This window comes from Vipera ursinii, assembly GCF_947247035.1.
Source record: "Vipera ursinii genome assembly, chromosome: 3".
Lineage (NCBI taxonomy): Eukaryota > Metazoa > Chordata > Lepidosauria > Squamata > Viperidae > Vipera > Vipera ursinii.
This window is the reverse complement of record NC_139516.1, coordinates 131,533,910-131,605,998: the sequence shown is the minus strand read 5'-3', so window position 1 is coordinate 131,605,998 and position 72,089 is coordinate 131,533,910.

The window sequence follows — 72,089 nt, the reverse complement described above, 5'->3', positions numbered from 1 at the left end:
GTAGCCATATCAATACAATATGCTTTTAATATCCCACCACTATATACAATTTACTATATGTTAATAAATAGTGCTCAGTATGAGACATATTAATACAAGCTTCTACTTATTCACTGTAAGAAGTGTTTAAAAGCTCTTACAAAATCCCTGCTGTTCATCATCCACAAAATCTCACATTGGGCCTCTTTCTGGTTTCTTAAGGCCTCTTTCTTAAAGTGTTTGAAATGCAGGTATATGCCATAAGTAGCTGGTAGGTGCTTTTTTTTAGCATACATAGCAAATGAAATTATATAGCAGGAAAAAATGACTAGGTTGTGAATATGCAAAAAAGTAAACCAAAAAAAAACCCAAACCCCACATACAGTTCTAAATAGCATGCATTAAATTCCTTTAGCTTCAAGAGACATCCAGAAGTGCTGGTGTTGTTATCATAAATTAATATTACACAATAAAGTCTACTCAAGAATGGACTGATATTTAGCCTTCAGAATTCGAAGCCACTGTAAACTGTTGGAATTTGGTAACATCTATTATTAAATGCAACAGATAGAGCTCTCTTTCACCTCCTAATCTATTTCCTCCATTGTAGCTATTATATTGTCCTTTTAAAGCAAAGTGTTTTGCTTCTCTGTCAATAAATCTGCACAATTTTGATCTGCAGACTTTTGTGAGAGGCTGAGAACTGATTATTTCTCATCTCTTGAGTGTTTCTGACATAACATTTGCTGTTTCCATTCCACTCCATCCTTCTATTGCTTTCATGGTATATTTACTGTTGCTATAGAAACCTCCAACAATTGCTTTTTTAATGCTGTAAATATTGAGATAGGCTGCTCCTGATCACTGTCAACAGTCAGTTTAGTTGATTTTTAATGTTCTTCGCCTCCATGTAATTTTAATTCTTCCTTGTATTGGTAAGCTAGGGGAAAGCTTTTGACATGCAATATTTTTAAGAAGTCTTGCACTAGCAATGATCAAGGGATGTACTGAGAATATGTTTTATGCCAAATTGCTGCTGATATATTTGATGGTTAAAAGAGGATGGCAAATAATCTGAATGAAGGAATATTTCCTTCAGTCCCTCCACTCTCAGGAAAATAAATTAAGTTCTTATGCTTTTAAAAAAAATAGTAATAAATGACACTGAGGTTTAAAGCATGTTTGACGAACCAATTTAGTTTGCAATGGTTTTAAATGATTTAACACACAACAATTGACTTCAAAGAGAATCTCTCTGAATAGTATATGGAGAATGAGAACTGAGCCAAAACTCAAGCATTTTGTGAGCATTTATATTCTGAGAATAAGATTCTTCATTTGTGTAGGAAGAATTTTATACCCTTTGACAAGAGCAAATTCAAAAAATAGTAGAGATGTAGTGGTGTCCACATGGGGTCAAAACAGACCAGATGCCAACCATAATATCTAGTGTCTAAGTTTGTCTGTCTGTGTGTGTCTGTGTGTCTGTGTGTGTGTGTATGTGTGTGTGTGTGTGTATATGCATATGCATAGTTTATCTTGGCACCTTGTCTATGTTTTGTGCTCTTCAAAAACAAAGTATTTTTAAGAAAATGTTGCTCACAACAGCACTATAAATGTGATTGTCTACAACAAGCAAACCTTTGCATGTTAGATGTGAACTCTTCCACACAATCACAATCCCTACATTAATCGACATCCCAAAATTAGACTAGGGTGTCAGCATTGAGCTGGGCTGTATACATTGATACATTGTAAAAGGAGAGTAGTAAGATAGATAGATAGATAGATAGATAGATAGATAGATAGATAGATAGATAGATAGATAGATAGACAGACAGACAGACAGACAGACAGACAGACAGACAGACAGACAGACAGACAGACAGACAGACAGACAGATAGATAACCTTTATTGTTATTTTTTACTGTGGGAACCATGGCACACATTAAAAATGAAATTTAGTTGCTTACTCAATGGTGGTAAAAGGTCAGGAGTCTGGTGGCAACTTTCCCACCTAACACATTTTATTAAAATGCATAAGCGTTTATGAACTGCAGCTTCAGGTGCATAGAGTGGTTAAACTAATGTAGGATTTGATAGGGATTAAGTAAAGGAGGAGGAAGGGGAAGGACAGGTTGATTATATATGAAAAGATTTCAGGAAATCTGAGGCAGTCTCAACAACAAATGGGTTTTTAATTTCTTGTAGTTGTTAACTGCAAGAAAGTATACTCTATTTCTGCATCTACATAATCTATCTGTTGAAAATAAAAATTCCTTCTGTTTGGAAGGAAATGCCCCATGGTGTCCATTTCCTATCACTTGGGATTTCTACCCATTTTTTAAAAAGTTTTAGATATGACCAAAGCAAGGAAAGAAAGAATTGAATCCCCTTCTTCCCAATTTATAATTTTTCTTAGTTATTGAGATCCTGGTAATTAATAACCCCTATAATGGCTGCTTTTATATTAAAAGTAAATTGGCATTTACATATGAAAATCAAACAAAAAATGCATTTAACATGCTGTAAATCTACGTTGGCCCAATATTCCAATGTAATTGTGATAGATAGTCCTCAACATCAGTCCAAAGTCAGCATGTCCTCAGAAAACGTGACTTATGATCTGTAAAGGTAAAGGTAAAGGTAAAGGTTCCCCCGCACATGCGTGCTAGTTGTTTCCAACTCTAGGGGCCAGTGCTCATCTCCGTTTCAAAGCCGAAGAGCCAGCGCTTGTCCAAGGACGTCTCCGTGGTCATGTGGCCGGCATGACTAGATGCCAAAGGCACGTGGAACACTGTTACCTTCCCACTGTAGTGGTTCCTATTTTTCTACTTGCATTTTTACCTGCTTTCAAACTGGGATGAGTAACAGGCACTCACTCTATTATGCGGCACTCGGGATTCGACCCACCAAACTGCCGACCATCTGATTGACAAGCTCAGCATCCTAACCCACTGAGCCACCGGGTCCCTGATAACTATCATACCACCCTTACAGACATGTGGTCACAATTTGGGCATTTGGCAATTGGTTCACATTTACAATAGGGTACAGTGCCCTGCCTCATGTGATCTCAATTTGCAACATTTTGTTGTTGTTGTTGTTTATGGAGATTCTCAGTCATCCAGGTCATGGTTGTCCCAAAGGCGCTTTTTCACGAGGCAACTGGACTTTCTTGTTTTTCTTTGAAGACAAGAGCTGAAGAGACTTCTTGGATGAGAAGCAAAACATCTTCAAAAATAATAATAATAATAATAATAATAATAATAATAATAATAATAATAATAATAATAATAATAATAATAATAATAATAATAATAATAAAAAGTTGGAAGGGACGTTGGAGGTCATCTAGTCCAATCCCCTGCTCAGGCAGGAAACCCTATACCATTTCAGGCAAATGGCTGTCCAGTCTCTTCTTAAAAACTTCCAGCGTTGGAGCATTCACCACTTCTGGAGGCAGGTTGTTCCACTGGTTAATTGTTCTAACTGTCAGGAAGTTTCTCCTTAGTTCTAGGTTGCTTCTCTCCTTGACTAGTTTCTATCCATTGCTTCTTGTCCTGCTTTCAGTCAAGTCAAGCTTTGGAGAATAGCTTGGCTCCCTCTTCTTTGTGGCAGCCCCTGAGATATTGGAACACTGCTATCATGTCACCCCTCACCCTTCTCTTCATTAAACTACACATATCCAATTACAGCAACCGTTTCCTATATGTTTTAGCCTCCAGTCCCCCAATCATCTTTGTTGCTTTTCTCTGTACCCTTTCTAGAGTCTCAACATCTTTTTTACATCGTGGTGACCAAAACTGGATGCAGTATTCTAGGTGTGGCCTTACCAAGGCATTGTAAAGTGGTATTAGTACTTCACAAACAAAGAAGTCCAGTTGCCTCATGAAAAAGCACCCTTGGGACAACAATTTTTGTTGATTTAAAGAAATTGGATTTATTTAATGAATACATGATTTGCATAATGACTGTGTGATTCATTTAACCACCATTTAAAAATTTGTTACAAAATTTGCAAATGTCCTATTTATCACCGCAATGACTTTTGATGGAAATTCTGGTTCCAAATACAATACAAATTCTGGAGTTTGTAAGTTGAGGACTATCTATAGTATCTTTGGATATATTTAAATTTTTACTACTGCAATAGTAAAAAAAAAAAGGTAGCTAACATCTATTATCTATGTGTGTATGAGTTTGTTTGGGGTTTTCTTATTTTTCCATCATGTTTTTCCAGGCTATTTTCCCTCCCATTGAGACCAGCTCCATCCTATATGGCACACTGTGTGGGTCCAATCCATTGGTATATCAGGGAAAGGAAGCCGCCCTGAGTCTTCGGAGAAGGGCAGGATATAAATGGAATTAAAATAAAAAATAAATAAATAAATATGCCTTGTAATGCTCCATTTTGGGTCCTTTCACTAGTAGAAACACTATAAACAGTGCTTGGTGATTTTTATGGGAACAATTATGGGTCTATGAGGTGAAATTGATAAGTAATAACTAATAACACCTCAGCTTATAGGAGGAGGGAATAAACACTGGAACATATGTATTTATGTCTATAGGCAACTTTAAGATTTGTGGACTTCAGCTTGTGGAACACACACACACCTGTACTATCTGTTGGCTTATTTTAAAGAACGTGCTACCCCAAAAACGTTTTATCTTTCTTTCATGTTCTAATGCTGACCTCCATCTCAGGTATTATGAATAAAGGATCTTGCCACACAATTTCTGCAAGGGCATGGATTTAGGTTAAAATAAAAGGTTTAATTTTAACTTCAAGAGCTCATTCATCACAGCTCTTATTATGTTGGAAGACAAAAAAGGCATTTGCTTTTGCGGGAGCTGACATAGAAGAAATAAGAAAGGTAGCAGTGTTGTTGCTTTCAGATTCCAAGGCTGTTGCTCAGACTGCCGCGAAGAGTGCAAGGCATAGGAGATCATTTCAAATGCAAGATGGCTGAAGGTAGGAAAACATCCTACCACTGTCTTGAAGTGGGTAGAAAAAAGAGGGAATCACAGTTAGGGAAAAAGAGGGAATCACAGTTGACATGACAGAGCCTTGGTGGAGCAGTGGGCTGATGCCTCCTTAAGTAACACCAGCTGCCTGCAATTAGTGCAGGTTCGCATCCCACCAGGCTCAAGGTTGACTCAGCCTTCCGAGGTAGGTAAAATGAGGACCCAGATTGTTGGGGGCAATTAAGCTGACTTTGTAATAATGCTGCTTGGGGTGTGTGTGAAAGCCCTAATAAGCAGGCATATACATAGAATGAAGGCTACTGCTAAGCTTGTAAGCCGCCCTGAGTCTTCAGAGAAGGGCGGGATATAAATGGAATTAAAATAAAATAAAAATAAAATAAAAATAAATAAATTATTTTCTACAGCAAGGAGAAAAAAAACGTAATCAGAAGAAATTTTATAACAGGAAATAATGCTGATCCACCTCAAAGTTTGGACATTTTTGAGATTTAGGAGGAAATCCTTAATTGTTTTCCATAGGAGAGGCTTTAGTATGCTGGGAGCAAGAAGGTCAATGGGAGAGAAAGGAGCTGGAGGCCTCCCTGATCCACCCCCCCTACAAGTTCTAACTTTATGCTACCTGGCAGGGGTGGAATAGGGAGGTCTGACCTATTCAAGGCATCCTATTTTGGATTCCATTCTGCAATATTAACATAGAGATATAAGATAGCCGCAGTGATGCAAAAATAAACTATCCTAACAGTGAGCCTGGGTAAACAAACAGGTATGCAACAATTAAGAAGAAAAATATTTTATCTTTTATTTACACCTGCATAAAATGATTGTTATTACATTGCCAGTGATGCACAAAATTATCCCTATAGGTATCTAGAGAAATTATTGCAAAATACCTTGATGTAATGAGCATTTTCTATCAGGATGACAATTACTTCTCTCCTATTCATACTTTACACAGTCAATTTCAATAAGATAGTTCTTCTGTAATTATATCCATATGATGGGGAAGGGAGCAACTTTATGCATCCATTATTGTTTCTTAGTTGATCATTTACAGATTTTGCTTTTCAGTTGACTGATACCATTTCCAAGCCCTTAAATGTGTACACAATCATAATTTCACAAATTATGTACTGTTACATAAGTTCCTTTAAATAAAATGGGATCTCATTAAGCACATATGACTTTAGGCTTAACAGTTAAGCAATGTTGACATTAGGCTGTATGAGCTGAGGCTTCACAGCCTATGTTGGAGGAATGAAAAATATCTCTGTCTTGTCTAAACTTAATTTCAGTTTCTTAATCTTCATCCTGCCTACTGTGAAATCTTAGACATCAGTTTAGAATATCACCTGTCTTCCTAGATTTGGATGGCAAAGAGCAATGCTGGACCTAAACAGCATAGTTTTCCAGCAGAATCTTCATCACATGGACTATCTGTGATAAAACAGTTCTGCTAGGCCAGCTAGAACAATCCTATTGCCAATGGTACTGAAAGCGGCCAAGAGGTTTCCTTCTCCCCCGCCCCACAAAAAAAAAAAAAAATAGTAAGACTGCACTTCCCAAACCAGTTCCCCACAGAGATCATTCATCAAATCAACCAAAGTAATCTCATTCAGGTCAAAAGCCCAATTGAAATGGTCCTTTAGGGGAAAATAAATTGAGTTGAGAGATACCTATATTGAGAATAGCATCTTAACCAGAAACGATGCATCTGAGATGTATCGTGAGAAAGTTTTCCAGTTTATCTGGCTGAAAGGAAGTTTTCTTTAAAACAGTAATATTATCGTTACATTCTTTAGTCCCAGAGGGACACATATCTCAAGTAAAGGTAAAATATTTTTCCTCTTAACCATGCAGCTAGTCCTCCACAAGGTTATTTAATCAGTCAGGATATGCAAGAGTTGAACAAACATGCTGCAGACCTTATCAAACTTGTACAATTCACAAACTGAAAAGAATCTAAAATAACAGTCTAAGATTCTTGATTTCACCACTAAATCCACAACTGCTCTGGTTGTCCACTCTTAACAGGGAAGGAAACACTGCATAGTGTAACAAAATAACATCAGCCTGCTGACTGCAGACATAGAACAAAGGATTCTTTGCTATTTTTGCTGCCAGGGAACATTGAACCAAAATAAATTCAGTCTGTGCTCAGTTTTTCACAGTGAGATCCAGATTCAGCTTGAGCAATATGCTATTTGCATTCAAATTCCTGTTACTCTCAGCTCCCCACTAAACCAGGGGGCTGACTTGGCTCTGAAAAAAGGGAAGAAGGAAACTAAGCTAGGAGCAATGGTGTCTTTTGCCTGAACCCCTTCCATGCTGTAAAAGCATGATAGTTGTAATGTCACCAACAGAAAAAAGGAGAAATTCCCCAAAGGCCTTCAGAAAGCCATTCAGATCCACCAGGTCCATGAGACAGGCCATTTTAATTGTTCTACCATACCTGCAAAGGTCCCCAATCAGCAACCTAAAGCTAATCAAAGAATGGTCTATCTATGACAACCATGTTCTACACAACTCTTCAGCCCCAGTAGACTCACAGTAAGCAGGACAGTAGCAACATTTAATAGCAATAGCACTAACACTTAGACATGTGCTGTTTCACAGTCCTTTACAGCCCTCTCTAAGTGGTTTACAGAGTCAGCACATTGCCTGCAACAATCTGAGTCCTCATTTTACTAACCTTGGAAGGAGGGAAGGCTGAGTCAACCCCGAGCCAGTCAGAATCGAACAGCCAGCAGTCAGCAGTCAGCTGAATTAGCCTGTAAAACTGCATTATAACCACTGCACCACCATGGCTCTTAAGCTCAGAAAGACATCTGTGTTCCCTCTCTTCAATGAAATTAAATCCAGGGTTCTTCTTCTTTATAATGACAACACTGGTTTCTCTTTTTGGGAGCATTTCTAATTGGAGTCTCCACCATAAATAAATTATGTGAGAGGTGGGAAAAAAGTTAGCAAGTGCCACCTAAAGCAAAAGTACAAAGTAACATTATACAGTAGGAAGTTCATCCTACTGTTTGAAAAATATTCAAAATTTCACCTTACACCCCAATGAAAGAATCAATTTTGGTTGATACCTTCTGAAGTGTCATTTTGCAGGGTGTAGGGTAAGAAACATGTTGCCAAGTATGAGAGGATGACTTTCTAATCTTTTTCCTGAATTAATTGCTTTGTACAGTTTACAGAATATATACTGAGTGTAATATGTTGTGTTCTGACAACTAAATTGCATATGGCATTTAAACCCAAATATCACTTGGGAAAGGTTGGTAGTCTGAAGATAACAATGAGAAGAAGTTGGTAACTATATTTTGTTTTGTTTTCCAGTGTATGTGTGTAATCACACACTTAGTTTTGTGGTTTGGTTAACATGCTGTTGTTTTAATGGTGTTAAGCTGTTGACATTAGTTTGTACCTAAGAAAAATATTTGGTAGTATCCTTACCAGTGTGATTATCAACAAGGAAAGTCTTAAGTTTAGAAATTATGAAGTAGTTAAAGAAAAGAGTAATGATAACTGCCTTGGTCTGTAAGGCAAAAGGAAATCCAGCTCTTATCGTTTAATAGCATTTATCAAATGACCCCAAATGTGTGAATCTGCAAATGCTAAACTTAAGGAATGGGGAAACAATATATATAGAGAGGGAAAAAACATCTAAGTAATTGTGCCAGATGTTCCAGCCGTTTAAAAGTATTTTGATCCTTTTTTCATTTTTGAACTGAAAAAAGCATAGTAATGGGTTCAAAGCTAGAAGCCAGCTAATGTCTGGTACACCCAAAGATCGGAGATGTGCAAGCAAGCCAGTTCATAATACAGTGAGCAGATATTGATTTGCTCAAGCATCCCTAATGAACTCCCTTTGAGTTACTTCCTCAAAAAATGAGAAAATGCTAATATACTGCTGCAAACTGTAGTACTACATAATCAGTGAACTATACTTTTCGATTACACCACTGGGTTGCTCTCTCTTTGCATCTCTTCCAAAAAAGCACCAGTCTAGGTCACAGGATGCTTATTCTCAAATTAGCCCTCTCAAAGTTAGTATTGGTATCCTTGGACACTATTTTTAATTAGCTACCCAAAATATGACTTGGGAGTTCAATGCGTGGCAATTGTGGTACTGTTACAACTTTAAGTACCATGTGATATTTTTCTATCCAGAAACAAATTGCATCTATTATATTCACAGTGTGTTATCGGGAGATGAATTTCGAAATGTGTAAAAAAATAATAATAAATTGGTTGCATTAATCCTTTTTTAAAAAACAAGTTTTATTGATTTTTCAGTTAAAATCTACATATTTAGAAAGCATCATGATGACTGGGTAATCAGAGATTCAGTAACAGAGTTTTCAGTACATAATTCAGGTTACATTATCAAAACATCCTTCTCAATTTCCCTTAACATTTCATACAACCAGTTTCAACTAGTAAATTTCTAGAAATAGCATGGTCAGTTGAAAAATTTGTCAATTCAATTTCATTGAAATATATCTATGTCCTGTTATTAAAGTTTACCTAATTTTAATTTTAATTATATTATTCAAATTTAGCCTTTAACATCCCAAATAATATTCACAACCCAAATTTCTCTTATTTTATTACAGCAAAAACTATAGCATCTAATATGTATGCAGTGGCTGAGTAGCTATGTTCTACCTAATAAACATCATCTGTTCCCCTTCCTAATACATCACACGTTACTCACAGGACCACAGCCTATGTTTATCAATCGACAACTATTTATACACAACCAGATTCTGTTTTAAATTTTAGCTAATTCTTAAATAGAATAATCAAATGTTTTTTTAACATCAAGTGGGATCTATAAACCAAATTTCCATTATATCAGTGCATAAATTATAATGTCTAAAATAAGCCTAATAGATACATAAACACATTATAGTTCTATCTCATAAACATTTTCTATTTTAGATCCTGATAGATCACTGATTAATAAAAGGATAACCTTTAATGCTTCTCTAAGAACTCTCTTTTTAAATCTAACTTTGGGTTTCTTTTTTTGCCAATCAGGTTTCCAAACCAAGGCCTTTGAATTGCCAGATAGGTCTCCTTTCGCTCCAATACATATTATTTGAATCGAAGGAGGCCATCTAGCCATCAGTGATCCACAGAAACCAAACCATTTGTAATCATTATGTTGTTGCCCTGTTAGTTCTACTCTCTGTATTTGCTCTAAAAACTTTATCTTCAGTTTGGTCTGGATTCCTCTTCTGTCTGGGTTCATCTGCTTTAAGTAAAGAGTCTTATCCAATTTTGTAATTAATGCTTGGCTATCCAGGCTTTCAGAAAACTGTCTTTGTTGATCTTCCATGTCCTCTATGTTAGCATCACTAACTTGTATATAGTATACTTCTAAAGTTATAGGCTCTTTTGATGGAGTCAAAAGTTGAGTATTAAGTTTTCCCATAGTTTGTTGTTGGTCCTTAAGGTTATTTGCCATAGTAATAATTCCTTGTACTTTTAGAGTTGTCAGTTCTTTGGATAGTTGTTGCTTATATTCCTCTGCCTCAGTAGTAATATCTTCCAGTTTTGTTATATTCTGAAGTATAAATTCTTTAGTTGCAGTCTGGGTTTCAATTTGTGACTTAAGATTGGCATGTAAATTATTAAATCTGGAGATAGACATCTCAGTGACTCTGTAGATTGTTTCAAGTATGAGGTTATAATCAAGCAAGGTTTGTGGCTGATTCTTCTCCATTTTGTAATAATTATAAATAGTCCTTGGTGGAGGCTATGTTTCAAACAAAAATCAGTAAGAGTCCACCTCCACAAGTTTCAGGTTTTTATCTTAATGCCAAGCTCAGTCCAAAATGGAAGCAAGCTTGTTTGCCAATAGTATTCACTAGATGTCTCCAGAATACTTCAACCTTTTCAGACAGTATCTTTTTATTTATTTATTTATTTTTGTCCCCTTTTTTAGACTAATAGGTAGAATAGTCCATTTCTGTAAATATAGGAACTTTGGGCCAAAAGTAGAAAGGCAGTAAGTCCAATAAATCAGTATAATTTAGTAGAAGGCTGCTTCTTTTCTCTCCCAATGTAGACAAAGGCCGCTCTTAAGGAGGGGGGGGGGAAACCCTTCCCTCTCTCTTCACAGGGGGAAGCAAATTCAAGAAGCTTTTGACAGGGAAAGTAGACAATTAGGGAAACAAGAAGGCAATTCTCACCCAGTTTTCAAGTGCTTTCAAGTGCTTTATTGTGCTTTTGGCTTCGGCAGGAAACAGCTAAATGATGGGCCTTGGGAGTGGCTGATCCTTTCTTCTTCGGAGAGTAGCTCCAAGCTGATGGGAGGGCTGCCGCCCTTCTACTGCTGACTGGAGAGACCTCTCCCCTACTCATCACTCCTGCAGGGTGACTTTTGACCCCTTTACAGGGCCCCCCCCCAATGAAGAAATCCAGGCGACATGAGGAGCTATTCCCTCGCGCGTCTGGGAGCACCAAAAATCCAGAACCGGAAGCCGTTGCATTAATCCTTCATTTCAATTCCAAACTGACATATGGATTGACAGTCTCAATATTCCTCCTGCTGCAAAAGTTATAAGCTGCTTCAGGCCAATGACTGCAGCTGTACATGAAGCATCATGTGGATGTGATGAGTGTACAATATCCACGGCAACATCCAAAAGAACAATTGTTAGAGTTGGCTGGAAGCTTATCATTTGAGGTTTTAACATGTAATTGGCTGATGGGAATCAAATTCCAGCTCTTGCATAAAGCAAATTTGACTCCTGTGAAACCCAGAATTATCTTTGCAGGAAGCTGCCAAGGATTGTATGGTTGTTTTTGGAATGGTATATGGCATAAACATATGCTATTTTTGAGTCTTTTCGAGCAATGAAAAATACACAGCTTAGAAGTAGGAATACTGAATTATTACATAAGCATCCTGCATTGTTTCATTTTATAAAATAGACAGACTTGCAAATCCTTATACTGAAGCTTTCAGCCTCAAACGTATTAATATCAGCTATGCAATATCAATCACATAATGTTTAATTAAATTATTTAAGGTCTCCCAGTGTCTCTAATTTAAACTCAGCTGGAATGGAATGCTCCATTCACCAATACTCTAGGTTTTGCATTTTCAGTAAATAAAGCTTACTGCATCTCAACTTGTTTAGATTATTTAACCCTGATTAAGAACCTGTTTAACATTGAATGGTAGCAATAAGGTCAGTAGAACCCTCAAGAGAGAGGATCTCCAGATCTCTACACTAATAAATATAACATGTAGATTTACATAGCAAAATGCAAGATAATTTTTGAACATTAGTATTATAATATCCAAATCAGCAGCTCTAATAATGAAAACAGAATGCAAATTTTAATAAATTCAGATGGGAACGGAAAATAATAAGAGAATGATGCATGGGAATACACAGTAAATGTGATGTGCTCAAATTGAAAGCTAATTGCTTGTGATACTGCTACTACTGTGAGGATGCTGGCATTGGGGTCAGATGACACCAAACTCTTTTTTTTCCCCTTATGGGAGCAAAATAAATTTGCCTCTTGAGAGCTTCTAGAGGACGTCCTGTAAGAATGCTATGATGTCCCTGAAAACAAGAGGTATAACTTAAATGGAGGGCAGAAAGGCAATGAATCTGCAGCATATTTCTTTTCTCCATTTCAACAGTGCTGGAGGCAGTATAAACATTCCCCTATACTCAGTTTAATAATAAACTTAGAAGAAAAACAATTGGCTTCTACCAACCTTCTGTCCTAGTTTCCAGCCAGCATTTTGGATTTGGAATAAATGTACCATGATTTTTTGAACTGCATTTTAAACTAATATATCGTTCTTTAATTCACCTCTTTTCCTTGAGATGAAAATAATTAATACTAACCCTCCCTGTCTCTCTCTGTCTCTCTCTCTCTGTCTGTCTCTGTCTCTGTGTCTCTCTCTCTCTCTCTGTCTCTCTCTCTCTGTCTCTGTCTGTCTGTCTCTCTCTGTCTCTGTCTCTCTGTCTCTGTCTCTATCTCTATCTCTATCTCTATCTCTATCTCTATCTCTATCTCTATCTATCTCTATCTCTATCTCTATCTCTATCTCTATCTATCTATCTATCTATCTATCTATCTATCTATCTATCTATCTATCTATCTATCTATCTGTTCTGAACCAGCCCTCTTCTGGCCTTGTAGTAAGGCAAACCCCTATTCAGAAAGAAGAGACTGGAGAGCGTCCAAGGCTAAAAGGCATCTGCCAAGATTTAATTACGCAGTTAACAAAAACACCAGAGCTTGTCTTCTCAAGCAGAAAAGTTGCTTTCAGCAACCAGCCCCTCCCCAAACACTCCTTTTATAGAGAGCTCAGGGCGTGGTCTCCCTGTGCCTCCTCCTGAGGAGTCCCACAGCCTTTCTTTGTTTGTTCCTGCTCGACTGCCTCCTGCGTCGGGCGTCCTTGAACAGGGCCAGCTGTGGGTCATCTTCCTCCGCACTCTCGGGCTCACGCAGCTGAGAAGAGGTCCCCGGCTGAGGGCTCTGCAAAGCCTCCGAACCATCATCAGCCGGTTCGTTTCCCTCCCCCTCATCTGAGTCATCCGATACATCGGAGCCGGCTGTCGGACCCACAGGCTGGCCCTGAGTCACAACACTATCTATCTATCTATAAGGGACGTGGTGGCTCAGTGGATTAGGACGCTGAGCCTGTTGATCAGATGGTCGGCAGTTTGGCGGGTCAAATCCCAAGTGCCACGTAACAGAGTGAGCGCCTGTTACTCGTCCCAGCTTCTGCCAACCTAGCAGTTCGAAAGCACATAAAAATGCAAGCAGAAAAATAGGGAGCACTACGGTGGGAAGGTAACAGCGTTCCGTGCGCCTTTGGCATCTAGTCATGCCGGCCACATCCTCGGACAAGTACTGGCTCTTTGGCTTTGAAACGGAGATGAGCACTGGCCCCTAGAGTCGGAAACGACTAGCACGCATGTGCGAGGGAACCTTTACCTTTACTATATACAGTATATACTGCTCAAAAAAAAGGGAACACTTAAACAACAAGTTTATAAGACATGGGTTCCCCCCCGATTTATATCTCTATCCAAAAAAGGCTATGAGAGTATCACACAAGCAGTCTTCCTGGAATGCGGAATATTTTTGGTTTGGAATATCAGCTTAGTTAGCTATAGTTCATAAGATAAGTCCATGGTTTGTAGTACTACTTTCAGATCAATGCCTCTAAAGGTACAAGCCATCAGACAGAAATATATATGTGTTCAGTTAATTCCAAATGAAAATTCTAATGAAAATTTCTAATGAAAGCCTAATTCCTAGGCTGCATTAATAGAGGGATAGAATCAAGATCTTGTGAAGTTTTAATACCACTTTGTAATGCCTTGGTAAGACCACACTTGGAATATTGCATTCAGTTTTGGTCGCCATGATATACAAAAAGATGTTGAGACTCTAGAAAGAGTACAAAGAACAACAACAAAGATTAGGAGACTGAGAATGGTTGCAGGAATTGGTTCTGTCTAGTTTAATGAAAAGAAGGACTAGGGGTGACATGATACTAGTATCCCAATATCTGAGGGGCTGTCCCAACAATGAGGGGGTCAACCTGTTCTCCAAAGCACTTGAAGGCAGAACAAGAAGCAATGGATGGAAACTAAGAAAAGAACTAAGCTAGAACTAAGGAGAAAAGTCCTGTCATTTAGAACAATTAATCAGTGGAATGCCTCCAGAGGTTGTGGGTGCTCCAACACTGGAGGTTTTTAATAAGAGATTGGACAACCATTTGTCTGAAATGGTATAGGGTTTCCTGCCTGAGCAGGGGGTTGGATTAGAAGAGCTCCAAGGTCCCTTCTACCTCTTTTATTTTGTTATTCTGTTAAAAACTAAACCTAAAAAAACACACACATCTCCCAGTCTGTGTCCTCCATTTGCCTAAATGCAAGGAGGCTCTTTTGAGACATTCACTCATCCATGCTCAATATAAAGGGCGATACACCCCATAGCTCATCGGTCATATGTGGAGCATTTCCAGGTTGTTTTCCTGAAATTGGATGGCAAAAATCACTGATTATGAGAGATGCCATTTTTCCTCTTTCATTTTTAAAGGCAAAATTACAGCATTACATTGCCTCAAGAATTTATGCACCTGTTTTGTCCCTCAAGCCATTATCCAAAGGACCCAAAGTGACAGAATCATAGCACGTAGGATTTATGGGGTCATCTACTCCAGCCACTGATTCCGTTGATGAATTTATGAAGCCATCCCCAAGAAGAAGTCTCCATCTGAAAACCTACAGTGAGGGAAGCCACCACTATTCTGGGAAGACTTTGTCATGACATAAGAGCTCAGGAAAAATATCCTAAAATACATACATACATACATACATACATACATACACACATACGTACATACATATCTATATTTCTCTATCTCTATCACCTATCCCTATATCTATATGCATATATAAATGCCAAACCAAACATCTTTGATCACTTTAATTTCAGTCACATGCACTGTAGTTTTCAGATACTTTTTTTTTAAAGGAAATGAGTTTCTGGTCATCAGAAAGGCCTGTCATTCAAATTCAATTTAAAGAAAAAGGGCAAAAGGAACACCTTGTCACAGATTGGATAAGTACAAAGACCACGGAAAGGTACAGCATTGCTTTCATTACTTTCATCAATATTGAAGGGATGTTAATTATTTCTAGATTTGTGCAGTTTCAAAGGGATGCTTTGCCTCAATGGCACTTTGAAGGAAGCACGCTTTTGAAGTGACTTTGTAAAGCAATGCACTAAAAAAACCCTCCCCTATTCTTGTACTGGTGAAGCAAAGAGGCCATATTGCTTTGCTTGGTCTCATTTCTGAGATCTCTTCTAGTCATTCCAGAAGCTGGAAGAGATTTCTGCACGTAGTGTATGCAGTGTCGGCTGGAGTCAAGCAACATCAAGATTGAATAAATAATAAAAATAATAACACTGAAACTGCAGATCAAGGCTAGCAAGCAATGTGCATCATCTCGCTGTGTGTTTTATGCATATATACATATAAAGCCATTCATGTGTCTTTTGTCCTCAGCCCCCTTTTTTGTGAGGGGGGAAGGAATGATACATAAATAGCCATCCAACTTGCAGCCCTTTTGGCCCCATGAGGATAGTCCTCGGCCTGTCAGGAAGATAACATTTGCCCCATGTCCAGTTGAATAAATCCCATCAAGCTTAGAGACAGAGAGAACTACTTCAAAGAGATGGCATTTTAACAGTGAAATATTTTCCCATCTCAGGATTTAATGCTGCTATACTTGAAAACCACCTCTAACTATTACCCACAGTTTTGACTTCAAGTCACAGGTGCTGACAGGAAGTGGCAAAAGAAAGTGTGAAGCCAATTTACAAATACACTTAAATATAGCAAGAAGGAGGGGAATGCCTTTGATCAGCTATTAATGCCAGGATCCAAAAGTTATATTAACAATCGATAGGTACCTGTTTTCTGGGGAATAACAGAAACATCACAGCATGAGAATGCATCCAAAGAAAGCAAACAGCAGGGAAGCCACAACAAAATCTTCCACAAGGTTGAACAAGAAACAGCACAAGAAGAAAGAGAGAGTGAGGAGGGAAGGGGAGGGAGAAATATGTTGAAAGCTCCACAGGAGGGCAGAGAGGGAGACATAAAAATTGCTAAACCAATAATAAGATAAAAACAACCTTAATTTATCATCTCAGAACAAAGATTTGACATACTCTATGTTTCTTTCATCCCTGCATTGGCCAGTTATATTTTTATAATATATTCTTTTTCCCTGTTTGTTGCTCCCTTGAGCAGAGTGGGCCTTTTTGGAGCCAGTTGCTTGTGAAGAATACCCCATCACCTGTCAGGAAGAATGTGTGTACTCATTTCTATCACAAAGGACTCAGAGCAACCCAGAAGCACCAAGTTTGGTGTGGTTTTTTTTGGCTTGCATCTAACTTACCCCCTCAACCGGTTTTGGAGAAGGAGACAAATTATATTTTAAGCAAACCAGGTTGTAAATACCATCAACAATTGAAAATGAAGTTTCCTAATGACCCAAGGGAAGAGTTATCCCATCTACCCCCTCTCCTATTGTGCTACTGTTCTGCCTCCCCATGTTGAAAACTACCAGCTAAGGAAGACTGCAGGTTGCTACTCTTTGCTAAGTCTTGGGATGTTCCTGAGAGGAAAGTCATGCTATTTCTTTTTATTACAGTGGCGTTTCTTTCACCATAGAATGCTGAGGTTCCAACGTATACATGGGAGGCAACAGCAGATGGTGAACAACAATGGCATATTAGCCTGAATAGCAGGGAACATTAGATGAATGTTCCTGCTTTCTGCTGCTGTTTGAAGGAGGAGGACTGATTGAATCAGTCTAATTATCAATCAGCTGGTCATGTCACAATAAGGGAAAACTCTCTCCTTCATTCCCTGAATGAAAGGCCTCCACCTGCATTTATGTTATGAATGATAGTGACAAAATGATAAAGATTTGGCTGGTTGTACCTAGCCTGTCTCGGCTGATCTCAAAAAGCTAAGTAGGGTTAGCAGTGCTTTTTTTGTAAAAGAAAAAGGTGCCGGAACTCACACATGTTATACAACCTGCCTTGCCTACCCTACAAGGTTCCATCCAAAAAAGGTGCCGGAACTCCGTTCTGAGCGTTCTATGAGGAAAAAAAGCCCTGAGGGTTAGACATGATGAATACAATGAAATTCCAAGCAGCTTTGGAAGTGAAAGAAAACAAATACAGAAATAGGAGGTGGAAAAAGAGGATCAATATATTGTGAAGAAACTACATGGATTCATCCAAACACGTACAAGAAATCAATCTAAACTCAAAGTAAACCTTATCTGTGTATTCTTGTTCTCCTTCTCCCTCCTTTCCCCTGATTTGCTGTATATTTTTAGATTCTCCACCTGAAGGCAGAAATCTTTCTTTCTCAAGTGCAGTAAAAAAAAAGTAACAAGATCTGAGGGCAAGGAATTAAAATGAAGGTAAAAAACTGATTTGGAGTGATTGGAAATGATGTACAGTGCATATTAAGGAGATAAAAAGGGAGGAAATGCTAATTTCTTTGCATTAGCAGATCCCTTCTTACATTTTATTTGTTTAGAAGAACCTGGGAGCAAAGAAAATAGATTCCTAATTTCCTTTTTCAACTTACCATGTACAATTTTGGGATCAAAAGTGTTAGATCAGGAACCAGGAACCAGAAAATATTATGCTGAAAAGGTACTTAAAGGCAGTGGGTTTTTTGTAAAAAAAAAAGGTGCTGGAATTCACACATGTCATACAACCCACCTTGCCTATCCTACAAGATTTACCTTTGTAGTTGAAAAAAATAAAAACTTCAAAGACTAGGATTTTGTTCAAGATAAGTTAATACTATTGATGTTACCATGCACTGTGTGGCTTTACATTACAAGAAGGCATTTTATTAATTTTTGGGACATTTACTACTTAGTTTAAGGAGTGGAAATGTCAGCTTTCTATGTGGAATGAAATTTGGTTGCTCGTAAAAGATTGAATTATTTTTAAGAAGTTGTTAAACAAGGTGGAGTTTAATATGGGTATTGACTTGAAACAAATTAAAGTTGAAACTTTCTCAGTGAACAGATTACTTTTAATTTACCTTTAAGTTAAACCCAATTTAATAAATAGATCTGATTAAACCTCAAACTGCAGGTCTACCTTTACATCTGACCAATACATAATTAATATATATTATTAATAATAATAATACCTCCAAATCACAAGACATTGGCTTTATTTTTATTCTTCCTCTCTGCAGTTTGAATATAAACTTTAAAAGACTAAAAAGAGATTTTCATAAGGAACTGAAACAGCAAAGTTTCGCTGCTGGGCAAGCTTCCACACCAGCCGCCTTTCTTTCTTCTTGCTTCGCCTCTTTTTAACCTCTCACACACACCACCTTCTGTAAGGGAAGACAAAAAGCTCACTCACCCTCTCTTGAAAGATGGCCTCCATTTTTATGTGTCTCCCACTGCCACCATTGGCTTCCACACCACATGGTCGGACCCAGCCAGTCAAGCCATGCTCTGCCTGTGGTGCTGTAATGCCTCATGACGCCTCCTAGAGGAGGCAGACAGCGCTGGAGGGGACCCCACTTGCACCATACTGCCAGCAGGGCATTTTCAAAAGCAAACGAGGATAGGAATGGCAACAAGAGGAAAAGAACACAACTCTGGAAAATCTGTCGAAAAAGGGTGCCAGAACTCTATTCCGGTGCGTTCTATGACAAAAAAAGCCCTGCTTAAAGGTGCAAACTCGCTTCCTATGTTTGGCAGATGTTGTATAGTGTCTTGCAATTGAAGCACAGAGCAACACCTTTTAATCTGAGCCTCAAAAGATTAAGAACATGTTTTATGCTTCAAAGACATGGTTTGAGTATTATGAGGAGGCAGACATAAACCTGAATGTAAAACTCCACGTGAAGAGCAGATGATCCAATATAAAAGAGGAGAATGTTGCTGTCCTATTATTACTTATATTACAGGATGACAGTTTAAACCTGTCTACATTTATCAATCCTTAAACATACCAAGCATGTATTCATCTTTGTTTTTGGACATTTAAGGATAGCTTATCATGACCTGCTGGCTGGGGAATTCTGGGAAGTGAATTTATACATCTGGAGGTTGCTTTGGTTAGGATAGGCTACTTAAAGAGAACAGCAAGTGAGACATATCAGCAGGCTCTCTGATATTGTGAATGTATATGCCAGCCCTCTCTTTATAACCAGATAAATAAGTAACATCTTCCTCAATGGTATTTTAGTAAACATATGGACTCACATAAGCAAATACAGTGGTGGAGGAATTGTGTTTTATTTTGAAAGAAATACATATTCATTGGTATTTGGTATATCTATCTTTATCTCAAGATCTTCAACAGAGGCCTTTCTCTTATAAGACTTATAAGAGATAGAGAGTTTATGTCCATAACTTAAGTATGCTAAGCAATGATTTCTTGTTTATTAAGTACATTCCTGGAGAGGCTCAGCTTGTAGCAGTGTTAATATTTTCTCAGTACAAGAATAAGTCCTTTTTATTATCAGTGGAATTAAAATTGTACATCTGAATCCCGGTTTTGGCTGTTTTATAATGGGTGCATAATCTTCTGAAATTTTAATAGCTCTATCATTATTCATTTTGCGAATGAACCAGTTTCTATTCCTGTTTTATCCTTACCCTTTTAATGTTCGTTTAATTACTTGAATTCCTGCTGCTTTTGTGATTTGACACTGTTTTCATATTTGTAAAATATAAAGAGAATGGCACTGGGTGATTTAGAAATTTAGTCTATAGAAAAAAAATGAAGAAGCAATGGAATTCATGCAGAATAAGAAAGCTTTTTTCTGACATAGAATAAAACTTCTTTGCCTTTGATATGGAAATAAAGCTGTGGTTGATTTGGGTTATTGAGATCTAACTTCATGTTTCCCTAGTTAGAGGCAGAAGTTGTTTTTTGGTAAGCTAAAGGATGCTTATGACAGCTCATTGATCTCAGTGTCAAAATATGGGCACTATTGCAAAGCTAGGCAAATCAGATTATAAATTGTTTTGATAGGAGGCTTGAAAATGTCAAAAGTGGAAGATTTTCACCATATTACAACTTGATGTTATGTATATTTCCATGAATTTCATCACAATGCTAGTCTTCAGTCTTTGCAATTCTGCATTTTTAAATGAAACAATCACCCAGTGCTTCTAGAAATCTGCAACTAAAAGTAATAGCTGCAGATTGAATAGAAGATTGGATTTCAATGATGCCTATGTACTTTTTAAATGTGTTTTTAATAGCAATGATAACAATCTGCAAAGTAAATGCATACTAATATTGCCATCATCTCTCCCAAGAGCAAAGTCATCATCAGTGGGCATCATGAAAGGAAAAAAAAAGGGTTAAGGTAAGAAATGTCATAAAATAGAATTTAATAATATAAAAATGCGAGGGTGCTACTTTCTGGCAAACTTCAACTCCTGTTTAATGTTTTGTATACCAAAGGTACATTGGGAAAGAAGTACATCTTCATTCTTTTAACAGAATCATTCCTGTGTTACTGTTTCTTCCTTCTCCCCATCACCACCACGGTGGCTCTTTTGTGCAGTAAATGGATGTACCCCAACTTGGATGAAAATGTTGCACAGTGCTTTCTTATATGCCACATATTCCCCAATATAAGGGTTTGGTCCTTAGCCATGCAGTGAAGTCTTTGGGGTTCAATCCTTAAAGTAGCATACAGTCCTTGTTTTTCTTCAGAGGATTTTTGGGAATTATCTGTAGTTTCAGCTTGGTTGGTCCTTATGAAAATCCAGTTGCAGATCAAGGTTGATGCCAAGCTTCAGACCAAGCTCCAAATTGTGCTTGAAACAGGATTGTTGTTAAGCATGAAACTGAGTTCCCAAGTAGAATTCCAGGCTGGGTACAAACCAAGATTAGCTGCTTAGTATAGCTTCTTCTCCTGGCAGCTGGATGTCAGCCCTATTTCTTGCCTGGAGTTGCCCATATATTACTTCCTGCTTCCTTGTCCTCCTTCCATCTCTTCCTCTTCATCTCTCCTTCCACACCCTCTGCTTAAGTTTGCCTTTTTCTAGGCTGAGAGAGTGTGTGCGGTGTGGTCTGGTGTGCTAAGCTGGCTGCCTACAGACCTCATCATACTCTTGAAAAAGCCAAGTTGTGGCTTACCTAGCCAGTTATGGATTTTATTATGTCTATGAAATAGTGGCTAACCGTGATGCCAGCATGGGTCCCTATGGGGTGAATTTATGCAGGTTGGGCTGGAGGAAATTAAATTAAATAGGTTACCTGATAGAATCAGGATTGCAAAAACTCTCTTATCTAGGGAGGACAGCGATAAGCTGACCCTAGCCTCAGAAAGAATGAAAGGGTAGGTTTTTGACAGCCTTCTCACTAGTTGGGCATCTTCAGTGCTACCTCTTCTAAACACATAACTTGTTTTCACCTTTGGTCCTCTTTCCTTCACACCTCTTCCATTTAGCAGTAAGTTATGGGTATACACTATATAGCATGCCCTGCTGATTTACTGAACAAGCCATAGTGTTCTAGTTCTTTCATAACCACGTGGCTGTTGTAGTTTTACGGAAGCAACCAAATGACATCATGATTTCACCTGAACACAACATATGATCAGAATCACTATTGAGACCAAGCCTGGGGTGAGTTCTAGAGAAGGAGCTGCTATTCCATATTTGGCAAAGTAGAAATAAAGGCTAGGTTCAGAGAATTAAATCTGTTTCCTTGACTCTTGGGCCCTGAGTCAGTAGGAATGAAACTGGATTGCATAGCCCTGCTTATGTTTTTTTTTTCCTGCTTTCATTCTAGTGTGATACACATGTGACTATAACAAACAGCGAAGCAAATGAATGAGGACATATTTAATCTGAAATTGACAATAGTGTCAATAAGGGGAGTAATACCCAGACTGCTATTAGATAAGCATGTCTATCATTCAGTGAGCTCATACTTCCTTCCTTAAAGGGAGAAGAGCAAAATCATCAGCTTTAATGTCAATAGAAGTGATTTTACAATTAAAGTACAGTATAACCTTCACTGTTTCAAATATCAAGATCATGATTCAACAGTGACATTAATGAATAACTTCTTTTTGCAATAAGAGAAGAGGAAGAAGGAAATTTCTACAGCAGTTTGTCTGAAATGACATAGAAGTTCTAATAAATTGACCAAATGAATCCAGTCAATCTAACAATCACAAAAAACTATTTTTGGAGGGATTCCTTTAAAATTATTACATAAATGAGATGGGCATGGATGAGCATAGGCAAGGCTGTAGCCCCCTTTTTTCCAACCCCCCAAAAAACTTCTGAAATTGAAATGAATTACAAAAGCACAACTTCCTGCCATTTGTAGTAGTTTTAAGGGACGAAACTTCTCTTAGGCAAATAACTTTAAAAATAATTACACCAAATCTCTTCCATCAAAAGGTAAATTTTAGAAATTCTACTCTTCCTCAACTTCAGCTTTATTACTATGTCACTATCTCATATACTGCAATCTTTACTAACTAAACTAATAAGTTACAATTAACCCAAAGATGCTTTTTCAGGAGGCAAACTGAACTTCCTTGTTTTTCTGAAGACATTTCATTTCTCATCCAAGAAGCATCTTCAGCTCTGACTGGACTTTAAGAAGCTTCTTGGATGAGAAACAAAATGTCTTCAGAGAAAAATAAGAAAGTCCAGTTGCCTCTTGAAAAAAGCATCTTTGGGATAACTATGACCTGAATGACTGAAAATCTCCATAGAAAGTTACAATTAATTTCATTTGCAATCTCAACTGACCATGATGTGCATATACTATTGATAGTTCAAGGTTGAAATATCAGGATTTGTATTTACTATAGAACATCACAAGAACTTTGTACAATGGTTGAATTATCAAAGGGAAAAACTAGCACCTGCTCAGTAGTATAAAAAAATAGTAATATTGGGCAACCTCCTTCAACAAACAGAAGAAGACTGCCCTGGTAGAGAAGAGCAAACTTTTATTTGCCTACCACCTTGATTTTAATATCAGTCATCTGGAAGTGATAGGCAGAGTAAGGAAGGGGGTCTTCTCCAATTATATGTACTTCGCAAGTTGTTAATATACTACTTTTCCTCCCAAAAGAAGATATGGTGTTATGGATTGTTAGTCACCTACATCAAAAATTATTAGCCATTATTTCAATGGTAGATACATTATTATACATTATTATAGCCTGGGTTGCAGCCACAGCTTTTAATGTTGCATGTCCAATGAAAGTAAATGCCATTTTTGTACATTAGGCATACAATTATATGCAAATATCTTCATAAAAGTATGAACTATGGAAAGAAGTGTCATAATTATATTTTACCAGAAAGATTTTTAATACTTGATGACTAAATGATGGGATTTTAAAAGCAGCTCTGTGCATCCCTAGTTCTGATTTAATGTTGTCATTCTACCCATAAACAGAACAAGAAGATGGAAATCAGTCATACAATGTTTTATGCCATATAAAAATATTTCCATGATATGCAGCCAGTTATTCACATATAAGAAATTGGGAAAATGCATAGATTCTTTTTAATGTAAAGTTAGCTGAAAGTGTATGGGAGAGCATGCTTAAACTTACATACTTCCCCACTGGAAGTAATTAAAGCTGTTACAATAAACACCATAACAGATGTGACATTCTTATTCAGCCCAACGCCCATTTTAAGGTAACCCATCTGGAAGAATGAGAAATTCACGGTTTTTACTTCAAGGTTGAATTAGTTGTTGTTAATAGCCAGGATGACTTTAAAAAAAAAGATTCACCAGCTTCAATATGCATTTATGAAGTTAGACATAATTAAAAAATAGCAAGTGTAATGAAAAGCCTACTGTAGGTATTATACTTGAACTTGGGAGATTTGAGTTCCCCATTTCTCTATGAAACTCACTGGGTGACTTGAAAAAATATCATTCTTTTAGTACAGTTTATCTCACAAGGTCATTATGGTGGACATAAAATATGGATAAAACCTGTCTACATCACCAGAAAATGGGATTTGCAGTAACAGTGCTTCTGTATTCAACATATTCTATTCCATTTCTACCCACTTCATCCTCCTCGTTCTATTCCATTTCTACCCACTTCATCTAATTCATCTGTGAATTAACAGTAACTCAATATAATACTTGAAATTTAATACAAAATTTCAAAACAGTGATTAATCATGGATTTTCAAGACATATCTTCAGACTAGGGGACCATCACCTTTCATCACAAGGAAAAAGACATTTTTTGCTCTTTGTGTGGAAAAACAATCCATGACACTCTTATTTCAAGGTCTTTCACAGCCCACTTCCCCTACCTCCTATATGTTTTCAACTAACTTTTCTTCTGAGGGAAAAAATAGAAGAAACATGAAGGCGTCTAAAGGTATGTAGAAAAATCAGAGAATTGAGATAATAAGTAAACAAAAATTGATTGATAGTTCTGGAAGCTCTCTTGGGTAACTATACTAGAAGCCTGGTTCTTTTTTTAAACTTTTGTTTTACTAAGTGTCCGATTAGTTACAGTAACACATTTATTAGAGAAAAATTACCTAAGCAGTGTAATAGCTATAATTTAGGCCTGTGGTTTCAGCAAACACAACAGTGACCTACATGTTTGAATAGCCTGAAACAAATTACTAAAGTAATTACTTGGAAAAAGCCATTAGCAGTTAGATTTACCCTTCACAATGAAATAATACACTAGTGTAATCTGCATAGTACTTTACCAATTGTTTCATCATTCAAATACCTTATTGCTAGATCTCTTAAGCATTCTGCTTGCTGGTTACTCTAGACTGAATCCAGGTTTCTCCAAAGAGTGTGAACACCCTCTATGCAACATTTGGCCTAAGACCTTTCATCTAATCGGAGGCAATTTTCACCACTTATCCCCTTCCAATGTAGTCTTCAGTACCAATTCAATGCAAATTGCAAGCATTACCCAATCACTAAAACATATTTTTGAAGAGACCCATGCTAGGAAAAAATGCTTTATTGTATCAAGCACCTTTCACATTGTCCTTCAATCTATGAAAGCCTGACACCTAGGAATTCTGATTTTTGATTCTTTAAGTACCAGAAGGCGGCCTATGAAATTCTCTTGGGGAATGGTAGAGAAAAGACTTGGCTTCAAATCTGGTATCTTTCTGGGAAGTATGAAGTCTTTTTAAATGATGTTTACTGTGTTTGAATGGTTTTTATTTCAGTGATGTTTTAATTGTCATACTATGGCATTTTGAATTCTTTATTGATTTTAAATTTTTACACATTGATGAGAAACATTTGGGAATGAAACTCTTTACTGGGAAGTGCAAATCAAAGCAGATCTCTGTAGAGAGATCTTGGGCAAAGATCGAAATTGTTTTCTTGTCCTAGTTATTATTCAGCAAGACAGATAATTCATAGCATAATTCATATCTGAGCACTGTAAAAAAGTGATGTGGAATTCAAAGATTTGTCTGATGAGTAATGGGCATCTGTGGCAGATTGAGTTGCTTTTACTCAATTACTCAAAAATCAATTGTACTGATTCTTGTTCCTCTAGTATGTGTGAATGAAGCATAACAACATTTTGCTGTGTGCTATTACATGCTCTCTGTATCCACACTGCTGTGAAAATTAAAAGTATATAGAAGTAAAAGCCAGGAAAAAAAAATCTGATGCCAAATGGAATGAGAGAAGTGAAGCAATAATTCTTTGTCTCTACAAGAAAGATCTTTAGAAAAAGTAAAATCTAAGAAGGCATGCGGGTAGGTATAATATCCAGCTAGTGATGGTAACTTTAACATAATGAACCAAAGGACAGAACCTCAATGACATTCATAACTTATCTACCTGTTGCAAGTTCAAGCATGTAACTAAATCTGAAGTTTTCAGTCTTTCCCTAAAAAAAGAGATTTTGGAAGAAATTGTTGTTGCATCTAGCCTTCTCTACTAAAATACTATCATTCCTATCTCTGTATTGCTGTACAGGTATAATTTTTTCATTAGCTGAGGGATACACTTAACTTTTTTTTTCTGGATAAGGAGCACAACAAATACCATTGAGGAGGAGAATATGAAAAATTCCTTTGGAAAAGTACAGCCCCTGTCCCATAAAAAAACACACATACACGGAATCCTAGAACATTAAAAATTAAACACAAAATTGCAATGCAGTTTTCAACTCTTGCACGGCAATTTTTTACTGATTTTTGGTGAACAACAATTTGAAACTTTAGCAATTGACTGTGTATTGCATATCTCTCACACAGTATATCTCCAAAAGGACATAGTGTGCTAATGGCAGAGGGCTAACCAAAGCTTCATATTGCAAAAGTGTCTGCACAACGTACCAAACCTGAAAATATGAGCTTGAAATTCCATTAAAAAAATCTCACAAGCAAATGAACTAAATTCCCCCCCCCAAATGAGAGATTTTGGGGGAAAAAAGTATTGAGCTGCAATACTATGTTTCTTTCCAATGTTTTACCTGTTACTTTTTTGCCTGTAAGGCATTTTGTGAATCAAATATTTATGCAAATTTGGGCATGTCAAATATGCTAATAAAAAGGTAGGCTTTCTGCAAGTAAGAAATGATGAAGTTGTCAGTATAAAATATAGGCCATGTCACTTCTTAATCATGTTTCATTTCAATTTCAATAGCTCTACATCCATCAGTAACTCTGACATAATTTCAGTTGATTATTTTGTACTGTTTACTGATAGGTATTCAGGGCTTTTTTTTCTCATAGAACGCTCAGAAGGGAGTTCCGGCACCTTTTTTGGATGGAACCTTGTAGGGTAGGCAAGGCGGGTTGTATGACATGGGTGAGTTCCGGCACCTTTTTCTTTTACAAAAAAAGCACTGGGTATGCTCCCCTGCCATGTGCATGTATTCTTCGAATATTAGCATTCAAAAAATTTCAAAGGATTGAGATTCATTTAATTAAAATGAAATGTACCTAGAGTTAACTTCCCATGCTGTTTTAGTTAGATGTCTTGAGATTTAGAAAAGTCTTAAGAGACCTGGTTCTGAAATACTGATCTTCAAAATGCTAACTTCTTACGTGTCAATAGGATTTGAGGTTTAAAACTGGACTCTGTGGACTTGCAATCTGAAAGAATGTCAATCCCCAGCCTATTTGTTAATTGATCATGTTGCTGGGTTACTAGGAACAATTGCGGATTAGTTAGTTAGTTAGTTAATTCTCCCATCTCTATCCAAACATAAACTTAATCTGCAGTTATTGGTTTAGTGCAGAGCCAAATTAGAATATGGGGGTTATTATGACAGAAGACATTTTGTTAGTCAATTTATTATGGTCTTACTATTGTTCGTATTAAAATCAATGTGAAAAGTGGCTGTTTTTCATGCTTGCCCTAGAAAAGCAAATTTCTAAAAATGACTGCTGTTTCTGAGGGGGGGGGCAGTTTGAAATATTGGATTTCTACCCATATAGGAACTGGAGCTGCTAATCAGAGTATTGTGTTGTTAAGCCTTTATGAGTCTGTGATGCTGAATGGCCTGAGGTGGATTGACAACTTAGCAGATACCAGAAAAAGGAACTCTCCTCTCATGTGTATGAGTAGACGTTCAGCAGCTCCTATTCCCAATCTTAAAGATTTTAGCACTGGGTTGTCTACCCAAAGGACCATTAGTCTTCTGTTACATATAATCATTCCAAACAATTTAACATGTTTGGAAACAGAAAAAGGAGTCTTTCACTGTGTTCAGAGTTTGAGAGGAATTTAAAAAATAAGTAAATTTCTTTATCAATAGCATGGGAAGAGCATATATTTATTTATTTTATTTATTTACTTTTTGGACTTATATTCTGCCCTATCTCCCGAAGGACTCAGGGCGGCTAACAACAATAAAATACAATGATACAAAAGTTAAAAAGAATTAAATTAACAGCCCCAATAAAATAAATTAAAATTGAAGTTAAAAATTAAAAAACATTTTATAATCCGTCGTCAGTCCAGGTCAGCCTGATGTAAAAGAAGTGTTTTAAGGCCGCGGCGAAAGGACCGGAGATCTGGAGCCATCCAGAGCTCAAGGGGAAGTTGGTTCCATAGGGCTGGCACTCCCACAGAGAAGGGCCTCCCCCTGGGGGTCGCCAGCCGACATTGTCTAGCCGACGGCACCCTGAGGATGCCCTCTCTGTGTGAGCATACTGGGCGATGGGAGATCATTCCCGGCAGCAGATGGTCCTGCAAATATCCCAGGCCTAAGCCATGTAGGGCTTTAAAGGTAAGTACCAGCACCTTAAATCTCACCTGGAGGGCAACCGGTAACCAATGCAGCTCATGCAGGAGGGGTGTAATATGGGAGTATCGGGATGCTCCCATCACTACCTGCACGGCTGCATTCTGCACCAGCTGGAGCCTCCGGGTGGTCTTCAAGGGCAGCCCCATGTAGAGAGCATTGCAGTAATCTATACGGGAGGTAACGAGTGCGTGAGTGACCGTATGTAGGGCATCTCGGTCCAGATAGGGGCGCAACTGGTGCACCAGGCAAACCTGGGCAAATGCCCCCTAGCCACGACTCCAATATGATCTTCAAAACTGAGTCGTGAATCCAGGAGGACGCCTAAATTGCATGCCCTATCAACGGGAGATAACACCTCTCCTCCCATAACCAAAGATGGAACCTCTTGGACTAAATGAGATGCCGGTATGTAAAGCCACTCAGTGTTGGCTGGGTTGAGCCGGAGCCTGTTCTTCCCCATCCAAATCTGTACCGCTTCCAGGCAACGGGACATCACGTCGAGGGCATCACTGGGTTGGTTCGGGGTGGAGATGAAAAACTGGGTATCATCAGCATATTGATGATACCTCACCCCGAAACCACAGATGATCTCACCCAGTGGCTTCATATAGATGTTGAACAGGAGGGGCGAGAGTACCGACCCCTGAGGCACCCCACAACTAAGGGGCCTAGGGGCTGACCTCTGCCCCCCTGCCAACACTGTCTGCAAACAGCCCAAGAGGTAGGAGGAGAACCACCATAAAACGGTGCCTCCCACTCCCAACCCCTCAAGACGTCACAGCAAGATACCATGGTCGATGGTATCAAAAGCCGCTGAGAGATCTAATAGGACCAGGACAGAGGAATAACCCCTATCTCGGGCCCGCCAGAGATCATCCACCAGCACGACCAATGCTGTCTCCATGCTGTACCCAGGCCTGAAACCCAATTGGTATGGATCCAGATACTCAGTTTCCTCCAGGACCAAAGGGAGTTGCCATGCCACCACGCTCTCAAGAACCTTCGCAAGAAAGCGAAGGTTGGAGACAGGACAAAAGTTATTTAAAATAGCTGGATCCATATCTTATACTGAAGTGGTCGGCAGCTTCCTCCTTTAAAAATCAACTATCAACATTAAAGGAATGAGCAGTTCAGTAATACACCACACATTAGCACTTGGTAGAGCAGCTGTGAAGTCCTTGGAAAATATATACAAATGCTGTGATGTGTCTATACCTTCAAAGACAAGAATTGCACAAGTTATGATATTCACTGATACTCTAGAAAATCATAATCATAATAGTAAAGCTGGAAGGTACCTTGGAGGTCTTCTAGTCCAACCCCCTGCTCAGGGAGGAAACCCTATACCATTTCAGACAAATAGCTGTCCAATCTCTTCTTAAAAATTTCCAGTGTTGGAGCATTCACAGCTTCTGGAGGCAGGTTGTTCCACTGGTTAATTGTTCTAACTGTCAGGAAGTTTCTCCTTAGTTCTAGGTTGCTTTTCTCCTTGACTAGTTTCCATCTGTTGCTTCTTGTCCTACTTTCAGGTGCTTTGGAGAATAGATTGTCCCTCTTCTTTGTGGCAGCCCCTGAGATATTGGAACACTGCTATCATGTCCCCCCTCATCCTTCTCTTCATTAAACTACACATACAAAATTCCAGCAATCGTTCCCTATATGTTTTAGCCTCCAGTCCCCCAATCATCTTTGATGCTCTTCTCTGTACCATTTCTAGAGTCTCAACATCTTTTTTACATCGTGGTGACCAAAACTGGATGCAGTATTCCAGGTGTAGCCTTACCAAAGCATTGTAAAGTGGCATTAGTACTTCACTTGATTTTGATTCTATCCCTCTGTTAATGCAGCCTAGCACTGTGTTGGCTTTTTTGGCAGATGCAGCACACTGCTGGCTCATATTGAAGTGATTGTCTACTAGGACTCTGAGATCCCTCTCACAGTTACTACTATTGAGCAAAGTACCACCTATACTATACCTGTGCATTTGATTTTTCCTGCCTAAATGTACAACCTTACTTTTTTCACCATTGAATTTCATTTTGTTAGATAGCGCCCAGTGTTCAAGTCTGCCCAGATCCTCCTGTATCTTAAGCCTGTCTTCTGGAGTGTTGGCTATTCCTGACAGCTTGGTGTCATTTGCAAATTTGATGAGTTCCCCATCTATCCCCTCGTCCAAATCGATGAAAATGTTGAAGAGCACTTGGCCCAGAACAGAGCCCTGGGGCACCCCACTACACACTTCCCTCCATGTAGATGTGGTTCCATTGAGGACCAAATGATGAGTACGGCCAGTCAGCCAGCTACAAATCCCTCTGGTGGTGATGCTGTCTAACCCACATTTTTCTATCTTATCAAGTAGTAGTTTGTGATCTACTTTATAAAATGCCTTACTGAAGTCCAAGTAAATTATATCCACAGAATTCCTTTGATCCACTAATTTTGTCACTTGGTCAAAGAATGCAATAAGATTTGTCTGGTATGATCTGTTTTTGACAAACCCATGTTGGCTTTTAGTAATGATTTTGTTTGCCTCTAGGTGCTCGCTGATTCATTGTTTGATTATCTTTTCCAGAATCTTATAAGAGCCTTGGTGGAGCAGTGGGCTAATGCCTCCTTAAGTAACACCAGCTGCCTGCAATTAGTGCAGGTTCGCATCCCACCAGGCTCAAGGTTGACTCAGCCTTCCATCCTTCTGAGGTAGGTAAAATGAGGACCCAGATTGTTGGGGGCAATTAAGCTGACTTTGTAATAATGCCGCTTGGGGGGTGTATGAAAGCCCTAATAAGCAGGCATATACATAGAATGAAGGCTACTGCTAAGCTTGTAAGCCACCCTGAGTCTTCGGAGAAGGGCGGGATATAAATGGAATTAAAATAAAATAAAAAATAAAATAAATCTTCCCAGGTATTGAGGTCAGGCTGATAAGTCTGTAATTTCCTGGATCCATTTTTTTCCCTTTTTTTGAAGATGAGAACTACATCAGCTCTTTTCCAGTCCTCTGGTAGTTCCCCAGTGCTCCAGGATCTTTGAAAGATATAGTTCAGTGGTTCTGAGATCACATCTGGTAGTTCCTTGAGAACTTTGGGGTGTAATCCATCTGGTCCTGGTGATTTGAACTGGTCTAGGCTGGACAGGTGTTCACTTACCATTTTCTTGCCTATCTTAACTTGTGTTTCTGTTCTGTTTTTATGGCACTCTTTTTGATAGGTTAGTCTGTTTTTTTCCCTTTGTGTAAAGACAGATGCAAAAAATGAGTTAAATAGTTCTGCTTTCTCCCTGTTGCTTGTCACCTTCTTGCCACTTTCATCCACTAATGGATCAATCATTTCCTTTACTTTTTCTTCTTTTTTACATGTTGAAAGAAGCTTTTTTTTTTTGTTATTTTTGACTTTGGTCGCAAGCCTTAGTTCATTTTGAGCCTTAGCTTTCCTCACTTCATCTTTGCAGGCTCAGGCTATTTGCTGATATTCTGACTTAATTATGTGCCCCTCTTTCCATTTTCTATACTTGTCTTTTTTATCTTTCTATTTACCAGAGAGTTATTTATGAAGCCATGCTGGTTTCTTTTGAGAGCTGTTATTTTTGCTCTTTGTTGGTATTGTGCTAGATTGGGCTTTTATTATCTCACTTTTCAAAATTTCCCAAGTTTCTTGAGTTGTTTTCCCCTTGAGATTCTCATCCATGGAATCCTTCCCAAGCTCTCTCTAAGTTTATTGAAATTAGCTCTTTTAAAGTCCAAGACTCTAGTTTGACTGTATTCTATTGCTTGTGCTTCCATAATGTTGAATTCCGATATTGCATGATCACTTCCCCCCAAGGTTCATGTGGCTTCAACACCTTCTATCATTTCATCCCTGTTAGTAAGAATTAGATCTAAAATGGATAATCCGCTAGTTCTCTTCACTACTTTTTGGGTGACAAAGTTGTCTGCTAGGTTTGTCAGGAATCTGTTTGATCTTTCTCTTGGTGCAGAGTTTGTCTCCCAGTTGATGTCAGGGTAGTTAAAGTCCCCCATTACTATTGTGATGTGCTTCTTACATACCTTAGTTAGCTGACTGGCAAAAAGTTCATCTATTTCCTCTGCTTGGTTGGGCAGCCTATAGTATACACCTATGGCAATGTCATTTTTTCCCTTTTTATATTGACCCACATGCATTCAAGTTTACAGTTTTCATCATTGTTGTGCTCTATTTCTGTAGAGATGTAATTTCTTATATAGAGAGCAACTCCAGCTCCTCTTTTATTTAGTCTGTTTCTTTTGAATAATTTAAATCCCTCTAGCTGTGTGTTCCATTTGTGGGTTTCATCCCACCATGTTTCCGTGATGGCGACAATATCATATCTGCCCTCATTAACCTGAATAAACCCTGTTTATTGCTCATACTTTGTGCATTGGTGTATAGACATTTGAGTCCTTTATGACTGACCCTGTGTTTACTTTCTACATGACCTTTGTGGTGCCTGAGTTCCCCTATTGTCTTACCACCTTTTTGGTTAGTGCAGTTTGTGTGGCACTCGCTATTAGAACCTTGATTTTACTTGACAGCAAGGTTGATATTCTTGTCCACACACACATCTATGTTATATGCACTCATATCCTTATAGTTTTTAGATTGCCGGGAACTGTATCAATTAACTCACTGTCCCCTCTTTTTAGTTTAAATATTCCTCCAGAAAGTCTGTGAATTTATAGCCGAGCAACTCCGTCCCTTTCTTTGATGGATGCAAACCATCTCTTTTGTACATTTTTTCATTGGACCAGCTACAGACATTTTGACTAATTTATCCAAAGCCTTCCCCTTTACACCACTCCTTTAGCCACATATTAAATTGTGCTATCTGCCAGCCTTTTCCATTTTGCTCCTTATACACTGGTAAAACCTCTGAAAAAGTAAGCCTACAGCCTATTCTGCTTAGTTCCTGCCCCAAGCTCTGGAAATCATTCTGCAAAGAGAGTACATCTTTTTGGAATAGATCGTTAGTGCCCAGATGTACAATAGCCTCCACATCACAGCCCTTGCTGGCATTCTTGATTATTTTAGAAATACGCTTCTTTTCCCTACTGGCAGTAGCACCTGGAAGACACCTGACGTCTTTCAAAACCTCTGTGTTCATTCCTAAACTTGCATCCCTTATAATTGAATCACCAACCAGAAGGTGGCTTCTCTTTTTAGATGCCTTTCTCTTCTTGCATGACTGATGTGTAATACCTAATTTGCACTTCTCCCTGTTGAAAACAAGTTCTTCATCTTGGACCACAATCCCCTGCTTATTTGAGTTATCATCACAAATACCTTTACCAGTCTCCTTAATGTCCCTAAGAAAAGTGAAAGTTGAACTCAGAGTACATTGATCCCTTTGAATTTTGCCCTTGAAGAAGACTCCTGAGAATAACCTGGACAGCCAAAAAAGCCAGCCACTGGATTATCAAACAAGTCAATTCAGAATTCTCCCCAAGGCAGAAATGACCACATTCAAATTATCCTACTAGAAAAGGCTCCATACTCTGGGAATGCTAGAAGGAAAGGGAAGAAGAGGATAACCAGCATCAAAATGGATGGATTCAATTACTGTGGCAATGAATAACTTGAGAAACTTGAAAGGATGGGTTAGGGATAAATAGTCATGGTGAAAATCAATCTATGTGATCTCACGGAATTGAAAATAACTTGATAGCATATAATCAGTCAATTATTTGAAAGGTAGCAAAGAAGACAAAATTCGTTTCTGCATGTTTGTACTGAGATTCCAAGCATAGCATTGTTCCTCTCTTGTCTAGAAGATGTAGAAGACAGAAAAGTAGGGACATATCAAGGTGCAATAACTATACACTGAGGATCAGAGTGTCAGCTGTTAGGTGATGGTAAACATGCAGCTCAAGATGCAGTGGTCCATAAAAGGTTTTTCTGAAAAGATAGGTGGATCCTGAAATGGGACCAGGGGAAGGAAAAGATTTTACACAGAACAAATCTATTGAAGGCCCAGGAAAAGAAATTAGGCCAAACTAGAGAAAAAGGCAGTATTAAAAAAGTCAATGGTCTGTGTTTTGCAAGTTTTCTGATAACATTCAGACAGACTGCAAATACATAGATTTCAAATCATTGGTTATATTCTATTTTGATGCCTCCCCTGCTCCTTCTGCTCCCTCAACCCTGCATAGCAAATTTGCTCCTGCTTGGTGCAAAATCATTGTGCTTCATTGCTGATCCATCTGGGAACTGTTAATATTGTTATACAAAAGTACCACATTTGTACAAAGAAGATTCATGTCTTAACCCAGGAGTGTCGAACTGCCAGCCCATGGGTTGGATGCATCATGGCGAAATCACGCCCACCCCATTGTCGGCAATGGAAAAAAAGTTGCAATATGTTGCAACACATGACATGACGTTGCGAGTTTGACGCCCCTGTCTTAATCTAAGTTTTCTAGGCAAGGTTTAGCTTAATTGTGTCAATGCACTAAGTCCTCTATCCTGAACAGCTGCCAAATCATTTGTCATTCTTCTCTTTCCATTCCCTTTTTCTCTATTTGCTTTTTTTTCCTATTCACATTCTTGTAGACTATAATTCAACAGCTTTCCCTTCTTTTCTCTTGCGGTGGGCAGCATCTCTTCACTTAGTTTGCAAAGAAAAAAATAATTGCAATCCTTTCACTCCTATTTTTAACAGGTGTGAACATCTGGGAAACAGCAAATCTATAGCCTATTGTGGGAAACATTTGTTATCTTTCAAAGCTTATTCTGAGCAAAATGAGGAAAACATTTTTTTTTTCCTACCAGACGTGTTGCTGATGCTTTTTCCTCAAAGGATACAATACTTCGTACTTCCGTGCAAGTGTATACTGCTAAAACTCTCATAATGTTTATCTGTTTATATTCTCAAGTTAACCCAAACTGTGCATTATATCACAACAATTTTTGAATCAAGGTACCTAAAATCTGCTAACTTAAAGAACTCATAAAAAATCTAGGACCCATTACTCCTGTGAAATTGAAATTTCCATTATGTTCAGACCAGTTTAATTTGCAAAGTTGTAGCCATTGCAGCATCTCTGCATCATGTGATTGAGCTTTCCAATGCTCCCTATCAGTTTTCCACAAGCAAAGTCAATGGGAAAGCCATCGGGAATTTGGAAGTCACTCCTGCTGCCACAGTTTATTTACCTGCCCTTGGCCATTCTTTTATTTGTTTAAATAAGGAAATATTAACTTATTATTGAAGTTCATTTACCACTATAATTATTTTTCTATTTATGATACATATTAGGACAGTCCAGCACTGGGGTAAATATATATATATGGTTAGCCTAAATTTAATGTTCATTCTGATCATATCAAACTGTACCACCTTTCTCTCAATGATTGACCCAATAGGTCACAGGGCTGTTTAGTTTTTGAATAAAGATCTCATATTGGATGGTCATCCAATGAAATGGCATAGGATTTCCTGCCTGAGCAGAGGGTTGGACTAGAAGACCTCCAAGATCCCTTCCAACTCTGTTATTCTGTTCTGTTCATCATAAAAAAAATGAAAGATAGGGCATGTTGTTGATACAGTATGGATGGATAAATGAGAGCAAGTAGTTGCTTTTTTGACAACTATATTCCTTTTACTATTTATTTTCCAGTATATCTGTAATGCGGAGGTGCCATATCATTGTTAGGTAAAGGCTTGAAGGCCTGAAGCAAAATGATTGTCAACTGCAGATTTATGTCCCTTCCATTTTCTTCACACAGGAAAAGAATTTTTTCTATAAACATACCGTATATTCCTTAAGGCAGGGCTTTTCAACCTTTTCACAGATTGTACCATTTTTAGGATATGGCAATATTCGAGTACCACTAGTCTCCTAACAAGGTGTCAAAAACTTGATGACCAAAAGAAAAGGAAAAAAAGTGATAAAGGTAGTCCTTGACTTAACAACAGTTCACTTAGTGATTGTTCGAAGTTACAACAGCACTGAAAAAGTGACTTATGACCATTTTCACACTTATGACCATTGCAGCATCCCCAGGGTCATGTGATTTATATTCAGATGCTTGGCAACTGATTCATATTTATGATGGTCACATTGTCTCAAGCTCATGTGATCCCCTTTTGCAATCTTCTGGCAAACAAAGTCAGTGAGGAAACCAGATTCACTTAACAACTGTGTTACTAATTTAACAACTGCAGTGATTCACTCTTCTCTCCTCCCTTCTTTTATATCCTCTCTTCTCTCCCCCTTTTATATCCTCTCTTCTCTTCCCCCCTTTATATCTTCTTCTCTCCCCCCTTCTTCTTCTATATCCTCTCTTCTCTTTCCTTCTTTTATATCGTCTCCTCTCCTCCCCCACCTTTTCTCTTTGATGCACCTCCAGCTGACTGCTCTCCTCAAGGCTGCGCTTCTCCGTCTCTCTTTCACCATCCCCTTCTCTTTCCCCCATTGTCTTTTTTTTCTCTCCAACTCCCGCCAAAATCTGCTCCTTTTATAGCCTCTCCTCTCTCTTCCCTCCTTCTTTTTTCTTCCAGGTGCACTGGAAACGCTGATCAGCTGTAACTGCATGCTGATCCAGGTGACACCTCGTGCAGCTGGACCTGAATCTCTGCTTGAAGACTGAGTGAGGCTGGCTGCCGCCAATCAGCTGGAGCTGCGCGCACTGATCCTGGGCTCTCAGCAGAATCCAGGCAACACCTCACACAGCTCCAATCCCTGCCCGAAGACTGCATGAGACTGCCTGCCATACCCAAGGCCACTGCCAATCAGCTGGAGCTGCGCGCACTGATCCTGGGCTCTCAGCAGAATCCAGGCAACACCTCACACAGCTCCAATCCCTGCCCGAAGACTGCATGAGACTGCCTGCCATACCCAAGGCCACTGCCAATCAGCTGGAGCTGCGCGCACTGATCCTGGGCTCTCAGCAGAATCTAGGCAACACCTCCTGGAATTCCAGCTGACTTTCCCACAAGCCTGTGCGACACTGCTGCCACTTCACCTCATCCACTTTTACACCTTTTTTTTACACTTGTTTTTTACAGTGCTTTTCAACCTGTCATACGCATACCACCTGCCAGGTGCCAACGTACCACCAGTGGTATGCATACCACCGGTTGAAAAGCCCTGCTTTAAGGAACTCTTTCACACTACAAAGGATCTGTCTTTCTGTCTGTCCTCAGTTTACTTCTTGTCTTTTAATAGCTTTCAAAAGATGATAATAAAAGGGGGATTTTTTAAAAATAACAAAACAAAAACCCCAACCCTTTTCCAGTAAGGGAAATATCATTATTGCCTAAAGGAATGTTCAGCTGTTATAATCTGAAATTCTAGGAAATAACACTTGGATGGTATGAATCTGGAAGTATGGTAACAAATTTGTTGTAATGTTCCCATCAAATATATAATACTAGATTTTCTTTTCTCCTACAGTTGAATTCATTATTGTAGTAATATATATCCATGTCTTTTACTTTGTTACATTTTGTTCTTGCTACTGTGGGAATCCGCAGGGACTCCTTTACCCTTTACCTTTACCTACTGTAGCTTTAAGGAGAAAAGCCTCTTATGTTCTCTTTTTTACTCATAGTGATATTGGCTTTTACAAAAGCATAAATCTATCTCCATATTTCTTGCTCATTTACTCTTGTATTTAACATGTTATTCCAATGCATCCCAGCATTGCTGGATCTTTCCCCCACTACTGAAAAAATTAAGTCTCTCAAATGGACCACAACTAAGATTGAACTTTACCTAACCACAAATGTACATTGTTCAAAAATTTTTCCTGTTTCAAGATTTTTTGTTAAGTTCCTGTGTTAGATATTGTCAATCACTAAAGGTAAAGGTAAAGGTTCCCCCGCACGTGCGTGCTACTCGTTTCCAACTCTAGGGGCCGGTGCTCATCTCCGTTTCAAAGCCGAAGAGCCAGCGCTCATCCGAGGATGTCTCCGTGGTCATGTGGCCGGCATGACTAGACACCAAAGGCGCACGGAACGCTGTTACCTTCCCACCATAGTGGTCCCTATTTTTCTACTTGCATTTTTACGTGCTAATGGCTCTTAATACCTCAACCTCTGATCCCTAGCCCATGAAGACACTCCAGTGATATTGTTTCTATGTCTTCTCTTTTGTTTATCTGTAAGGCTTGCCTCCAAAAGAAACATATAACACCCATATAAAACATATAAAACCTGTATAAAAATGTAAAGGCATGACACTATAGCAGGGTACATACAGATAAAAAGATGTTATACTTATCAGAGTTATGGAATTATAAATAGTTAAATTGCCTTTCACCCTGTCTGCAAGTGATGCTATTTCTCTCCATAATTCCTACCTTGTTTTAAAGGTGATAAATAATAGTGTGTAAATTAAGTATCTGAGCTCAGAATGAGAAATAAAAGTTGCTGTTTACATTTCTGTTTTCTAGGGTTTTGAAGAGTTAACATTTGCATATATACTCTTGTAATCAAGATTCTAAAGGCATGTCTAAGGTTCTGGCTTTATTTTTAGATACAAGCACAAAATAGTTATTGCTTCAGCACTACACACGTCAGTCCATATGTGCAGAACTTCTCCTGATGATGTCATTATAATTAAAGTCCTGTATTTCTGGAGCAGGCATGTCAAACTGCCAGGCCGCGAGCCTGATGCATCACACTGAAACCGCGCCCACCCCATTGCCAGCAATGGGGAAAAAGTCGTGATAAGTCATGCAATGTCACGTGATGCCGTGAGTTTGACATACCTGCTCTGGAGCATCTTACCTTCATTAAGATCACCACTGGAAAGGGAATGAATTTTGGATTCTTAAAGATACAGAACAAAACTGGGTATACAATTCAAAACATCTCTACCAATTCCTCTTTTTTTCAGAGATAAATTGAGTAATTTTCTCTCCTAAAAATGGTAACAACTTATATTGTAAAGTTGTTCTTCCTGTGACTTTATCTTTAGAAATGTTAAAAATTTCCTCTTTTTATTAGTTGTAGATTGCTTTTCCTAAGGTTTTCGATCAGATAGTTTATTTGGTATTATTTTAGCAAGCATGGAAACAGCTGTACTGCATCAAACCAAGGACTATCTAGTGCAGCATTTATTTATTGGATACCTATAGCAAGTCATGAAAAAGTTTTATGTTATTCAAGCATACAAATTATTAAAAAGTGGTCATCACTATTACTTGCAGTAGACAGACATTGTTTAATAATTTGTGTTCTTCTCATTCTGTCTCACTTTCTCAGTCTACTTCAGACATGTCAAACACAAGGCCCGGGGGTCAGATCCGGCCCACGAAGTGGGTTCATGTGGCCTGTGAAGCCATCCTGGAAACAGTGAGGGAACGGCCCCCACGGCCTTGGCCCTGGCCCAGAGACCCTCTTTCTGCCAGAGACCCTCAGATCTGTCCCACTCCTGCTCAGGCCCCCATAGGCACCGTTGATGCAAATTAGAGCTGGCCATGCCCACCCAGTAGGCCATACACACTCTAGCCATGCCCACCCAGTAGGCCACACCCACCCAGGCCATATCCACCCGGCCCCCTGAGGGCAACTGCAAAGCTGATGCGGCTCTCAATGAAATTGAGTTTGACACCCCTGGTCTACTTCATTGATGATCCCAAATATTACACTATTTGACAGAATTATTTCATTTTTTTAAAAGTCTCTTGAGTCATGCAATTTATATGACTTTAAACTCCACTCAAGATAAAACTGAAAATGTTCATTCCACAACAGACTAAAAATGTTTCTCAGGGAAGTCTGAATAAAAAAGATACAATAAAATCAATGAATGCATGAAAACCAAAACAGAAAATGTTTGCAAATCCCATTTTGCTTCTTTGGTCAGAATGTCTTTGAGCCTTTTCCCCTGTCAGGTTAAAATGGTATCAACCCTGTTAGACTATTAGAAAAGCATTTCAGTGTATCCCCAGTGAGAAGCCATATCCTACCTCTATGGACTCTTCTGCTGGATAGTGGTGCTGTGATTTAGGATGTGCAGGGATGCTAAACAAAGACACGACCTAAAGTATTTATATTTCTTGCCTTCTTTTATTTTCCAGTATGACCATCCAGTGAGAAACCATCCACCCATTACAAAACAATCACACCCATGTGATTGAAAGATGGTTTAGACATTTAGGTAGACCTATGAGGTGGTAAGTGACCTTCCCTGGCATGAAATGGACCATGTGGTAAAGCAGGATTTCTTACACTTCAGTGTTCAATCTCCTGGGTGCCTATAATTTGCTTCCAAGACAGGTTTACCAATTTTCTGAAAGTGTACAAAAGTTTGAGTGGTTTAGGGGTTAACTCTATACTCTCTTAAGCCTCCCCAAATTATAGCCTCTGCCTTCACTAATGCAACTGGATCTGAGAATTCAGGCTCAAACTCTAACAAACTCGGGGGGGGGGGAGAATGGGAAGCAGTAAGGTAAAGTTAGTAAGGAATATTTCTGAATTACACAAATGTTGTTTGTTTGTTCTAATGTGTTCAGTACTCTGCATCTGAGATTCAGTGATTTTTTATCTGCTCCAATCATCTGTTTCTGTCTTCCTCTTTTCTTTTCTTTTTTTGGCTTATTTGGTTTACAGATTAATAAATGCTGGCTTTGAAATGTAGATCTCATCAATGGTCCCCATAGCATTCTGTGAAAAAGTGATGTTAGTGTTATGTACTGGGCTCATTAGTAATACCACGTGGGTTGCTGGAGCAGCTAACAGCTCTCCAGCAACCCAGACTACAAGTCTCCAGCACTATAATTGGCTATCCCTAGGCGGCAATGGTTGCTTCAAACCTATTGGCTGCCGCCTAGGGGCTAGATTATATATTGCGGCTAGTTGCAGCCATTTGCCAGTACAGATTCTGTACTCAGTTACCTCGTCTTAATTCCTGCACCAAAGAACCCGCTATTTAACAGTCATGATCATATAAATATCACCATTATGTTATTACAGATGATGATCCCATTTCAGAGATATTTCCTGACCAATTCCTCAGTGCCTTCAGCAGTGACAGAATTTCTAATGTACTGCTTACACTGGAAAAAATTAGACATAGTCAGAGGTGTCTCTGCCATGAAAATACCCCATGTTGAACCATATAGCACCATCAAACGTTAACATAGAAAATGTTTTAAAAGATGTTGTATTATGTCATAAACGATTTTGTGATGTTTTTAGGTCACAAACTATTTTATAAAATTTGCTAAATTTCAATTCTGTTCCCGAATTTTGGACACATTTCTTAAGTTAACCCATTTGAGGTATTGTGGTTTAAAAATGGGTACCCTATGATGCACCATTTTTCCCAGTCAAAGGTTATGGGAGAATTTTAATAATATATAGATATATCATCATTGTAATCCTGTCTACTGAAGCAAGTATCTTAGCTGGAGCATTTGCCTATAGTACCTACCCATGAGGCATCACCTGCCCCACTCATCCCTCATAGATCCCAGTGAACATAACATAGTTTGCTACATTTAAACTATATTCTTAAATGTTTTTTTTGCTTATACAGTCCTTTTTTCTTGTTTGGTCCAGTAGTGATTTGTAATCTAGCACCATATGGTCCTTAACTGCTTGGGTTCGGTAAACCTGGTTCAAAAAGAGATACTCACTTAAAAGCTGATTTTTTGGGAGAAGGGGGTAATTCTATTTAACTCTATCCAAATTTAAGATGAAGGGGGGAGAAAACCTCTCTGTTCAAGAACATGTATAGCCAACTGCCTATGTCATTTGGTGAAATAAACACACCGTGGACATCTCAAAGCACAGGTATGGGAGGAATAAGGAAGAAGATCCCAGACAGGAGTCTGGCAAGCTGGTGTAATTGTTGGGGACAGGTGACTACACCTCCACCTCCTTCTTCCCTTTACAATTAGTCCTCGACTTACAAGTAGTCCTCATTTTGTGACCATTCAAAGTTACAACGGCACTGAAAAAAGTGACTTATGACCATTTTTCACCCTTTTACAACCATTGCAGCATCCCCGTGGATACGTGATCAAAATTGGGTTCATATTTATGAGGGTTGCAGCGTCCCGGGGTCACCTGATCACCTTCTGCAACCTTCTGACAAGCAAAGTCAATGGAGAAGCCAGGTACCGATTTAACAACCGCAGTGATTTACTTAACAGCCGTGGGAAGAAAGGTCATAAAATGGGGTAGGACTTAGTAACTTTCTCGCTTAGCAACAAAAATTTTGGGCTCCACTGTGGTCATAGGTTGAGGGCTACCTGTGCTATATTGCTTCATCCCCATTCTTTACAAATTTCTGAAGAAGAACATTTTGGGACAGAGAATAATTAAGCCCACCTGTCCCTTCTAGTAATCCAGCTGCAGATCTTCTTCTCCATTGCTGATAGCAGAGAACAATTGCCGGGTAGAAGAAGAGAAACTTTATGCCCACCTCCCCATTGATTAATAATAATAATAATTTATTTATTTATTTATTTATTAATTTAATTTATATACCGCCCTTCTCTCAAGAGACTCAGGGCGGTGAACAGGGCAATACATAAAAATAGGATACAAAAATTAAAATTATTAAAACATAATTAAACAATGCCCATAAATAATACAGATTTAAAATTGAAGTAGTAATAAAATCCCACCCCGTCCCATCAGGCCAGGCCCGCTTGTTTAAAAAGATGGGTTTTAAGATCGCGCCGGAAGGAGCGGAGATCGGGCGCCATCCGGAGCTCTACCGGAAGATGGTTCCATAAATCCGGTGCACCCACAGAGAATGCTCTCCCCCTGGGGGCCACCAGTCGGCATTCTTTGACCGGCGGCACCCTGAGGAGGCCCTCTCTGTGGGATCGTACTGGGCGGAGGGAAGTTGACGCTGGTTGCAGGTGCTCCCCAAGGTATTCTGGACCCATGCCATGGAGGGCTTTGTAGGTCATAACCAACACCTTGAACCTCACCCGGAAGACAACTGGCAACCAATGCAGCTCGCGGAGCAAAGGTGTAACACGGGAGTATCGGGAAACCCCCGATACAACTCTCGCGGCTGCATTCTGTACCAGTTGGAGCCTCCGAGTGGTCTTCAAGGGTAGCCCCATGTAGAGAGCATTGCAGTAATCAAGACGAGAGGTCACGAGCGCATGAGTGACCGTGCGCAAGGCATCCCGGTCTAGATAGGGCCGCAACTGGCGCACCAGGCGAACCTGGGCGAACGCCCCCCTAGTCACAGCTGCAATATGGTCTTCTAAGGAAAGTTGTGCATCCAGGAGGACTCCCAAGTTGCGAGCCCTATCTACAGGAGGTAATGACTCACCCCCCATAATGAGGGGTGGGATATCCTGAATATCACGGGATGCCGGTACGCACAGCCACTCCATCTTGTCAGGGTTGAGACGAAGCCTGTTCCTCCCCATCCAGACCCGGACCGCCTCCAGGCACCGGGACATCACGTCGAGGGCATCACTGGGGTGGTTTGGGGTCGAAATGAAAAGTTGGGTATCATCAGCATACTGATGATACCCAACTCCAAAACCACGAATGATCTCACCCAGCGGTTTCATGTAGATGTTGAACAGAAGGGGCGAGAGGACCGACCCCTGAGGGACTCCACAAGCGAGAGGCCTCGCGGTCGACCTCTGCCCCCCTGCCAACACCGACTGCGAGCGTCCCAGGAGATAGGAGGAGAACCACTGAAGAACCGTGCCTCCCGCTCCCAATCCCCTGAGACGCCGCAGCAAGATACCATGGTCGATGGTATCGAAAGCCGCTGAGAGGTCTAATAGGACTAGAACAGAGGAGTATCCTCTATCCCGAGCCCTCCAGAGATCATTCACCAGCGCGACCAATGCCGTCTCCATGCTGTACCCGGGCCTGAAGCCCGATTGGTACGGGTCTAGATAATCCGCTTCATCCAGGACCAGAGGGAGCTGATGCGCCACCACACTCTCAACAACCTTCGCAAGAAAGCGAAGGTTGGAGACCGGACGAAAGTTATTTAAAACAGCCGGGTCCAAGGCAGGCTTCTTGAGGAGGGGTCTCACCACCGCCTCTTTCAGGGCGGCGGGAAAACTACCCTCGCTCAAAGAAGCAGATATAACCGCCTGGAACCAGCCTCGTGTCCCCTCCCGGGCTGCATAAACCAGCCAGGAAGGGCACGGGTCCAATAAACATGTGGTGGAGCTCAGCCTCCCCATGATCCTGTCCACTTCCTCCGGAGTCACAGGATCGAACTCCTCCCAGGTGACATTGACAAGATCGCTCACGTCCTGATCGTCTGATATTGCCCAGTCGGAGTCCAAACCGGTCCGAATCCGAGCGATTTTGTCCGACAGATGTTGACTAAATTCTTCGGCACGCCCCTGCAAGGGTTCCCCACTAACCTCCTGGTTAAGGAGGGAGCGGGTCACCCTAAACAAGGCGGCCGGGTGATTATCTGCGGACGCGATGAGGGCAGCGAAGTAGTTAGATCTCGCTACCCTCATCGCTGCGAGATAAGACCTAATATGGGTTCTTAGTCGCAATCGGTCGGAATCAGATCGGCTGGACCTCCAAACGCTCTCTAGGCCCCGTCTCCGACGCTTCATCTCCCGGAGCTCCGCGGAGAACCATGGAGCCCATTGGGATCTGCGCCGGGTCAGGGGCCGCAAGGGTACAACTCGGTCAAGTGCCTCCGTGGCCGTCCTTTCCCAGGCTTCCACTAAGGCATCTGCCGAGTTGTGAGCTGAGGAGGCAGGTGGGGGCCCCAGCACTGCCTGAAACCTCTCAGGGTCCATTAAGCGCCTGGGGCAGAACCATCTAGTTGGCTCAACAACCCCACGGTGGGGAGTGGCAAAATGGAAGACCAGCCGCAGGAGATGATGATCGGTCCATGACAGGGGCATAACAATTGGGGAGCCCCCACCAAGATCATCTAACCACCGACCAGATAAGAAAACCAAGTCAAGGGTGTGACCTCCCTCATGGGTCGGTCCATGAATTACCTGCGTCAGGTCCATGGCCGTCATGGAAGCCATGAACTCCCGAGCTAACTCAGATACTCCTCCCAGGGATGGTAGATTGAAGTCTCCCAAAACCATAAGTTTGGGAAACTCAATCACCAGCCCTGAGAGGATATCGAGAAGCTCAGGCAGGGCTGCTGCTACGCGACTAGGCGAAAGGTACGCAAGCAGCAAGCCCAACTGCGCCCTAGGACCAAACCTCAATAAGAGAGATTCACACCCGACTATCTGAGGAACTGTGGCCTCCTGCGGACATAAGGTCTCCCTCATAACCACAGCCACTCCCCCACCCCTGCCCTGAGTCCGAGGCCGGTGTAGCACCCGGAAGCCTGGTGGGCAAAGATCAACCAGGGGGATACCACCCTCTGGGCCCAACCAGGTTTCCGTGATGCAAGCCAGGTCCGCTTGCTCACCCTCGACTAGATCCCGGATGAGGGGAGCCTTATTAGCAACGGACCTGGCATTTAGGTACACCAGTCGGAGCTCAGGTGGCTGCACATCCCCGCTCCCAGAACCTTGGGTCGAAGGCAGAGGGTCGGAGCGCCTCACCGCTTGTAAATAGCGGAGAGGCCCTCCCGGAGGTCGATACGGCCCTCTGATCTTACACCTGCTGCCATTCCCTATCATCGTGGGGATTGGCAATCCCACGACCCGCTCCAGAGCTCAGAACAGCAGTTGGCGGATTACCCCCCCTCTCCAACCAACCACAACCCTCCCCCCTCCCTAACCCTACAAAAATTTAGCTAAAAAAGTAATAATAATAATAATAATAATAATAATAATAATAATAATAATAATAATAATAATAATAAGAAGAAGAAGAAGAAGAAGAAGAAGAAGAAGAAGAAGAAGAAGAAGAAGAAGAAGAAGAAGAAGAAGAAGTAGTAGTTGGAAGGGACCTTGGAGGTCATCTAGTCCAACCCCCTGCTCAGGCAGGAAACCCTATACCATTTCAGACAAATAGCTGTCCAGTCTCTTCTTAAAAACTTCCAGTGTTGGAGCATTCACCACTTCTGGAGGCAGGTTGTTCCACTGATTAATTGTTCTAACTGTCAGGAAATTTCTCCTTAATTCTAGGTTCTTAGTTCTTAGTTTTCTCCAGCTCTTTATCCTATTAGCAGTTCAAAGACAGCGATTCTGATCAGGATTTTAGGATTGGAAGAGGCTTTTCATCTTTGCCAATCTTTCAGGGCTGAAGAAAGATGCTCTTTGTTATTCTTCTGTTCTCATGCAGTGCAGCTGATTGGTCAGCTTGTATGTGAGTGAACATTCCCAGCATAATAACATGCTTTGAGAGGATCGCCAGTCAGCTGGACAAATGCAGAGAAAGGTGTAACATACAAAAAATTGCTGGGGGACAAATGTTAGTTGTGAGCATCCTTTATCTAGGGTTCAGCATCCCTAGATAAATGCTGTATCATATTCAAAGTTTTATTTTATTTTTTTGTTATTTATTTCCCTATAATCTGTAAGATGGAACTTGCCTTTTCCATAGCAACTGCATAATGGGTCAGTTTTATTATCAACCACAAGATGCTTTCTTTGAAACTTTAATTGCAAGTTCCTGCTCTGCCATCTGCTGTTCTGGATTTAATTGCGGTTCTTTTACTCCCTATATAGAAATCAGCACTGTTTTCTACTGTAATGATTGTATTTTTACTGTAATGCTTAAGGAAATTTGACATTTGCATGTATGGATATAAACATCTAAAAAAATCAAACTAGTATTTAGTTTACCTTTAATTTACAAACTATAAAATATCGTTAGAAGAGATGGACAAAACAGTAACAAAAATAATAACAAAACCAACTAAAAGTTTACAAAAGACCTGCATTTTTTTTCATTCCAAAATTTTTATTGCTTTCTTTTGTTCTGATTATGAATTCTTAAAAATTCAAAAAACCTGCATGTAATTTGTAAACCTCCAGTTATCATAATAAAAGTATTGCTTCAGTAAATCCATAGCAGACAAGAAACACCTTTTGGGACACAAATATTAAGGAATTCTATTCCTTAACTAGATTTCAAGTACAGCTAGTTTTATCTATTGGTTAAGCCAGGGCAAAAACTGGGAGACTTGAGTTCTAATTCCTACTTGGAGATAAAAAAAACCTGACTGAGTGACATTGGGCCAGGCACTCACTCTCGGCTCAACTTACCTCCCAGGGTTGCTGTTCTGTGGAAAATAAGAGGAGGAAGAAGTATTGGATGTGTTTGCTAATGTTCCACATATCATTAATGTTCCACATATCATTTGCGTTCCCACAGAGAGGGACTCCTCAGGGTGCCACCGGTCAGAGAATGTAGATTGATGGCCCCCAGGGGGAGATCTTTCTCTGTGGGCGCCCCGGAGCTATGGAACCAGTTACCGGTTGAGCTCCGGACGGCGCCCGATCTTCGCTCCTTTCGCCGCGATCTGAAAACATACCTGTTCGAACAAGCCGGCCTGGCCTGAGGGGGGATTGGTGGGGTTTTTACTATCATTTTATTGGGGTTTTTATTAATGTATCAACTGTTTTTATGGGCATGTATTTAATTACCTTTTAATTTTTGTAACTCTGTGTTTTATTCTTGCCCTGTACACCGCCCTGAGTCCTTCGGGAGAAGGGCGGTATAGAAATATTAATAAATTAAATTAAATTAAATTTATATTCTAATTTATGTCTGGTGAAGAAATGACATTCCCAAAAGGTGTGTTACTGGCACAAAGTGGTCAAAGGAGACAGTTTTGGTTCTGCCATCGTCCACTGTAACTAAGAAACAATATCCAGACAGGACTGTATGCATAAAAGAACGGTCGTGCAAATTAGACTCACCTTAATTTCTAATGGATTTCTAGAAGTATCAGGACTATGAAACAGATATGGCTTGCTTTGCAGGACTTTCCCAACTGGATTCCCTAACCATGTTGCATTTAAATAATGAGCATTTACTTAAAGTAGCAGTTACTTCTACAGAGAAACCATCACACTGGCCATAAGCGCAAATCTCTGTTTGTTTGTTTTTTAAAGCCAGTAACTGGTTGCCTTTAATTAGAAAAGATTTTCTGGTAATAGATTCAATGCAATAAAGAATTATTTCAAAATACCCAGGCTCATTTTCTCAATCATCTGTGTCCATTTTAAGACAACTTGATGGATTCATTACTGGCCATATAACGATGGGAAAATGTCATCTATTTTCTTTAATTGGTTTCTTGGGATTTCTTCTATATAGCCTGATGACAGAATGACTCTTTTTCATTGTGTATTATTTTCTAACATGTGTAGAAAAAAAGACAAGTTGTTAATTGCGGTTAGAAAGTGAAATATACAAAATATGAATGCTGTCAAACACACTGCTACTACATTATCTGAAAATTTCTTCTTCTGTTATTTTTCATTTCTCAGGATCATTGTTATAGATTGTTGCTTGCTATTTTCTGAATGGATCTTATTTGAGCAACAAATGCTGACAGGCTTTGCCTCTAAACAGAGCTAAAATACAGTTACTACAGGAACTGCTGTTCAACCAGAAATCATAGCAGTAAAAAAAAAGATTTTATCCACCACTAAATTGAATTTATGACAGACATTATTATTTCTTTGTGGCTATTATAAATATTTGATAGACATCTGATTATTAGGAGCACAATGGAATAATGCTCCCACACTTAGAATAATTGAAATTTATATATTTGAAAGATCTAATTAAAGGCAACCAATTGCTGGCTTTAAAAAAAATACTGAGGAGGTATTGATTCTTAATTTATCTATAAAGAGATAGTGCTTGAATCTATTATGTGAGATCAGGGAAAGTATTCTAGTATTTTCTGCATCATTTCATATGAGCTATTCTTGGTCAATTGCTGATATTTTTTAAGGCTTTGGGTAATGTTTTTTTAGACATCCATTTAAATGCAAATGTTCTTAGTTTTGTATGTTCAATCCAGGAAGGAAGTTTAAAATAATAATGTTTCTTTGGTAAAACATATATATATGTTTACCGGGATGAGGTAAAATCAAAACAGTTTAATAAAACCGAGCTTTCGTTGGCCAACTGCCAACGTTGTGAGAGTAGGATTGCTGGAGACGAGAAACCGCATTTATATTACTGGGGCTTTTGCACTCTACTCATAGAGTGCATCACAGGCCTATTTGCCTCTATTGGCCATATTATCCAGAACTGCTTCGCACTCGTTCTCATGGAGTGCAGTTGTGTCTGGGTGCATCAAGGAGGAATTGCAGACTGTTCTTCTGGTTGTGATCGGCGTCCTCATCGTTTCATGTGTCCTCACGTCAAATGACTTTGGGGATTCCTCCCCCCCTTTTTGCTTGTTGCAATGCATGTGTGGTCATGCGATCCGGGTCCTGGCTCAATGATACACTCTGTGAGTGTTTACGTTGTCTGCGCTGTTCTTCTTCCCAACTCCTGAGGGCTTGATATGCAGGGAACAGGTCTATATGGCAATTAATTGAGAACTGGTCCAAAAACCAGGCTTCTTTAAGCAATTGGCTGCCCTTGGTGTTATCTTGGGCAATGGCCTCAGCCCCCGCCAAATCAAAGGTATGATTGTGAGTAGCTATGTGCACCCACACCTGTGAATGTTGTTCCTGCCATTTAACAGCAAGCTCGTGTTCATGCATCCTGGTCCCCAATTGTTGTGCCGTCTCCCCAATATAGTTGTAGCGGCAGTTCTCACATGCTACTTTATATATGACCGAGGACTTTTCTTCATTGGGCACATAGGGTGAAGGAGGCAGAAAAGTGCCATCTTTATCACATCTGCAGAAGCAATGTGTATCTGTTACATTTCATCAGATGATACAGCAAACCACGTGAACCTGTTCAGGACCAACACGATAGCATGCTGATGGCATGGATAATGCTACCTTACATCCATGGCGTATCCAAAGCCATGGCGTGAATATATAAGGTCAATGTTGCCCACAAACCTGACCAAACTCTCCTCGCCCGTGTCATGCGTCCAAAAGACCCACTCCCCAATGAAAAAATATTTGCCAAAATACATTATATTGGGAAAAATTCATTACAAAAAGATGCAAATTAGAAAAAATCAGAAAGAATGCACCAAAATAAACATATAAGAAGACTGATGTGAGCATCCTTTTTAAAAAAAATGCTAAACTAATATGAAATGTGATAAACCAAACTGAGCATTAGAAATAATCAAAATGTGCATCTCCATTTTTAGTTTTCAAAGATCATCAACTGAGTGAGCCCTCCCCTAGGATGGCATATACAGTATCTTTCTATTTATTGCCCACAGTACTGCAGTAACCTACTTTGACTGATTTAGTCACCAAGAGGAAAAGATAACATAGAATCCTGGGCTAGTGATTCCAATTTCATTGCCGAAATACATTAAACTTCATTTTGAGCAAGAATTAAGGCATGAGGAAGACACCTTTTCTTAGGACGGATAGCAAATAGAAATCAGAAATCTTTTCCATGGCCATTCTGCCAACAATTGAACATGAAATCAGATCAAATCAGAAGCCATGTAAGAAACCTTTGTTCATGCCATCACATTCCACCTTCACTGGTCATTGAGACCAAGCTGATTTTGTCCAAAGATAATCTCTTCCCACATCCTATCAAGGTGTCTGGTTAAAAAAAATAATAAAGCAGGTTCACTCTATCTTCTCCTTTTGGTCACTCAGAGCAAAGCTGCTACACAACTGTCACATCTATTCTACAGTGCAAAATAGTTGGCAATATAAAAATGTAATCATTAAATAAATATTGCTAGAGGGTAGCATCGATAAACACATTACAATAAAATATACACAATGATTATACAGTTTAACATTGGGAGAATTATTTTAGATTATATTTACACTGTGTTTTGCTCACTACATGTTGTAACATGACAGATTAGATTATATGACCACCCAGCATCCATAACCACGAACATTTTAGGCCTGTGGTTAAGGGCTAAATTGCAGAATGGTAAATCTAAACTCTCATATTAATAACAACAACAACCTCTAAATGCATCTCCCATGCAGCTAATAAAATGAGCAGAAAATAAGGACTAAAAGATTATGGGTAAATGAACTACATAACCATGATAATTCTGTTGCCATATTGCATCCTTTATAAGCTTTGAGTAGGTACCATGCATGGGACTATTTATGACAAATATATTTTAATCATATTCTGCAAAAGGTATTGGTTGATACCATTCAGTACAAGATTATGGGGTATAATACATGAGTATATCAATTTCCACAAGGAGTCTCAGGTAATCAATAAACATGTTTAAGTAGTAGGTAAGACAAGCAGTCCCATCACTTGCAAACCTCATGCACATAAAAGTAAGAAAATTGATACCTAAAAGTTTCCTAAGGTTTTCTGTTGCCTTTGCATCTAAAGGTAGAGTGATAATGAATCAATATTTCATCAGATGGCAAAAATCATATTTGTGGAAGAATAATAGAACTTTTCCAAAGTTTAACATAGAATAAAATGAAACATGTCTGCTTAACCTTTGCCTGGCATCTCTATCAATTATGTTTCAGCTGAACCACTCCAGAACAAAAGATGAACAGCCTGAAATAATTCCAGCATTGTTATAATGGGAAAAGCAGAAGTAGAACAAGTTATAACTGAAAAATCCAGTCTAGGGGAAAGAAACCAAGATTGGCCAGGCCACTGGTCAATCAATGAAGAAACAAGGGACAGATCCAAAATGCGTATATTAAAAAACAGGAATAAAGAAAGACATTCATTTTAGACAATTTTTCATAGGTTTGTAAATTTATTTTTTCCTTAAATATCAAAGTTTGCCACATGCCAGTCATCTTGTCTCAAAATTATGAGACGCACCAAGCTAGTATTCAGGGATCTCTCTGAGCTTAGTTGTTTTCTTGCAGATGTTTCATTACTCAAACTAGGTACTATCAGTGCTAGTAGGGTGTGGCCTTTGGTCTCATTTTATATTCTAGTGTTAGAATATAGTGATAGTGTTGATGGAAATCATTTTGGTGATTCTTTGGTTGGGATAGTTACTGTTTGCTTGTCTGGTAGTACCTTGATTGGGGTATTGCTTACTTCTTGATTGTTGGAGTGATATTAGTCTTGGTGTTAATCTCTGTTCATCTGGGTGTTGATTACTAGTGGGAGGTGTTTTGGTCTTTTTGTTCCTTTTTGGCTTGTCGATTGTCCCTTTTGAATGGTATATAAATGTTGTTTATATCTATGTGTCTATTGATGACTAATTTGTCAGAGTGCTAGATTTCCAGGAATACTCTAATAAGCATGTAAAAATGCAAGTAGAAAAATAGGGACCACTATGGTGGGAAGGTAACAGCATTCCATGCACCTTTGGCGTCTAGTCATGCCGGCCACATGACCATGGAGACGTCCTCGGACAAGCGCTGGCTTTTCAGCTTTGAAATGGAAATGAGCACCGGCCCCTAGAGTTGGAAACAACTAGTACACATGTGTGGGGGAACCTTTACCTTTACCTTTTAGGTCTAGAATGATCAGAATTTCCCTGTGCTTAAATCTTTCTACCTTTTGTAAAATTGAAAGGCTTTCATCACGTGTTCTGGCTGTTAGTTGGTTTTCATGGATGCACTCTGCCAGTGCTCTGTCTGTTTGTCCTATGTAGTGGCTGTTGCACTCTTTATACTGTATTCTGTAAATGACTCCTATGTTGAGTCTTTTGGTTAGAATCTTTTGGAAGGCTTTAGTTGGTTTGTGGGTGCTATGCTGATGCCATCTGGTTGTAATAGTCTGTGGGTGATGTTTGTGATGTATGGCAGTGTTATCCCTTTTGCAAATTGTGTTGTCATGGTGCTATATTGGCTTGAATGGTCAGACAGTTCTTGATGAAATTGCAGGGATATCCATTTTATTGGAAGATGTTGTATAGATGATATGTTTCTTTTCAGGGTTGCTGCAGTGTGTTTGTGCTCATCTGAATAATGTTATTTCACTCTTTTGTGGGAGGTTGGTTGCTGCTTCAGAGGTGGAGCACTTCTTTGGTGTGGGTGGTTTCTCAGTAGACTTGTATTTCTGGTCTTGCATCACTTTCTTTGCTGATGAGGATATTTAGGAAGGGTAACTCATTCACTACTAGCACTGATGATGGTACTTAGTTTGGGTAATGAATCATCTGCAAGAAAAAAAGCCAAGCTCTAAAAGCAACCAAGGACCCCTTATTTTAATCCTGAGCAACAAATATTCTCCTCTAAAGCTTGATATTGTAGTATTATAGTAAATTCTATCAACCTGCCCATAGTAAATTCTATCAGTCTCAAATAACCAACCCATCTTCTCTGCTTTCTTTTTTAAATAACTTTGACCACCTTGCCATTCCAAACATACTGGGGAGGACATTCTCTTGTATCTCCTTGCATTCTATTTGAAGCTAAATTTCTCCTTCTCCTTTCCACCTTCACAAGTAGAGTTAAAAACCTTGGCCTGTCTGTTGAATTTGAACAATAACAATTTTTGTTTCTTTGTATTTTAATTGTTCATATTTTAAAGTTGATTGTTAGGTGCCTTGAATAATGTTGAGTAGAAAAGTGGAGATAAACATTAGAATAATAAATAAAAGTTGGAGTAAATTTGTTTCCTTAGCTGCAGGCCATTTTCAAAATCAGTAAATCAAATGAGTGAAATTTATTATTGTATAATTGATAAGTGATGCCATTGCCATAAAAATAACACAGATAAAACATCACAAGTCTCTGAGTTAAAAGATAATACTTTTTTCCCCAAAGTTTATAAATTCTAAACCACTTATTTCTCAGCCTACATAGCTGTCTATGGACACTTTGAGGGCACTCTGGAAAAAAAAACACAAGCCAAAATAGTTCTTAATAAAAATGATTCATAGAATTTGAAACCTCTACTGGGATGTTTCAATAAGGAAAGCAATAAAAACTCTTTCCTTATATCTCTACAAACCTCGTGCTATGGTAAAAAATTGCTCTACTTCGACAGATCCACAAGGACAAATTCATGATTTTCTGTCCCTCCTCCCATGCCACCCTCTCCAAACCTGAAATAAAGCATCGTCACCGTCAGTTATAGAAAACATTCTTCTGTCTAGAAATTCACAAACTGTTCAATTAAAATGCTAATTGTAATGATGAACATGGTCCTTTAGCTGCTACAAAATCGTTTTGATATTCTTGTTTCACTAGACTTTTAGCCTTATTAACTCAAATGTGTCTCTATAATTTGGCTCAGTAGTTTGAGACAGTTGCCATTGAACAATACATTTTCAAATGACTCCAAAACTGAAAGGCAAGTTTTCTTTAAGGAAAATATTCTCAGCCACACATTAATGGCTAAAAGTCAAGCTTTGTATTCAAATGATGATACTTCTGCCTGCAAATACTGAACTATATGAGGTATACATTGGATTTTGCAAAGTATGCCTATAAAAACATTAGACCGGATGCTTTCTTCTATAACAAACCTCCTGAATACAAACAGAGACACTGCAGAGTTTTTGCTTTTAAAGATTAATTGTGTCAACTTCTGAAATGAACTTGGCTGAAGCCATCTTTTTCCTTTTGAGTTGCCACATAGGTGAAAATAATATTGCTATTTGTATTGCTAGTTAAAACACCGAGCAGGTCCATGGAAACCAAGGTCATTCCCACACGTGCAGAAAGGAGGAGCAAAAATGATTCGAGAATCCCGCCAATTGCTTTCATTGGGTAGTGGGATTTATTGCATCATACAGGAGAGGGGAATGTTACTTTTAGTTACTTTGAATCTCTAAGGAAACTTCAGAGTTGGCTTCACTTTTGACTGTGCCGATATTATGCATCCAATAAACATGTGCTTTGAGGAAACTTCAAGCCTCAGAGTTCTGCTTTATGTGGTTTCATTAGTTTGAACCTTGACAAATTACTGATAAAAATTCTGTACCTCCCTAAATTTAAAAAAGGTGGAGAAACAGCTCATAGTTTGATGTATTAGTTGATATGCTGGCCTAACAACTGGAAGTCTGTGGGTTGTAGTCCTTCCTCAGGCATGAAAGCTTCCTGGGTGACTTCGGGCAAATCACCATCTCTGAGCTCAACCCATCTCTCAAGTTTGTTATTGTGGAAAAATGAAGGAGAGGAAGCATCATGCATCATGCCTTGAGATGTATAAAACATAGGCAGGCTATCCAGTTAATAAATAAATGTAAAAGTAAATAAATAAACAAGCACTTATGAAATATGACAATCAAAAACTATTTGTCAGTTCCATATATTTCCTGCCTATATTCAATCCATGTCTTTGCCTTTCTGTGGAAAAAAATGCAATTATCACATTATCTTATTATGCATTTCTGTTTCTTCTCAAAACAGGAGATTTTTGCTGGAGATTTTAATAAGTTTGTTAAAGGAACAAGCTATGTTGGAAGAACTATGGGATCATGTGCCTACAGCAATAGTGTAAAAGCCCTATCTTTCAGCCTTACAGAATTAAATAGCAGAAATAAATTCATATTAGAACTATAGAGCTAAGCAAATCAAAATATTAAAACATCAAAAACAAAAATAGTTGGCATAAAGTCAACTACTGCATTTATAAGCTGCATTGAATATAACATTGATGGAGCTTCAAAAACTATTCATTTCTCATAACTAATTCCATAAAAAACTGAAAGTGGGTCCTCCCTCCCTCCCTCCCTCCTTCTTTCCTTCCTTCCTTCCTTCCTTCCTTCCTTCCTTCCTTCCTTCCTTCCTTCCTTCCTTCCTTCCTTCCTTCCTTCCTTCCTTCCTTCTCATAAGTATCAGTGATTATATGAAAATAAAACAGAAGAATATCTGTGAATAGTAATTCAAACTATTGTGTAAGCTCCCCAAATGAATTGTGCTGTTCTCATTAGTACTGTACGTTACAGTCCGGGTAGAGGAGCATCATTTCTCCCTCTGCAACAGGGCTACAAGATTAATATATTTTTGACTAGCAAAATGTAAATCAAAAACATATCTGTTCCTAGCTGACATGTATCAAATATATTCATCTGTAAACGAGGATAGCATAGGATCTTACTAAAATTTAGATAAGTTGTTTTCCACAATGGCCCCTTCAGCAGCAGGTTTATAATGAAATATTTCTAATGTAGCTGATAAAAACCCAAACATTTTGTTAATAAATCTTGTCATATGAATAACATTCCACCCCTGAGCAGAGAAAGCTTTTAATGTTTCAGTTGTGTAGTAGAGCACATATTCTTTTATATCATTTTTCTGTGGCAATCATCTCTGATGGGATATATAATTGTCTATTGATGTCTTGTTTCCCCATTCATACATTTCTAATAGCAGAAATGCAAGACACTGTTGGCTTAATAGTTATAGTATATGAACACTAGATTTCATACATATTTTAGGCGATGCAATAATTTTATAGTTGATTTATGATGATGATGATGATGATGCTGTTAATGCAATAAATATGGACCAAACTGTACACAAGAGTGGAAGAAACATACACACATTCTCACATACCCAAGGATGAAGTTCTAACAAATCATTAATGTGTACGTGTGTGTGTGTGTGTGTGTGTGTGTGTGTGCATACTCAAAATGAACACAAAAATTCATACACATTTCTTCTTGAATTCTAAAATGTTAAGCTAAACTTGTGGCCTATAAAAATGGGAAATAGTGAAAACAAAATCCACAGTTTTATTTTTTCCTTCCCTGCTTACAGATTAAGTAATTGTTGCTTTGGGGAACAGAACTGATGTTAGATTAAATTACTGAGGAGTGCAAACAAGAGCACATATGCAGGGAAAACAATAAGGATTTGTGTATGTAGATTTGTGTATGTAGATTTGTATCTCAAATTTAATAAACTCAGCATTTCCCCCACAAAAATCATTAACATTTCAAAACTGATCACATCAGCAACCTCATTGTTCCACACCAGACATGTCTTCTGCAAATCTAAGAGGCCAAAAATATTTTGAAAATGAAAATTTGGTTCTCAGTGAAAAAAAGTTTCCCATCTATGCATTAGAACTACTTGGATATCAGTTTGAAAATCCACAGTGTGTCCTATTATAATCTGTGATTCACTGAAAGTTGGAAACATGGCAAGTGTAAAAATTGTTTGATGCACCATATAATTGCACATCAAAAAGTTAATATGACTTAGATGGGCAAATAAAACCCCATATTATTCACCGTATGTTCTTTTTCTCCAGAAAAAAAGATTGCTATCATGGACCTTCATTGAAGTCTAGCAAAATGAATTTTCCTCAACTGTTCTTCAGAATATATAACTCTCATCATTCAGTCCAGTGGTGGGATTCAGCCAGTTTGTACCACTTCGACAGGACCGGTAGCTAATTTTTTGTTGCCCAGGCCCAGAATGGACTTCCAGAAGCAGTATCTACACAGAGAACCGGTTGTTCACATATTTGAATCCCGCCACTGATTCTGTCTGTAATATTATATTGTTCAGAACCGAACATCTTATGAGCATTAATATTATTACTACAGTATTAGCTCCAGGAACAAAGTTGTAGATGTTATACTAATCACTTAAATTTAGGAAGATCATTTTCTTTTTAAGAACAGGCCCAAGTGCTGGGCTAGAAGGAAAATCTGTTTTGCCATTTTAAAACTTACTGATGGTTTGAAGAAATTTGGGCAAATCTTTCAAAGTATTATAAGAATATAATAGAAACAGAATTACTGTATTTAATATAAGAAATGAACTACACATGTAAAATAAGATGAGACTCGATTCTACATGATTACTGCCATTTTGTTCACAAATTCTTTTACAGCTTTTTGGTAGTGATCAACATCATAATCTATTTTAAGCGTCAATAAAAAAGGAGTATCAGATTCACCAATTATTTTCTGCAGAATAGCAATAAGTGGAATGATTATTTAAGTTTTAACCAGTTTGTGATTATTTGTCTTCTTGGATTGATAGGTAAAATAAAGTGAACACATGTCCTATGGAGGGACATTAAGATGGATACATAAGCATGATTGCTTCTTCTGAGTTGCTTAGTATCCTTTATTTATAGTCAAATTCTCTCTCTCTCTCTCTCTCTCTCTCTCTCTCTCTCTGTGTGTGTGTGTCTCTGTCTCTCTGTCTCTCTGTCTCTCTGTCTCTCTGTCTCTCTCTCTCTCTCTCTCTCTCTCTCTCTCTCTTTCCCTTTCACAACCTTTAGGCTCAGATACAATGTTCTTCCATTCTTTCCAGCACCAGGGAGAGATTAAGATCATAACTAGAAAGCACAAGATTTTCAAATTCAATATTTTGTGTTTAAAACATTTCATTTTTTTTATTCCATTTATATCCCGCCCTTCTCCGAAGACTCAGGGCGGCTTGCAAGCTTAGCAGTAGCCTTCATTCTATGTATATGCCTGCTTATTAGGGCTTTCACACACACCCCAAGCGGCATTATTACAAAGTCAGCTTAATTGCCCCCAACAATCTGGGTCCTCATTTTACCTACCTCAGAAGGAGGGAAGGCTGAGTCAACCCTGAGCCTGGTGGGACGCGAACCTGCACTAATTGCAGGCAGCTTGTGTTACTTAAGGAGGCATTAGCCCACTGCTCCACCAAGGCTTTATCCTCTGGCAGCTCTAAGCTGTTAGTAGGTAAACATGTATACCACACTAAGGTAAAAGGACTTTTTATAACAATGAAAGGGCTAACATGCTAGCCACCTCCTAAAGATCCATATGATCGTATGAAAAAATAATTTTCTTTCTCAAAGGGCTCTTGCCAAAAGACAACTTTTCCTTTACAGAAACTCAGCAACAATAATTTGGTTAAAAGTTTATTAGGTTAAACTATATCAGAGGTTTATTCACTGACACAGGGAAAGGTTTAAGTTTATTGCGGGGAAATGTCTGGAGAGCAACAACAGAGCAATCTATTCCACTAGTCAACACAACTAGTAGGATTTCAGGTGTTTGTCAAGGTTCTTCAAGGTTTATTGAGATTCCATTTGAGAATAGTTTGAGAGTTTTCTGTACTTGAAGCCTACATAAGCTAAGTGGTATTCCAGTGTTACACATACCTGTCAATTAGATTCCTTCAAGGTGAGAGAAATCTTGAAGAGTAACAAGTATCCAATATAGATAACTGGGTGTTCAATATAGATAACTGGGCTGCCCTTGAGGACCACCCGGAGGCTTCAGCTGGTGCAGAATGCAGCCGCGCGGGTTGTGATTGGGTTTTCCTGATACTCCCACATAACACCTCTGCTCCACGAGCTGCATTGGCTTCCAGTTGCCCTCCGGGTGAAATTCAAGGTGCTGGTGATGACCTATAAAGCCCTAAATGGCTTGGGTCCGGGATATCTGAGGGAGCACCTGCTGCCAGCATCAAGTTCCCTTCATCCTGTGTGCTCCCACAGGGAGGGTCTTCTCAGGGTACCGCCAGTAAAAGATTGCCAGCGGACAATACCCAGGGGGAGGGCCCTCTCAGTGGGTGCGCCAGCCCTTTGGAAGCAGCTGCCTGTAGAGCTTAGAACTGCCCCTGACCTCCATTCATTCCGTTGGGACCTGAAGACCTGGCTTTTTGAGCTCTCTGGCCTGGACTGAGGGTATTAATTGGGGTTTTAATTGGTTTTTAACTAAGATTTTTATATTCAAGTTTTAATATAATCATTTTAATTGTTTTAAATTTTGTAATTGTGGTATTGTTTCTTTTAAAAACCTTGTGAACCACCCTGAGTCCTACGGGAGAAGGGTGGTATATAAGTCTAATAAACTAAACTAAACTAAACATTCCCACAGTTCCATAATGTGGTGTAATACAAAGAGATGAGTCTGCTATGTATTTGGAGGCTCCATGGAGCAGATGAGAAGTTTTCGGAAAAGAGATTTAAAGAGAAAAGTTTCCAAATACTGAAACTAGTATAACATTTAGGTACAAAGAAATATAGCTCGTAAGATTTATTTGCTATAAAAATGAATATTCTTGATTATCCACTGGCAAAGTGAACATGTTTCTCTCATTACTAATAAACATATTATTAATATGGTTCATCGTGTAGTCAGCCAGATGTTTAGACTGGTTTGGGCATTTTTATCCACCTATCAAGTCCTTTCCAAGGACCTGGAATAAGCAGATGTTGATGTTTGATGGGGTTAGAGGTATCAGGGTTAGAGCTTATATAATAAGGATAAAATCTGTTCCAAGTAAAGCTGCTTTCTGCAATTGACATGGTGAATTTTTCAATGCCAACACTGTTCAGGTGGTGCTCCAGTTGTTTGGGGACTATTGCTACTAGGAAGTTTCCAGTTCAAATTCCCCTTTCCTGCTTAAAAATAACATCTTGAATGTGTGAAATGATCATTCTAAGACACTTTTAAAAAGTTTTTTTAGGGTTCATAAAATTGTGTAGAAATGTTTTGTATGTGCAGATGCCTTAATAACCTCTTCCTCCTCCTTTCTTCATTTTTAACATCATTTTATCATTCTACTCCTCATTAACTATTGTCATTCATGTTTTGAATTAATGGTTTTCTATTACTTCCTGGAAAACTCAAGAGGCAGTGCTTAGTAGCAAAGCAGTAAGTAAACCATTATGTTTGGTCCTGTCTCTGCAGTATCCTTTTGTAACAACTTCCCTCTTTGACAAGATGTCAGATAAGTAGATATTCTCCTGATGATAAATACAGGTCCAGCTGCAGGGTTTAGACTGGTGATAGAAGTTGACTTCTCCTTTCATGCATGCAAGAGATAAGCAACATGAGTTGTGTTTTGAGCCCCTTTCTAATTAAATGCTGTCTATAACTTGCCTTTTGCTTGTGTCAAGAGACCTGACATGGAAAATCAGAAGGAAAACAGCAATTAGAAAAGAGCAGCAGCTGCAGGGAGCATCAATCCACAGTTTTCTTTCCTTCACAATCTCATTCACACACACACACACACACACACACACACACGCAAACACACAAGCAAACAATGAAGGACATGCTGCACTGCATGTTAGTCTACAACATGGAAAGCTAATTTCCTTCCAAATTTAAATGCAAGGTGACATTGTGTTTTCTTAAAGTTACCAGTGTAACTGCCGGCAGCAAAACTACAGAATAAACAGAATTTATTTGATATTTCCCTTCAAAGGCTGAAACAATGCCATCCTTTCTTCTTTAGTTTTGATAGTTTGTGCCTTTAAAATGAGATTTAGAAATCCCACTTTTCAAACTAATTTCATTTTAAAATGTAATAATATGTGGGAAAAGACTTTGGGAGGAAGCAACAAGAGATACTGCCTAGGGCAGGGCTAGGCAACCTTGGCTCTTTTATGACCCGTGGACTTCAACTCCCAGAATTCCTGAGCCAGCATGGCTCAGCTTGGAAATCTCTCCCTTTCCCCTCAGCATGGCTGGCTCAGGAATTCTGGGAGTTGAAGTCCATGAGTCATAAAAGAGCCAAGGTTGCCTACCCCTGGCCTAGGGAGCTGCCAGGTAAGAGAATGCAAAACCCAAACTGGATAGTGGGCAAGAGGCTCAGAAGATGGAAGAAAAAAATATGCCTTCAGAGTTGCAAGAATCTGTTGATGTAGCTTTGCAATAATGTAGAATTAGCTCATTTGTTTGATCTACCTAATAAGGCTGACATAAAGGGGACTGCAGTGTGAAATTGTAAAACAGGGATTTACTGTGGTGTGAGTGAACTACAATCTAGTATATACAGTATCATATTAGCATGATCAAAGCTTAAAGTATGGATTACTTCCAATTTGTTGTAATGAGTCATGAGTCATGAATTGTGATAGGATAACTCTTGACTGAAGTAATAATTTAATTTAATTTTTGACTGCTTTCGATTGCTTTCTTGTTAAACTGAACAGGTTTTGTTTTTCTGGTTTTTTGGGCTTCTGGCCACTAGTGTCTGAAATCAAGAAGAAATTAAAAAAAACATGAGGTAGCCAACTTGCTGAGCTGGCAGGAGAACAACTGAATTTAGTCTAGGCAACAGAAAAAGAACACTATTGAGCTTCTTATTACTTTTAAAGCGATAGATTGGTAGATGACAGATGATTAGAGAGACAGAGATTAGATAGATGATAGATAGATAGATAGATAGATAGATAGATAGATAGATAGATAGATAGATAGATGATAGATAGATAGATAGATAGATAGATAGATAGATAGATAGATAGATAGATAGATAGATAGATAGATAGACAGATATTCAGAATAACTGAATTTATGTAGATAAAACATCTGTGGGTAATTTGTATCAGAAATCTGAGAATTTGAATCAGAAAACTGATGCTTTGGACTGTATGGAATGATGCCACCAGGAAAACCAAATGGGAACAAAATTACATAATTTTGTAGAATAATCAGGAATGTGATCAGTTATATATACAATCTGATATTTTCAGTTACATGTACAAGCTAGTACATTCCAGATAGGAGCGAATTTCAGCCATTAGAATTCCTAAACAGATCAAAAATGACTCTGCTTGAAAATTCGGAAGTTCACTGATGCCAAGACAGGTTTAGTACATCTAAGGATTCCATCTGTTCATTGTTGCTGCCCATTGTTGCTGTATCTGTGAGTCCCTTTTTATGGACTCTGTTATTAATCTTTTTCTAATTTTTGAAGACTTTTTATTACATTTTTTGGCTTGTGGGATAATGAATCACTATCTTTTAGAAAACAGATTCACAAAGTGACTAGCAACACATGATTATTAGCTCGATATTAAATAAAAAATCTAATATATCAAAATATATTCTAGTCTAGTCTATCTGTGGATGTGTCCTTTTTTCTCAATGAGAATTTTAAGTGGTATGTTTTTCAAATAACCATCCTCACAGAAAGCCCATATTAATCTATGCTAAATCATTAAAATAACTTTTTCTTACATTGATATATTGGCCAGTCTAATTAGAAATTAGTATTCCTTGTAGTTATATTCCAGTATGAAATGATTGGTTGTGAAAAAGCGGTTATGGCTTTATTTGAAGGAAAAGTGTACATGTCTCTTGTTGAAGCTATCACTTTATGATACCATTTTGACCATCTGCATACTGTAATTATCTTCTGATTGAAGCAATCTATTTCTGTTTCCTTCTCTCCAGGCATCAGTTTGTTACCAACATATATTCATTTTTCTTTCCTTTACCCATGTGTAGAAATGCTCATTAATGCTGCTAAAAATGAAATCTTTTGATTCCCCATGAAAATAATGTTCATTTGTCGCTGTTCTTATTTATGTTATTTTGAAATGTTCAGTAATTTACTGATTCTCATATATTCCCACTAACACACAGCAGGAAGCTACTGGGAATGCTGTTTCTGACAAAAAGGCGAGTGATGTTTTCTTGAAGCCCTAATGCCAGAATAATGCATTTTCTAATTATTGTTTCTAAGGGAAATTAGTATTTCATATTCAGCAAGAAAACTGAATATGGCTGTTCCTGATGTAACCACGCAGCTCTGAAGCTGTACTAACATTTGTGTCTTCCATGAGCACACCGACTTCAGAGATCAATAAGATGTGGAAACAACTATTCAATGGGTAGAGATTCCAGCTAATAACAATTTGTGCACTCAAATTTAGCACCAACTTCCCAGATATGTTTATACTCAATCACATTGATTTCCCATTGGGATGAACAGAGGCACCTGCATCCCAACTGGTGCTACTAGGAATGTGTCTTATTGCTTTACTGGTTTACAGAGGCTGCATATTCAGGTTTGCATAGATTAGAAAGATGAAGCTGAGCGCAGAAAGAGGGAGGGAGAGAGGGAGGGAGGGAAAAAAACCCTCTGTTTAATATTGCTCACCAATATTCATCCAATTATGCATCCACCTCAATAGAGTACTTAGTTAATGTAATTTGCTACTAGAAGCCCACACAACTATCCCTTCACCCTTTTGAAGGCTGTGTTCTCCACCCTCTTGCTAATGCACCATTCAGAACAGCAAAACACAACTCCTTATAATAGTTTTTATTATTATTACTTAGTGCTTACTTCAATTACAGGTTACACATTTCAACCAATCAGAATAGAGCTGGAAGGGACCTTGGAGGTCTTCTAGTCCAGCCCCCTGCTCAAGCAGGAGTCCCTATATCATTTCAGACAAGTGGTTGTCCAGTCTCTTCTTTTTTTTTTTTTTTTTTTTTTTTTTTATTGAAAAGTTTTATAAAATACAATTTTCCTTTAAAAAACCCCCCTTCCCCCTCCCTCCTCCCCTCCCTACCTCCCCCCTACCTCCCCACCTCCCCCTCTCCCTCCTCCCTCCCCTACCTCCCCCCCTCTACTTCCCCTCCTCCCCCCCTCCCCCCCCCCGACTTCCCAGAGCAAAATACAAGGTATATATCTGAAAGGCAATCATAAACAATCATATACTAACAATTATAAACTCTAAAATCCATCACTCTCTAGCTTATATAGAGTAAACCAATCCTTAATAATACTAAATATATATAAGAAACTAAAATAAAAGAAAACTAGCATCATTCCCATCTATGTTCTTCCACAATTCACTATTACCTAGACATACACTCATTTACACATCACAAACACCTATCCCTGTTAACCTCTCTAGCCACAATAGGCTATAATAGATAGCTCTTACACAAATTAACCATTAAAAAAAAATCTGTTACCACACATAGTATCCCAAAACCTTTAAAAACACAACTACCATTTAACTATAAATGTATTGTGGAAGTTCCATAGATTTCTACTGGTCTTATTTTTTAGTCTTTTTTGAGCGTTTTAAGGCAGCACGCGTCACCCTCTGTTCTCTAAGATCATCCAAAAGAGTTGCAGCTTGATCTCCTCCTGTACCCTTCTCGTCCATCTGTCCATCTTCATCCTCTTGACATTCTCCTTCTCCAGATCCCTCTACAGCTTCCAAAAGTGTTGATGAGGTTACTTCCAAAACATTGTTGTAAAAATCATGCGCTTGCTTCACATTACTCAAACAATACCTTTTACCATCATACATGAAGCTCAACCCAGCTGGGATCTCCCATCTGAACCTTATATCTCTTTGCTTAAGCTCTTGCACCAAAAATATAAAATCCTTCCTTCTCTTTAAAATCTTTGGAGGAATTTCTTTTAGAACCAAAACTTGTTGACCAGCAATCATAACTTTGGTATCATAGGCAGCTTGTATAACTTCATCTCTAATTTCCCTTTTTACAAAATAAACCACCACATCTCTAGGCAACTTTCTCTGTTTAGCAATCCACGAATTCACACGAAACACTTTGTCCATACCTTGTTTTAATTCAGATGCTGGATGGTTCAATACTCCCTCAAAAGCCTCAGAAACCAGCTGCTTTAAATCTTCCTTAATATTCTCTTTTAGGCCTCTAATTCTCACAGCAAACTGCATCTGGTAAAATTGGGCCAGACTCTGTTCACTGTCCATTTTGTCTTTTAAATCTTCCAATTCCAATACTTTTGCTTCTAATAAAACATTCTTTTGAATTAAGTCTTGCACTTGATCATCCAGCACCTCCACACATTTAGCAACTTTTTGCACTGAGGACAAAATGTCTACCTTCATCTCTCTAAGTTTCTGCTCCATCCTTTCTTCCATTCTCTGCTCCAATTTCTCCAATTTCTCCTCCATCTGTAGAAATTTAACACCCATTGACTCCAAAATTAACTGGGTATGTTTTTCCAGATCCTTCGATGTCAGTACATCAGGAGAATGCAACGCCTGCAGTAATGATTGTTGTTGCACCGGGGAATTTCCAGCACTCCGAAAAGCTCTAGGGGGAGGTTTAGCCGCCATCTTTTACTTACAATTGTGACGCACTTTCACTTTAAGTTTCAAGCAAAGTCCATCAAGCTTGAGAGTAAAACAAAATAATCCTCTTCATCTCTTTATCTTTCCTTCTTGCACTGCTCTGCCTGCTTTTTTCCTTTCATAGTCTCTCCTTCAAGCAGGGATGGTCGCGGACGCCTGGCTCTGCTCCATGAAATCCGGAGCAGAGACGCTGGTCAGCTGGGAGCAGCCCAGGCTACGGGGGAGTTCAATCCTTCAGCCGCCCAAGCTCCAAGCTCAGGCGGCCCCGGAGAACTCTACCCCTACCTGGGGGCTCACCCCCTCCTCTTCTCCCGAGGAGGGGGCTTCAATTTCGCCCGAACAGCTGATCGGCGCTGTTTCGGGCGAAAAAACAACAGCTGAGCCGCGGGCAGCCCGGGAGGGCTGTCTCCGTCGCCGCGGAGCCACCGGAAGTCGTCCAGTCTCTTCTTAAAAACCTCAAGTGATGTCTGAAGGCAAGCTGTTCCACTGGTTAATTGTCCTCATTGTTAGGAAGTTTCTCCTTAATTCCAGGTTGCTTCTCTCCTTGATTAGTTTCCATTCATTTTTTTTGTCTCGTGGTGCTTTGGAAAATAAGTTGCCCCCCTCTTCTTTGTGGCAGCCCCTCAAATACTGGAATACTGCTATCTTGTCCCCCCCTAGTCCTTCTTTTCTCTAGATTTGTTTAAATCCACTTACTATTTGGCAGTGAGAGATTTTAGTGAGGGATGGGGGTTACAAGATTTTCAGCAACTATACAATTTTCCACCTTTATTCTCTAATACACTACAGTGGAGACATTTTTCAGTTTCTTTCTAACAGCTTTTCTGTGATCAGTAAGGGGAAGGTTTTTTTCACTGATAGAATATAAGTTTGCATTATATTTATAGAATGGACAATATTATAACTAACCATTTCAAGCAATAACAATTTAGGGAGAAAGAATAAATAATTTCTTCCCATATATGTTAATTTTTGCAAAAACCTGGATACAGTAAGGAAGTAAGAGTAAACATTCTACCATCTAATTAGTAAACATAACATAATAAAATATACATACTAAACCTAGGCAGATCCTGGATAGCAATGGATGGCATACTGGTTTAATTGTAATTTTTATCCAGACTTTCTCTTGGATTATATATTAGTACAAATAAGCACCCTTAAATGGTTTAATGTTAACTTCTAAAAATTAAATTCACCTCCTACTGTACTATTATGTGTATATTCCATATTAACTAGTAATGCTTCCCACATTTGTTGTCTAGAAATTAGGAAGGCCAGATCACATACCTCTTTATAACAATTTATGTAATTGAAATAACTGGTAATTCTGTTTAAACATTGATGTCTCTAGTTCAGTTAGGCCCCCAAGTGCCCTTATGTAAGCACTAGCCTAATAGCCTTTTTAAAAAATGGAATTCAATTTATTCCACTTATTATTCACATTTTGCACCATCTAATTTTCAGCTTACCACAGTTCAGTGATGAATAATTATACAGTTAACCCAATTTTCTGCATCTGTATAACATTAAAGGATAGATGGAATACAGATTAGATGATGAGGGTATTGAGATTAGATTGTATGAAACAATAGTCTAAAACGTGATTGACAGACTGATAGCTCATTGAATTGAATGAGCACAGCAGCTGTTTTTTCAATGAAAATTCCACAAATCATTTCATGTCATTGTCCATTCAGTTTGAGCTTGATAGGGTGAGAATTGAGCAGAAATTGGAAAAGTCTAACCTTGAACTCTTCCAGAGACTGTGTCTATGTGCATTTGAGATTATTGTTTATAAAATATGCAAGATAATGTAATTGCAGTGGAAAAGGGGGGAGGAAGCATTTTTATAAAACAAACAGGAAGTTTGTGCTAAGAAAAGAGAAGCAAATGGAATGTCCTAGATCTCCTTCTTCTTATTAGGAAAATAATGACAGAAAAAAAAGTCTTAAGTAGCATAATTGTTAGATTATCAAATGGTAAATCTAGATTTACCTGGATGCTTTTACTATGAAGCTCGCTTGGGACAGTAATGAATTATTACAGTTAAATCCAACTTGTGAGCACAATTTATCAGTGTAATCTTAGGAGAATAGAAAGAGGGCTATGTTTATTACCTTAAGCAGGTAGGAGGGATGATTAGATATAAATGAAATCAAAATTAGCCTAAATGAGTAGAATTACATTTTAAAAGAAAGCCTTAGAAACAAGAATGTTAGCTAATGTTGTTATGCAAAAATAATTAAGTAAGATTGAAATGTCACTGGAGTGGCTCAGAATTTTCAGACTAATTTTTCCTGTTTATGGGAAAACAAGTAACTTTTGAATTATAAGCCTCCAAGAGTCATTGACTAAGATGGGCAGCCAAAGAAACTGAATAAATAACCTAAATAAAACCTGAATCTTAAGTCATCCATTTTGTCCTTAATCTTCCTGGGAAAAATCAATCTAATCTGTGGTAGAACTGAGGAGTTTTAACAGTTATTCCAAATAAGTCTGTTTTTCTAGTTAAAGCTCTTCTTCCCTCCCTCTCATGATCACTCAGGTTTGCCACACACACACCTCTCCCCCCAATATTTAGCTAATGAAAAGAACATAGAATGGCATGGAAAACGTACACATTTGCAATCTTGGAGTCATAAATGTAGGCCTGTGGCAAGGATTAATGGCTTAATTCACATTTTATATATATATATATATATATATATATATATATATATATATATATATATATATATATATATATATATATATATATATATATTTCATCTTAAAAAGAAGGCAAATGGAATTATGTCCTTTTTAGTTTGAATTTTATTCGGTGGAAATGAAGTTATTTTTCTGATGATACCTAAAGATAAAAGGGAGAATAAATAGCAATTCACTTATCATTCCATTGTTGCTTTTTTTTAAAAAAAAAAAGAAATAAGAACTGGAGAGTTTTGTTTTCTCCTCTTCTCAAATAACTGCTTTGCAGAAAGTGCTGCTTGATATCCATGAAAACAATGATTCTAACTGAATCTATTGCATTATTTTGACTATGGGTTGGCATCTGTCAGTATCTGAAAAACTTAAAAATTTCATTCAAACATTTCAGAATCTTTCCCAGTCTTGAAAGTATATATCCCATCAGTACCAACCCTTTATTTTTCCTCTCAGTCAGGAAATAGCAAGGAGTATGCTTTCTGACTGGGAAGAAGGTACTAGGTTGGTAAATTTCTACTTTTAAACAGGAATACTACTTGCCAAAGCTGCCATCATCACCATCGTCATCATCGCCATCCCCATCTGATTGAAAGTGCAGATTGTGCAAAGAAGCAAAAGAAATAGTAGATCATATATTCAGATCATGCAAGATCATTTAAATGGATTATAGCCAACAACGTAGCACAGTGACCAAAATGATTCATTGGAAGTCTGTAAAAATTAGCATATGACAGTAATGAAAAATTGGTGGGAACATAGAGTTGCAAAAGTAGTCAAAATGAGCTTATTAAAATATTCTGGGATCTCTGAGCACAGACTGATAAAGTCCTGGCTCATAACACACCAGATTTAACTGTGATTGAAAAGAAGAAAGTGTAGATAATTGATGTGGCAATACCAAGGGATAGTACAATAGAAGACAAAGAACTGGAGAACAGCACAAAGAATCAAAATCTGAAAATTGAAATTAAAAGATTATGACCTAAACCGGTCATGGTTCCATTGGTTATCAGCATATTGGGTGCCATACCAAAAAATCTTGGATGGCACTTAGAAAATCTGTGTAATGACAAATTTCCCCCTGTCAGCTGCCAGAGGCCACACTGCTTTGATCTCCATATACTGTATGCCACAGCAATACATTATAGCATTCTAGGCTCTTGGGAAGACCTTGATGCGCATGAAGGCTAATACCAGCTAAAGTGCTGGCAGCTGTAACTTCAAATTGTTGTGAACAGATAATAATAAAAAATAGCAGTAGCACTTAGCACTTAGACTTACTGTATATACCACTTCACAATGCTGTACAGGCCTCTCTAAATAGTTTATAGAGTCAGCATATTGCCCCCAACAATCTGGGTCCTCATTTTACCTACCTTGGAAGGATGGAAGGCTGAGTCGAGGCTGAGTCAATCTCTTCATGGATAGCCCCTTGTCATCAGGGAGGGGCTTGTGATACTTTGATGTGGTTGAGAGCTATGCTGGTGGTAGTGCATTCTACCAGAAGGGTCACCCATGGCAGAGAGATCTTAGCAAAAGAGCTAGACTAAGTGAATCTACCAACCCATTCAATATGGTGAGAAAATAGAAAAAGAATCGCATACTGAATCTCTCATTGCCTGCATGAATAAAGATCATGTCAGATGTTACAGTTCCTGGTCATGTGTCCCAAATGGGCAATGGGACTCAATTGCTATGGATGGGCAGCTACGTCCTAGCTCTGTAAAATTCCTGAAAGAACAATAGACAAAAGTATACAATTCCATCTCTAGAGCCTGCTATTGTAAATCTGAACCAATAAAAGTGAAGCTTGTTAAAGCAAATGCCGCCTGGGGGGTGTATGAAAGCCCTAATAAGCAGGCATATACATAGAATGAAGGCTACTGCTAAGCTTGTAAGCCGCCCTGAGTCTTCGGAGAAGGGCGGGATATAAATGGAATTAAAATAAAATAAATAAATAAATAAATATTTTCACATTGGAAAATAATTTATCCACACTCAAATATCACTGAACAACAATTAACAAATCAAAGAAAATCCATTACCGGATATAAAATATTCAGAGATGCTGAACTGCAAGAGATGCAGGAAAATTGTAAAAATGCCCCAGCAAGGTGAATACAATAGTAGAAGAAACTCAGATAATCCAACTATATTCATAGGACCCTTTCTGCTATCAGCCCTTCAATTTGATCCTATTTGCTCTCAAGCCCATCAATTAAAAAATGAGAGGGATGGATTGAGTTTATTGTAGGCTATTGTTGAATACTGCCTCCTGTGATAAAGAAGGGCAATTTACGGAGAAGAAAGCTGACTTTTACAATAAGTGTGTATATGTTGGCAGGATTGACAATATTGTTCCAGTTCAAGAAACAAGCTTACTGTCTGAATCTTTTAACTTGGAACGTAGCTGGCTAGAAAGAGTCTTCTGAGAGCCATTTGATGAGATTGCTTTCTGAATTTGACACAACAGTTTTACAAGAAACCTGGTTAGCAGGAGAGGATGACATAGTGAAAACTCCCTGGTTTTCAATGTTGGTCTAAAAATTAAAGAATAAAGAGTAAGCCTTGAGGGCCTTTGCTTCTTACTAAGGAAGAATGGCAATTTTGCCTATATAATGGTAAAACATTCTCCCAAATACCTAATCTTATTACAATGCTATTAGTTAAGTTTAGAAATAAAATTGGAAGAAATAGTTGCCTTGTATACCCAGGCAATAATTATTGCATACCCACTATGGTGATCGTAATGCTATACAAAGCCAAACCCTCTATGATTTTGCTCAGTTTAATGCCAAATGAATTATTTTTATAAGCATCCACACTGATGTTCAAGAGATCATTCAAGTAACAGTGCTGGTCTATACTTGGCATTACTGATTTTTGAATGAA